The sequence below is a fragment of the Tachyglossus aculeatus genome, chromosome 14 (assembly GCF_015852505.1).
Source record: "Tachyglossus aculeatus isolate mTacAcu1 chromosome 14, mTacAcu1.pri, whole genome shotgun sequence".
Taxonomy (NCBI): domain Eukaryota; kingdom Metazoa; phylum Chordata; class Mammalia; order Monotremata; family Tachyglossidae; genus Tachyglossus; species Tachyglossus aculeatus.
The window spans coordinates 54,227,708-54,298,481 of record NC_052079.1 but is presented as its reverse complement, the minus strand read 5'-3'; the positions used below and the strand labels follow the sequence as shown (position 1 = coordinate 54,298,481).

Here is a 70,774-nt window from a genome sequence, read left to right as displayed (position 1 = left end):
CTTTCTCCCCCTTCTAGACTGTGAGCCCGTTGTTGGGTAGGGTTGAGAAGCAGCGTGGCTCGGTGGAAAGAGCCCGGGCTTTGGAGTCAGAGGTCACGGGTTCAAATCCCGGCTCCGCCAACTGTCAGCTGGGTGACTTTGGGCAAGTCGCTTCACTTCTCTGGGCCTCAGTTCCCTCATCTGGAAAATGGGGATGAAGACTGTGAGCCCCATGTGGGACAGCCCTTGTAACCTCCTCAGCGCTTAGAACAGTGCTTTGCACATAGTAAGCGCTTAATAAATGCCATTATTATTATTAGGGACCGTCTCTATCTGTTGCCAAGCGCTTAGTCCATCCCTATCTGTTCCCAAGCGCTTAGTCCAGTGCTCTGCACACAGTAAGCGCTCAATAAATACGATCGAATGGCTGAATGACTGAATGACAAGGGGAGGGAGCCCCCCGAGATGGGCGGGGGGAGGTGGGCTACTGGGCCAGCAGCGGCGCCGGGCGGGCAGACAGTCTGTCTGGGCGGGAAGGGGAGGAAGGGCGCTTATCACAGGGACGTCTGGTGTGATGACCCCGGGTTGAAGGCCCCGGGAGTCTCCCCCATTAGCGGGTGGGGGGCAGGGGCATGGCGGGCCCACCCACCCCTCCCTCCTCTCCCTCCACCCTTCCCACTTTATTCATATATATATATATATTTGTTTATTTATTTATTTATTTATTTATTTAGTGTGTGTGTGCATGTATTTATTTATTTATTTATTTATTTTTCTTGTGCATATCTATTCTATTTATTTTATTTTGTCACTATGTTTGGTTTTGTTCTCTGTCTCCCCCTTTTACTACTACTACTACTACTAATGATGATGATGGCTTTTATTAAGCGCTTACTATGTGCAAAGCCCTGTTCTAAGCACTGGGGAGGTTGCAAGGTGATCAGGTTGTCCCACGGGGGGCTCACAGTCTCCATCCCCATTTTACAGATGAGGGAACGGAGGCACAGAGAAGTGAAGCGACTCGCCCAACGTCACACAGCTGACAGTTGGCGGGGCGGGAGTTGAACCCATGACCTATGACTCCAAAGCCCGGGCTCTTTGCCATTGAGCCACGCTGCTTCCCATAATAATAATGGTACTTATTAAGCTCTTACTACATGCAAAGTGCTGTTCTAAGCGCTGGAGAGGTTACAAGGTGATCAGGTTGTCCCACGGGGGGGCTCACAGTCTTCATCCCCATTTTACAGATGAGGTAACTGAGGCCCAGAGAAGTGAAGCGACTTGCCCAAAGTCACACAGCTGACAATTGGATTTGAACCCATGACCTCTGACTCCAAAGCCCAGGCTCTTTCCACTGAGCCACGATGCCAGTCAAGTAGATGCCAGTTAGACTGTGAGCCCACTGTTGTGTAGGGACCATCTCTCTATGTTGCCAACTTGGACTTCCCAAGCGCTTAGTACAGTGCTCGGCACACAGGAAGCGCTCAATAAATGCGATTGATTGGTTGATTGACGGATTGACCCGTGTGGATCCAAATTCCCAAGTGTCCAGGGGTCACCCGGTCCCTGACTCCAAGCTGGGCGACTCTCAGAGATTCCCCGGGGGACGGGAGATTCCGTAGGCTTTCCCCTCTGGTGAGCCCGGCTCTGCCCCGTGGCTGCAAGTATATGTTGCCAACTTGGACTTCCCAAGCGCTTAGTACAGTGCTCTGCACACAGTAAGCGCTCAATAAATATGATTGATTGATTGATTGAAGCGGGACCTTGGGCAAGTCGCTTCACTTCTCTGGGCCTCAGTTACCTCGTCTGGAAAATGGGGATTAAGACTGTGAGCCCCACGTGAGACAACCTGATGAACTTGGATCTACCCCAGCGCTTAGAACAGTGCTTGGCACATAGTAAGCGCTTAACAAATACCATCATCATTATTATTACTCCCTGGGCCTCAATAACCTCATCTGTAAAATGGGGATTAAGACTGTGAGCCCCACGTGAGACAACCTGATCACCTTGGATCTACCCCAGTGCTTAGAACAGTGCTTGGCACATAGTAAGCGCTTAACAAATACGATCATCATTATTATTACTCCTGAGCCTCAGTAACCCTATCTGTAAAATGGGGATTAATAATAATAATAATAATGGCATTTATTAAGCACTTACTATGTGCAAAGCACTGTTCTAAGCGCTGGTGAGGTTACAAGGCAATCAGGTTGTCCCACAGGGGGCTCACAGTCTTCATCCCCATTGTACAGATGAGGGAACTGAGGCACAGAGAAGTTAAGTGACTTGCCCAAAGTCACACAGCTGACAATATGCAGAGTCAGGATTCGAACCCGTGACCTCTGACTCCAAAGCCCATGCTCTTTCCACTGAGCCACGCTGCTTCTCTATTAAGACTGGGATCAAGACTGTGAGCCCCACGTGAGACAACCTGATGAGCTTGGATCTACCCCAGCGCTTAGAACAGTGCTTGGCACATAGTAAGCGCTTAACAAATACCATCATTATTATTATTACTCCCTGGGCTTCAGTAACCCTATCTGTAAAATGGGGATTAAGACTGTGAGCCCCACGTGAGACAACCTGATGACCTTGGATCTACCCCAGCGCTTAGAACAGTTCTTGGTACATAGTAAGTGCTAAACAAATACCATCATTATTATTATTACTCCCTGGGCCTCAGTATCCCTATCTGTATAATGGGGATTAAGACCGTGAGCCCCACGGGGGCCAATTTAATGACCTTGGATTTACCCCAGTGCTTAGAACAGTGCTTGGCACATAGTAAGCGCTTAACAAATACCACCATTATTATTATTACTCGCTGGGCCTCAGTAACCCTATCTGTAAAATGAGGATTAAGACTCTGAGCCCCACGTGAGACAACCTGATGACTTTGGATCTACTCCAGCGCTTAGAACAGTGCTTGGCACATAGTAAGCACTTAAATACCGTCATTATTATTATTATTCTCTGGGTCTCAGTAACCCTATCTGTAAAATGGGGATTAAGACTGTGAGTTTGTGTGGGACAGGGACTGTGTCCAACCTAATTGCCTTGTATCTAACTCTGGGGGTTGGAACAGTGCTTGGCACATAGTAAGCGCTTAACAAAAACCATTATTCTTATTATTCTTATTATACAGAGAAGCAGCGTGGCTAAGTGGAAAGAGCCCGGGCTTTGGAGTCAGAGGTCATGGGTTCAAATCCCGGCTCCGCCAATTGTCGGCTGTGTGACTTTGGGCAAGTCACTTCACTTCTCTGCGCCTCAGTTACCTCATCTGTAAAATGGGGATGAAGACTGGGAGCCCCCTGAGGGACAACCTGATCGCTTTGTAACCTCCCCAGCGCTTAGAACAGTGCTTTGCACATAGTAAGCGTTTAATAAATGCCATTATTATTATTATTATTATTATAGGCCACTCCTCCCCCTCAAAAAACCCTGCCCCAAATTTGGAGCTTAATCCTTAGGACTGGTAGGGGCTGGAACGGGGGACCCTGAGGCTCAGAGAAGTTCAGTAACTAGCCCCAGCCGACACAGTCAATCATATTAATTGCGCACTTACCGTATGCAGAGCCCCGTACTGAGCACCTGGGAGTGTATTATTACTCTCAAGTGCCGTCGAGTCGTTTTCGATTCCCAGCGACTCTGTGGATCGATTTTCTCCAGAACGTCCCGTCTTCTGCCATAATCCGTAGCCTTGGTGAAGGTTCTTCCGATAACATTATCATGGTTTCTATTTGACATCGCTCGGGCACAGCAGGGGCCAGGGGCAAGGGGGCTACCCACCTGTTGGGAAAGAGGCGGAGGGCAGAGGTTGGGGCTCAGAGGATGGGAAGCAGTGTGGTCTAGTGAGTAGAAAAATCATCTGGAAAATGGGGATTAATATTGTGAGCCCCACATGGGACAACCTGATCACCTTGTATCCTCCCCAGCGCTTAGAACAGTGCTTTGCACATAGTAAGCGCTTAACAAATACCACAATTTATTTTTTTATTTTTATTTTAGAGCCCGGGGCACGGGAATCAGAAGGTCTTGGGTTCCCGGCTCCACCGCTTGTCTGCTGTGTGGCCTTGGGCAAGTTGAGCCTCAGTGACCTCATCTGATAAATGGGGATTGAGCCTGGGAGCACCATGTGTGGGATAGAGACTGTCCAACCCGATTGAATTGGATTAACCCCCAACCCCCTTTTAGACTGTGAGCCCTTTGGGTAGGGACTGTCCCTATATGTTGCCAACTTGTACTTCCCAAGCGCTTAGTACAGTGCTCTGCACACAGTAAGCGCTCCATAAATACAATTGATTGATTGATTGATTGAATTGTATCCACCCCAGCGCTTAGTACGGTGCCTGGCACCTAGTAAGCGCTCAGCAAACACTGCAGTTATTATTTTTACCCATCTAGCTGCTGGTCTGCCTCTTCTACATTTTCCCTGGTCTTTTCCTAGCATTAGTGTCTTGTCCAGAGAATCAGTCCTCCTGATTAGGTGCCCAAAATATGCTAATCTAAGTCGAGTCATTTGGCCTACCAAAGACCGCTTTGGCTTAATTGGCTCCAAAATATAACCGTATAATAGACACAAAACGAGCTTGCAGTCTAGAGAGCTAACTCTCTCCCAAGCTAGCTCTCTTCCTCCCTTCAAGGCCCTGCTGCGAGCTCACCTCCTCCAAGAGGCCTTCCCAGACTGAGCCCCTTCCTTCCTCTCCCCCTCGTCCCCCTCTCCATCCCCCCCATCTTACCTCCTTCCCTTCCCCACAGCACCTGGATATATGTATAGATGTTTGTACAGATTTATTACTCTATTTATTTATTTATTTATTTTACTTGTACATATCTATTCTATTCATTTTATTTTGTTAGTATGTTTGGTTTTGTTCTCTGTCTCCCCCTTTTAGACTGTGAGCCCACTGTTGGGTAGGGACTGTCTCTAGATGTTGCCAATTTGTACTTCCTAAGCGCTTAGTACAGTGCTCTGCACATAGTAAGCGCTCAATAAATACGATTGATTGATTGATTGATTGGCGAGGGAGACAGACACCAATATAAATAAATAAATTACAGATATGTGTATAAGTGCTATGAGGCACCCGTGGGGAGAGTTGAGGCTCTAGCCATTAGACTACACTCCCTCTGACCGGTGGGTACAGGAGATGGGGAACATTTCCCCTCTTTTAAGAGCAGCCTTTCTCTCCATTGCCTGACTGAGTGCGTCATCCAGGGCTCTGCTCACAATGGTGCTCAGTAAATACCATCGATTGTTTGACTTCTCTCAGACTCCGGGCAGCGAGTACCCTTCTGAATGCTCAATAAAACCGAGTGGCAGCACCCAGAACTCAGGCCCAGTTCACTGGCCCGGTAGTAGAGAAGCAGCGTGGCTCAGTGGAAAGAGTCCGGGCTTTGGAGTCAGAGGTCATGGGCTCAAATCCTGGCTCCGCCAAGTGTAGGCTGTGTGACGTTGGGCAAGTCACTTAGCTTCTCTGTGCCTCAGTTACCTCATCTGGAAAATGGGGATGAAGACTGTGAGCCCCCCGAGGGACAACCTGATCACCCTGTATCCCCCCCCCAGCGACTGTGAGCCCCACGTGGGACAACCTGATCACCCTGTATCCCCCCCCAGCTCTTAGAACAGTGCTTTGCACATAGTAAGTCCTTAACAAATGCCATTATTATTATTATTACCCACTTCTCTGTGCCTCAGTTACCTCATCTGTAAAATGGGGATAAAGACTGTGAGCCCCCTGAGGGACAACCTGATCACCCTGTATCCTCCCCCCCCCAGCGACTGTGAGCCCTACGTGGGACAACCTGATCACCCTGTATCCCGCCCAGTGCTTAGAACAGTGCTTTGCACATAGTAAGCGCTTAACAAATGCCATCATTATTATTATTATTATCAACTTCTCTGTGCCTCAGTTACCTCATCTGTAAAATGGGGATAAAGACTGTGAGCCCCCCGAGGGACAACCTGATCACCGTGTAATCTCCCCAGCACTTAGAACAGTGCTTTGCACAGAGAAAGCGCTTAATAAATGCATTATTATTATTATTAGAGTAGAGTAGTCCCTGAGTTTAGCACCCTGCCTGAGGTCAGGGGAATTCCGTTTGTCGCTGGGCTGGCTGGGGGTCACCAGGCCAGGAGAGACATTGTTAGGGCTTCCTGGGGGCCAGCAGAGAAATGGTCTTGCAGGGGAAGGGGAACTGGGATGGACGAGGGCATCAGAGGCTAAAGGTCGGGGGAGAAAACCAGAAAAAATACCTAAGGGACAAGAGAGTTTGAGCCTAACCTGCAGTCAGAGGAACCGAGATGAGACATCAGAAAGACCTGATCATCGGGGTTGGGAGTGAGACTCCTGAAGGAGGCATCCCTGGTCCCTGGACTGGGGGATGGACTTGAAGGTCACCATCAAACATCTCTTGTTGCCGAATTGTACTTTCCAAGTGCTTAGTACGGTACTCGGCCCCCAGGAACTGCTCGGTAAATATCAGCGTTCGATTTTAGACTGTGAGCCCACTGTTGGGTAGGGACTGTCTCTATATGTTGCCAATTTGTACTTCCCAAGCACTTAGTACAGTGCTCTGCACATAGTAAGTGCTCAATAAATACGATTGATGATGATGATGATGATTGGAGGATTTGATAGCCATGGACGCAGGCACAAAGCCCACTTTGGGTGCTAAATTTATAAGGACCACCTGAGGATTCAGGACGGGAGGTCATAGTGGCCAGCCCCCTGCCTCCAGATGGGTGAGGGCCAGTCCACCCAGCCACAGCAGTGTGGCTTAGTGGAAAGAGCACGGGCTTGGGAGTCAGAGATCATGGGTTCTAATCCCGGCTTCCCCACGTGTCTGCTGTGTGACGTTGGGCAAGTCACTTAACTTCTCTAAACCTCAGTTACCTCATCTGTAAAACGGGGATTAAGACTGTGAGCCCCCGTGGGACAACATGATCACCTTGTATCCCCCCAGTGCTTTGCACATAGTAAGCACTAAACAAATGCCATAATAATAATAATATAATTATTCAAGCGCTTAGTACAGTGCTCTGCACATAGTAAGCGCTCAATAAATACGATTGATTGATTGATTGACTTGACAGGGTCTACTTTCTGCGGTGTGTCTGGGGGGATGTCATCACCAGGCCCCCCTCCGCTTTCTCACACCAGACGGTTGGCTTGGCCCCCTGACCTCCATTCCCCCCTCCCCGACCCTCCATTCCCCCCTCCCCAGTGCTTAGAACAGTGTTTTGCACGTAGTAAGTGCTTAACAAATACCATTATTATTATTATTATTATTATGAATCTCCCTAGTGATTAGAACAGTGCTTTGCACAGAGAAAGCACTTAATAAATGCCATTATTATTATTATTAGAGGACCAAGTAATAATTATTATTAGAAACCAGTCTAATAATATTAGACTTAATATATTAGACTTAATAGACTTAATATCTTAGTCTTAATATTATAATAGTCTATTAATTATATAGACTGTTTTAGACTGTTTTAGACTGTGAGCCCACTGTTGGGTAGGCACTGTCTCTGTATGTTGCCAATTTGTACTTCCCAAGTGCTTAGTACAGTGCTCTGCACTTAGTAAGCGCTCAATAAATACGATTGATGATGATGATGATAGACTATATATTTATTATATAGACTATATAGACTATATATAGACTATATAGACTGTATATATTATTATAATAGTCTATATAGACTATATAGACTATATATAGACTGTATAGACTGTATATATTATTATAATAGTCTATTAATTAAGACTTAATATAGTCTTAATATTAGACTTAATAGACTGAATTATTATTAGACACCAGTCCCCAAGCTTCCTCTAGGAATATCTTCCTGGTCTATCCTAGATCCCTCCTACTGCTGGCTTCAGTGGGGGCAGGAAACCTCTTGTCCTTCAGCTCAAGGGGCTGTGACAGGAAACACATTCTCTCTTCTCCTGACTGCAGCAGAAGAGAATGTGGTTGGACATGAGAAGGGAATTCCTGACTGTCCGGGGGATGGAATGAGGTTTCTGTCCCTGGAATTGATAGTGTGGTTTAGTGGAAAGAGCAGGGCCTTGGGAGTCAGAGGATGTGGGTTCTAATCCCGGCTCCATTCCTTGTCTGCTGTGTGACCTTGGGCAAGTCACTTAACTTCGAGAAGCAGTATAGCTCAATGGAAAGAGCCCGGGCTTTGGAGTCAGAGGTCATGGGTTCAAATCCCCGCTCCACCAACTGTCTGCTGTGTGACTTTGGGTAAGTCACTTCACTTCTCTGGGCCTCAGTTCCCTCATCTGGGAAATGGGGATTAAAACAGTGAGCCCCCCGTGGGACAACCTGATCACCTTGTAACCTCCCCAGCGCTTTAGAACAGTGCTTTGCACATAGTAAGCGCTTAATAAATGCCATTATTCATTCATTCAATCATTTATTGAGCACTTACTGTGTGCAGAGCACTGGACTAAAAGCTTGGGAAGTACAAGTTGGCAACATATAGAGACGGTCCCTACCCAACAGTGGGCTCATTATTATTCTCTGGGCCTCAGTTCCTGCCTTTGCAAAATGGGGATTAAGACTCTGTGCCCCACAAGGGACAACCTGATTACCTGGTATCTACCCCAGTGCTTAGAACATAGTAAGTGCTTAACAAACACCATTATTATTATTATTAAGGGAACCACAGATCCCAGCTGTCTCATTAGCCTGGAGGCAGGGGGGTAGATTGCTTGACTTCCATTCATTCATTCAATCATATTTATTGAGCGCTTACTGTGTGCAGAGCACTGTACTAAGCGCTTGGGAAGTACAAGTCGGCAACATATAGAGACGATCCCTGCCCAATTCATCCAGCTCTGGGGTTCTCAGCTTTCCCAGTCCGGCCCTGCACCCCCAACCTGTCCATATATGTGTTGCCAACTTGTACTTCCCAAGTGCTTAGTACAGTGCTCTGCACACAGTAAGCGCTCAATAAATACGATTGATTGATTGATTGCACACAGTAAGCCCTCAATAAATCCGATTGATTGATGATTGATTGATTGATCCAGCACCCCCTCTTTGGTCTGAAAATCTGACCCCCAGGCCGGGCCGGGTCAGGGAAGAGGGGCCCGGGGAGGGGAAGCAAGGGGGTGCAGGAGAGTGGATGGAGCCAACAATCAATCATCAATCAATCAATCAATCATATTTATTGAGCGCTTACTGTGTGCAGAGCACTGTACTAAGCGCTTGGGAAGTACAAGTTGGCAACACATAGAGACAGTCCCTACCCAACAGTGGGCCAACAGAGCTGGGTGGGGAGGGGGAGGATGCCAGAAGCCCCCCCACCCCTCCTCAAAACATCCTTCCTTGTTGCTCACGGAGTCAAAGAATAGTCCCTTGGGAAATGGTTTCCGTGTTACAAGATGGAGTCGCTCTTGCTCACCGCAATCCTTGGTCTCCCTGCCAAAGGGGAGGGGGCAGAGTCCGTGGCCCCAGGTCCCTCGTCCCCCCACCCCCCACCCCAACCTCCTGCCTTTTGTTGGGATCAAAGCCAGGAAAACTGTGGCGTCAGGATCCCATCTGGCAGCTAGAGACAGATAAAGTTGTCTCCACCCTAATGGCTGGCTAGCAGCTGGGGAAGAGGGAGGGAGAGAAGGAGGGAGGGAGGCGGGGGCCGGGGAAAGGAGAGAGGGCATAGGCAACCAGTGCCCCTGACCACCTGGGAAAGTCCAGCACCAATCAATCAATCAATCGTATTTATTGAGCGCTTACTGTGTGCAGAGCACTGTACTAAGCGCTTGGGAAGTCCATATAGAGACAGTCCCTACCCAACAGTGGGCTCACAGTCATCCAGTAGTGCCCCTCCACCCCTCAGCCGACCACCCACTGGCCCCGACCAGTCGGACGGGCACGCCGGAATAGTCGCCACAGTATACACTCACCACTCTCTCGGTGCAATACACTGTGCTGAATGCGGCTCCTCCACTTTTCGGCCGTGTGACCTTGGGCAAGTCACACTTTAGAGAAGCAGCGTGGCTCAGTGGAAAGAGCCCGGGCTTTGGAGTCGGAGGTCAGGGGTTCATATCCCGACTCCGCCAATTGTCAGCTGTGTGACTTAGGGCAAGTCACTTGAAGCAGTGTGGCTCAGTGGAAAGAGCACGGGCTTTGGAGTCGGAGGTCATGGGTTCAAATCCAGGCTCCGCCATATGGCTGCTTTGTGACCTTGGGCAAGTCACTTCAATTCTCTGTGCCTCAGTGACCTCATCTGGAAGATGGGGATGAAGACTGTGAGCCCCCCGTGGGACGACCTGGTCACCTTGTATCCCCCCAGCGCTTAGAACAGTGCCTTGCACATAGTAAGCGCTTAACAAATATCATCATTATTATTATTAACTTCTCTGGGCCTCAGTTACCTCATCTGTAAAATGGGGATTAAGACTGTGAGCCCCGCCGTGGGACAATCTGATCACCTTGTAACCTCCCCAGCGCTTAGAACAGTGCTCTGCACATAGTAAGCGCTTAATAAATGCCATTAAAAAAAAAGTCACTCCACTTCTCTGTGCCTCAGTTACCTCGTCTGTAAAACGGGGATTGAGACTGTGAGCCCCACATGGGACAAGGACTGTGTCCTACTCGATTTGCTTGTATCCACCCCAGCGGTTAGTGCAGTGTCAGGCACATAGTGAATGCTTAACAAATACCATTATTATTATTATTGGTATTATTATACCAATAATGAGAAGCAAGCAAAATGGGAAGTAAGACTGTGAGCCCCCCGTGGGACAACCTGATCACCTTGTAACCTCCCCAGTGCTTAGAACAGTATTTTGCACATAGTAAGTGCTTAATAAATGTCTTATTATTATTATTACCAGGCCCACGAGTTGGAGGATCGCCATTCTAACCCCGGCTCCACTACTTCTTTGCTGTGTGACTTTGAGCAAGTTACTTCATGTTTCTGTGCCTCAGTTACCTCATCGGTAAAATGAGGATTAAATCCTTCTCCCTCCAATTTAGAATTTGAGCCTCATGTGGTTCAGGGACGGTCTCCAACCTGATTATCTCGTATCTACTCTAGCACTTAGAACAGTGCTTGGCACTAATAAGTGCTTAACAAATACCAAACTAAAAATAAAATACAAGGAACTTCCGCTCTAATGGTGGAGACAAAAGGAAAGCTATTTTCGAAGCAAGGAATTGTAGAAAGTCACTGAACGTATAATTGAATTACATACAGACAAAAGAGCTCGGGTGGGGGATAACTTGGTTCTGGAGGAGGCTGGTGGGACTTACCACTGGGAGTACTGGGAATGGACTGGGGAAGACCCGCTTTAGGAGGCGGTTTCTAGGAAAGCTCTGAATGCGCTGTCATCTGTCGGAATTGGGGAAGGAGAGCGTTTCAGGCAGGGGAAACGGTGTGGGCGAGGGGATGAAGAAGAGAGAAAGGGATAGTTACATTAGCTGGAGGGGGTTAGACGTTTTCAGGAGAGACGTTAGACGTTTCCAGCCCTCGGCTGATGCCAAGGTGCCTCTCTCCTGGTTATCTGCAGTAGCCACTGGTGCCTCCTCCCTCCCCTAGGTCAGCGGGCCAAAAGCCAGACCTTCGGGGCATGGTCACCAGCTGGAGAATTTTGGACAAGTCATTCTGGTCTGATGCAAGACTTCCAAGGGGTCATCCCAATCCAATCCTCTGCCTCCCTCCTCCTCCTCCTCCTCTGATCTCCAGCTGCTCCTACCCCACACCCTTCCTCCAGCCATCACTTACGCCACCCCTACATTCATTCAGCCATATTTACTGAGCACTTACTGTGTGCAGGACACTGTACTAAGCCCTTATGAAATAACTCCCCTCTCCTTTTTTTACGGTATTTGTTAAGAGCTTACTAGGTGCCAGGCACTGTACTGAGCTCTGGGATAGATCCCGACGTATCAGGTTGGACACAGTCCCTGTTCCAAACGGGGCTCACAGTCTTAACCCCCATTTCACAGACGAAGTAACTGAGACCCAGAGAAGCGAAGTGACTTGCCCTAGGTCACACGGCAGAGATGTGACGGAGCCAGAATTGGAACCCGGGCCCTTCCAACTTCCAGGCTCACGCTCTTTCCGCAAGTCCGGGCTGCTTCTCGGGAGGGGACATGCTGTGGTAGGGGGTGGGCCAGGCTGACCCCTCACACCCTGTCGGGGTGCTGCCGCCCTCCAGCCCGGTCCTACGTTAGCCCCAGCCCAGTCCTTCCAGCTGGACCCCAGTATCAGGCTGGGGGAGAATTGGGGAGTCAGGTGGGAGCGGTGCTTCTCCCCCTGGAGCAGAACCTCGGTGCCTAAATGGATCCATCCCTGCTACCACCCTCTTGCCACCCCAGTGCTCCCTCCCCATCCTATTTCCAGACCTCGGCTCTCAAAGAGTTAAAGAAGCAGCGTGGCTCAGTGGAAAGAGCCGGGGCTTTAGAGTCAGAGGTCACGGGTTCAAATCCCCGCTCTGCCAACTGTCAGCTGTGTGACTTTGGGCAAGTCACTTCACTTCTCTAGGCCTCAGTGACCTCATCTGGAAAATGGCGATGAAGACTGTGAGCCCCCTGTGGAACGACCTGATCACATTGTAACCTCCCCAGCGCTTAGAACGGTGCTTTGCACATAGTAAGCGCTTAATAAATGCCATCTTTCTTATTTACAGCTCCAGGACAAGGTCGAGGGGAGACATGACCGAAGAATAGTGTGGCAGTGTGGCCCCCAGAGATGAGAGAGACCCTCACATCCCCTGCCCCCAAAGCAGCGTGGCTCAGTGGAAAGAGCCCGGGCTTTGGAGTCAGAGGTCGTGGGTTCAAATCCCGGCTCCGCCAATTGCCAGCTGTGTGTCTTTGGGCAAGTCACTTCACTTCTCTGGGCCTCAGTTCCCTCATCTGTAAAATGGGGATGAAGACTGTGAGCCCCCTGTGGGGCAACCTGATCACCTTGTAACCTCCCCAGCACTTAGAACAGTGTTTTGCACGTAGTAAGCGCTTAGCAAATACCATCATTATTATTATTATTATTATTAAAGTGGGGAGTCACCTTAAGGCTGTGAGTTTCTGTGCTGACTTGCTGAACTTGTATCTAGAAGCAGCGCGGTGTACGGAGAAGCAGCTTGGCACAGTAGAGAGAGCACGGCCCTGGGTGTCAGAAGGGCATGGGTTCTAATCCCAGCTCCACCACTTGTCTGCTGTGTGTGTGACCCTGGGCAAGTCACTTCACCTCTCTGAGCCTCAGTTACTCATCTGTAAAATGGGGATTAGGACTGTGAACCCCACACGAGACAGGGACTGTGTCCAACCCTATTTGCTTGCATCCACCCCAGCACTTAGTACAGTGCCTGGCACATTGTAAGCGATTAGCAAATACCACAATTATTACCATAGTAAGTGCTTAGGAAATACCACAATAATAATCCCTCAGTCTCCCCTTGCCGCCTAGCTCCCCCTATTCTGAGCGCACAAGGGGAGAAAGCAGCCCAGCCAGTCACTGCCCTACAAAATGATTTATTCCCGCCACCCCCCTCGGCCCCATGCGACGGACCAATCGTGGAGACTGACCGGACGGCGGCCCAGCATCTCCTGTGTGTCTCCCTTCCCTACCCGTGGCCCTGATTCCCCCGGCCCTGGGGATGGTAATGTCAGAATCCTTTCTGAACAGACAGAAGAAAAGACTTGGGGTCTCCCTGGGCCTGAGTTGGCTGCCTGGGGGTGCCTTCCTCCAGGCAAAGGGTGGGCAGCCCCCTCCCCTATTTGCTCTCTCCTCTCTCCCCTCCAGGGCCACGCTGGAGAAGTCCTCACGACCTCGTGGCTCTGCTGCTCTGTCCAGAAGGTGGGCTCCGGGCAACGCCAGGCTGCAGGTGGGCCTACGTTGGGGGGTCAGCCTGGCCCGCCCTCACCGCACACCCCTAGGAAGCAGGCCGTGGCCAGGTCCGTCATCTTGGGCTCTTAGAATTTCATCGTCCAGTTGCTCCAGGGACCCCCACCTTCCTCCCTGCCTAGCCACCCCATCCAGGGGGCTGTCATAGCGCTGATTCCTTTGGCGTGAATAGTGGGGGCGGCCTGAAGCTCAGGACCTCCTTGTAAGTGATCCCTGGGGATGAGAGAGAAACAAGGGAGTGGGGTCAGTGGTGAGGCCCGGGTGACTAGGCTCCTGAGCCTCTCCTGACCCAGGGCCCGCTCCAGCCCCTGCCAGTGAGGCCCCAAGCTGGACCAGGCTGAACTTGGGACCCATTGGAAACAGGGTCCTGAGCTGACCCAGGGCCCGCTCCAGCCCCTTGCAACGAGGCCCCAAGCCAGACCAGGCTGAACTTGGGACCAGTCGGAAACAGGGTCCTGAGCTCACTTCCAGGACCGAGGCCCAGGTTCTTGGGCTCGTTTCTGGGACCGAGAGTTCCAGGTTCCTGGGCTCATTTCTGGGACTGAGAGTCCTAGGTCCTTGGGATCATTTCCGGGACTGAACAGTCCCAGGGTTCCGGGATCATTTCCGGGACTGAGAACCCCAGGTCCTGGGAATCAGTCCCGGGACTGAGAACCCCAGGTCCTGGGAATCAGTCCCGGGACTGAGAGTCCCAGGATGGCTCCACTTCCGAGGCTGAAAATCCCAGGAGCCAAGGGCTCGTGTGGGGTAGCCACTCCCCCATCTCCCAACGGGTCCAAGACCCCCAAAACAAGGAAAGGAGGGGGCAGCGCTGGACCGCCACCCCTCCTCCGGGAAGCCTTCCCCCAGGACGTACTCTTCCACTCGTCCAGCGACCGGTCCACGTTGTCGAAGGAATCATCGTACGGCTCGGCCTGGGGCTCCTCCTCCGAGTCGTGGACGGACTCAAAGTAGGGGTGGCCCATGGCCTCGGCGGCGGTCACCCTCTTCTCCGCGTCCAGCACCAGCATCTGCTCCAGCAAGTTCACGGCTGCGTGCCAAGGCGAGGGGGTGGGGGGAGTGGGAAGGAGTCAGAGGGAGCCGAGGGGAAGACAGGTGGCGAGGGAAACAGGCACTGAGAGAGAGAGAGGTAGTGCCCGCCGGATGCGTTGTCCCGACCCTCCCTTGCCCCTCCCCAGGAATCTCTGGTCCTCCCAACTCCAAGACCGTGTTGGCTCTATTTCCAGTGCCAGCTCCGGGGGAACAAGGGCTCAGAGAAGGGTGGTGACTCATCCAAGATCACACAGCTGCTTGGGGGCAGAGTCGGGGATTCAAATCCAGATGTCTTAGCTCCCAGCCTTGCCTTCTTGCCCACCCCCTTGCCTCCCCCAAACCCCAGACACTGATGTCTCCCCAAACACCCAGTTCGCTCTTGGTTCTCCGCTGTCACGGAGAGGGATGGGGATGGGGCTGCCTAAAGGAAAGGAGGGGGCAGCACTGGACCCTTCTAGACTGTGTTGCCAGCGCTTAGTACAGTGCTCTGCACACAGTAAGCGCTCAATAAATACGATTGATTGATTGTGAGCCCGTTGTTGGGTAGGGACCGTCTCTATATGTCGCCTACTTGTACTTCCCAAGCGCTTAGTCCAGTGCTCTGCACACAGTAAGCACTCAATAAATACGATTGATTGATTGATTGTGAGCCCGTTGTTGGGTAGGGACCGCCTCTATAGGTCGCCAACTTGTACTTCCCAAGCGCTTAGTCCAGTGCTCTGCACACAGTAAGCGCTCAATAAATACGACTGAGTGAATGAATGAATCAAGAAAGTCTGGATAATTGATACCCACATCTACACCCACACGGAGACACACAGAGACAGACACACAGATATTCAGACACCCAAACAGGTGCACACGTAGACACATACCCGCGCATACACACATACATATAGAGATACACTCAGACACCCACACAGACAGGTGTACCCGTGACACATCCCTCCCGCCCATCCAACAGACAAACACAGAGGCAGACACAAAGACACACAGTCCCTGAGTCTGGCTGGAGTCAGAAGTCGGGACCACGCACCCAGAGGGTTTGCATCCTTCAGGATGGAGGCAAAATCCTTCTTCTCCAATTCCGGAACAGTTTTCATGTAGTTTTTGGCCTTTGGAGAAACACCCAGGAACCCCTCACTAAGCGCGGGCACCCCACAGGCCGAGAAGCAGATAGGGGTATATGAGAGCCTGCCTCCCCACTCCCCGGTCTTTCTTAAAAAAATACGGAATTTGTTAAGCCTGCCTCCCCACTCCCCCGTCTTTCTTAAAAAAATATGGAATTTGTTAAGTGTTTACTATGAGCCGGGCACTGTACTAAGTGCTGGGGTAGACACAAGATCATTAGGTTGGATACAGTCCTTGTCCCAAATGGGACTCACAGTCTTAAGCAGTCTTAAGGAGAAGCAGCGTGGCTCAGTGGAAAGAGCACGGGCTTTGGAGTCAGAGGTCATGGGTTCAAATCCTGGCTCCGCCAATTGTCAGTTGTGTGACTTTGGGCAAGTCACAACTTCTCTGGGCCTCAGTTACCTCATCTGTAAAATGGTGATTAAGACTGTGAGCCCCAAGTGGGACAACCTGATCACCTTGTATCCTCCCCAGCACTTAGAACAGTGCTTTGCACATAGTAAGTGCTTAACAAATGCCATCATTATTATTATTATTAACCTTCATTATACAGATGAGATAATAATAATACTAATAACTGTGGTATTTGTTAAGCACTTACTCTGTGCCAAGCACTGTACTAAGCACTGGGGTAGATACAAGCAAATCGTTGGACACAGTCTCTGTCTTATATGAGGCTGACGGTCTTAATCCCCATTTTACAGATGAGGGAACTGAGGCCCAGAGAAGTGAAGTGACTTGCCCAAGGTCACACAGCAGACAAGGGGTAGGGTCGGAATTAAAATCCAGGTCCTGCTAACTCTCAGGCCTGGGTGGGCCCTTTCCACTAGGCCATGCTGCTTCTCATGGGGCGCTTTCGGCCGGACCCCAAAGTGACAGGGAGGCAGGGGGAGATCCTCCAACTGCCCCAATGGGGCAACTGAGGGTCTGTTGCCCCTCAAGCCGGTTTCCCCCTGGGTCCCCGTGCGGGGAAACCGGCAGGGACCCCTTGCTGCCCGGGGTAGAGAGGGCCCACCGAGCGGAGTCGGGGACCCTCTACCTCAGGTCGGTCGGCCCCAGGGGCACCTTCTCGGGCAAACACTCACGTCCTGACTCTGCAGCTTCTGGACGAATTCGGGCGGCGGCGTCCCCGTCACCTTCATGATCTCCGTCAGCTGGTCCAGGTCTGAGAGGCTCGAGGTCAGGAATCACAGGCTGGGGGTGGAGTGGGGTCCTCCGGCCACACCGGGCCCTTCCAAGATCGGGCCCGGGGAAGGGAACGGGGAAGGGCAGGGGAGCGGGCGCTGAGGAGGGGAGGTGGAGGGAGTGGAAACCCCTCGGCAATTCTAACCAACCAAGTCAAACTCCAGCAATTGCCCTCTGAATCCTTGACCTCCTGAGTTCAGGGGGATCCCACCTCCCACCACCCCCTGCCCCTATACATCGGTGACGCCTCTCTCGCCAACTGCTCTAAACCACCAAGGACCACAAACTCCCACTGCCTCCAAGAAGTCTTCCCAGCTTGCCCCTCCTGTCCGACAAGACCCTCGGGGGTCTGACTCTCTCAGCACTCGCCACCCCTGCCCATCAGTGACTCCTCTCTTGTCAACACTCATCCCTCATCCCCTCCAAGTGGTCCACCCCCCGACCCCCAAACACACACGGCCCTGGTCTTTGAGGGTCCGGCTCCCTCGGCCCCCTGGGCCAGCCCTGGGGCTGCAGCAGGATAATAATAATAATAATAATAATGGCATTTACAATGTGCAAAGCACCGTTCTAAGCGCTGGGGAGGTTACAAGGTGATCAGTTTGTCCCACAGGGGGCTCACAGTCTTCATCCCCATTTTACAGATGAGGGAACTGAGGCCCAGAGAAGTCAAGTGACTTGCCCAAAGTTACATAGCTGACAAGTGGCGGAGCTGGGATTTGAACCTACGACCTCTGACTCCAAAGCCCGGGCTCTTCCCACTGAGCCATGCTGCTTCTCTACACTGTTTTAAGCACTTGGGTGGTTACAAGGTGATCAGGTTGTCCCACGGGGGCTCACAGTCTTAATCCCCATTTTACAGATGAGGTAACTGAAGCACAGAGAAGTGAAGTGACTTGCCCAGAGTCGCACAGCTGACAATTGGCGGAGCTGGGATTTGAACCCACGACCTCTGACTCCAAAGCCCGGGCTTTTCCCACTGAGCCATGCACCAGAGAGTTTGCACGTGGCGGGTTCTAATCCCCACATTTAGTTGTGGGTTCTAATCTCTGCTCCACCATATGTCTGCTGTGTGACCTTGGACAAGTCACTTCAGTTCTCTGGGCCTCCATTACCTCAAATGGGGATTAAAACAGTGCTTGGTACATAGTAGGTGCTTAACAAATACCGCAGTTATTATTATTACATTTATAACACATGAGAAAGGATAACACATTCCCTGCCCTCAGGGACCTGAACTAAAAGGAGGGATAAAGTCAAGGGGGGGGGATCTGGGTCCTCGCATGAAAACCCTCGAATTTCCAGAAGCTCTTTCCCGACAGACTCCCACTACCTTGCTCACATATTGCACATAGTAAGTACTTAACAAATACCATCATCATCATCATCATCAGAAGCCAATCAGCCACCCTTAAGATTCTTGTGTCGATCCGTTTACGTATTTATTCCCCCCATTTCTTAATTGATTCATTTTGGGTTGACTTCTGGGGTCCCCGACTGTATCTACGTTTGCATTCGATTGTTTATTCTTCTCAGGCTGAAATAGTTTGAAGTCTTTCCCGTTCAAGTGTACGTTCCCTGTGGGCAGGGACCCGTGTCTTGCGCTTTTAGGGTACAATTCCCAGCGTGTAGTTCAGGCACCACATTTAAGGGACCCTCATGATAATGATGTTATTTGTCAAGGGTTTACTATGTGTCAAGCACTGTTCTAAGCACAAGTTAATCAGGCCAGACACAGTCTCTGTCCCACGTGGGGCTCACAGTCAAGGGAGGAGGGCAACCCGGTATGGACTCCCCATTTTACAGATGGTGAAAATGAGGCACGTAGAGTTAAGTGACTTGCCCAAGGTTACACAGCAGACAAGTGGCAGAGCTGGGATTAGAACTCAGGTCCTCTGACACCCCAGCCCGTGCTCTTTCCAGTAGGCCACGCTGCTTCTCAGTAAATACCATTACTATTAATATTCCCTTTTGCTCCCATTGTACAAATACTATCTGTTTTTCTGCCTCCCTTTAGACTGTAAACTCTTCGCACTTTTTTGCACTTTTCCAAGTGCCCAAGACAGTGCTCTGCCCACGGTAGAGTGCTCAGCTCACATTGGGCATCCAGTACAGTGCTCAATAAACCCTGATGATGGTGTCTCCCTGTCTGTCTCTGTTCCCAGAGAAACTTCCATAGCCCGGGACCTCAGGACCCCTCAGCCTTCTCTTCCTCGGATCTCAATGTGCCCGAGTCTGTCAATGTGATGTTTCTCAGGTCAACTCCCAGCACTGCCCCGACCCCACTGGGCAATCCGGTCAGCCCTGGCACACACATCGGCCATGCTGGTCACCACCCTCCCCTGCCACCAGCACCTCCCCACATCCTAGTGAGCCCAGTCAGCCCTGGCACTGCCCCATGCCCTCCTTGGCTGACCTGATCAGCCCCTGGCACTGCTCCTCGCCCACCCAGTCTGGCCTATTCAGCCCTTGGCACTACCCCACGCCCAGTGGCCACCCTGATCAGCCCTGGCACTGCTCTACACCTCTACAAGCTGCCCTGGTCCACCCCCGGCCCTGCCCTAAGCCCTCACCAGCCAGCCAGGCACCACCTTAAGCCCACTTTGGCCACCATGGTCAGTCCCCAGCAAGGCCCCAACACCCTCAGCAGCCGACCCACTCAGCCCCGGCACTGCCCCAATGCCCACCTCAGCCGCCCTAAGGATACGGTCATTGCCTTTGAAGAGGATCTTGCCAGTGATCATCTCGGCCATGATGCAGCCCACGGACCAGATATCCACTGCAGGAGGTGGCCACACGTCAGACTGTGGTGGCTCCCCGCAGGGATAAAGCAACCCTTCCCCTGCCCCCACAGCCGGACTATCCTGGTCGGAGATCTGGGTGCTTCCTTCGACTTGGGTGGGATCAGGCAGGAACAAGACCCTCACTCCACCGCGGGGCCCCACCCGTGATACACCAGCCTAGCAGGGAGATGCTTCTTGACCTCCTCCCTGTCCAGGTTGGTGTGCCCGGCCAATGGGCTGTCCGTCGGCCGGCTCTCCTCTCCGACACCCTCGGGGTCTTGCTGGCTTGGTTCTGACACCTTTGTTTTTCCAAGTCCCACGCCTCTCCCCTTCCCAAGGTCCACCCCAGCCCCTCATTCATTCATTCAACCGTATTTATTGAGCGCTTACTGTGTGCAGAGCACTGTACAAAGCGCTTGGGCAGTTTGTGGAGAACTACAGTGCTCTCGAGGACCAGGCTGAGAACCGCAGTCCTCCTGAGTGGCAAGGACCTCAGTGCTCCCAAGCATTGGGCTGAGACCTACAGTGCTCCTGAGCACCAGGCTGAGAGCTGCAGTGCTCCCGAGCAGCAAGCTAAGAAACCGAATCATCCTCACCCTTTGTTCTATAAAGGGAAGCAAGCGTGGCCTAGTGGAAAGAACAAGGGCCTTGAAGACAGAGAACCCGGGTTCTGATCCCAGCTCCACAACTTGCAGAAAGTGCTGAGAAAGTTGCTGAATTTCTCTTTGAGCACCCCTCTGGGGCCACAGGGAATTCCTTGGAGGGGCGGGATTGGCGGTGGTCTGATCGTACCTGTCTGAGTGTAGTGCATCCAGTTGAGGATGACCTCAGGGGCTCGGTACCAGCGGGTGACCACATAGCCGGTCATCTCACTGTCTGTCTGCCTGGCCAGGCCGAAGTCCAGAATCTGCCAAAAAAAGTCGGGGTGTCTGCAGATGTCCAGGCCCGCCCCCCGCTCCCTCCTTGGGTGTCCAGATGTGGGCACGGGGCAGCGGGCTCCGCACTCAGAGGTGTGTGCCGAAAGCCTGCGTTCGCTCCGCTGCGGACTTCCACGGGGGTGATGGGGGAGAAATAGGAGCAGTGGTTTTGGGAAGGGGGGTTTCCCACATTCCTCCCTCTCAGGAAGTTCCTTCTCCTGCCCTCCTTATGTCTCTCTTGCTGCAGTTTCCGCCTCACCGCCTCTTGCTTGGCCCCAAGGATGTGGACAACAGCCACCCACCCTCCACCCCTCCTCGGTCCCAGCCTGGGAGATGGAGAGCAATGACCGGTAGTAGTAGAGAAGCGGCATGGCGTAGTGGAGAGAACACAGGTCTGGGAGTTGGAAGGTTGTGGGTTCTAATCTCGGTTCTGCCACTTGTCTGCTGGGTGACCTTGGACAACGTGTGCCCGTGCCTTAGTTACCTCGTCTGTAAAATGGGGATTGAGATTGTGAGTCCCATGTGGGACAGGGATTGTATCCAACCCAATTTGCTTGGATCCACCCCAGCGCTTAGTACAGTGCCTGGCACATACGAAGCGCTTAACAAATTCTTAACAAAAAGATAAATAATTCTATTTATCTATTTTGATGCTATTGATGTCTGTCTACTTGTTTTGTGGTCTGGCTCCCCCTTCTAGACTGTGAGCCCGTTGTTGGGTAGGGATTGTCTCTATCTGTTGCCGAATTGTACTTTCCAAGCGCTTAGTACAGTGCTCTGCACACAGTAAGTGCTCAATAAATACGATTGAACGAATGAATAAATACGACAACGAATGAATGAATGAATGAATAAATGGGAAAGGGATGCCAGGGCTGGTGATGGGAGGGTGGGGAGGCCTGCATTTCCTACCTTGGGTCTGTACCCTTTGGGCACTTGGTATTCACCCCACTCTCAGCCCCACAGCTTATTAGACGTCCAAAATGTATTTATTTATATTAATGTCTGCCCTCCCCTCTAGAATATAAGCTCTATGTTGGCAGGGATCGTGTCTACCAGCTCTGAGGAACTGTACGCTCGCGAGCGCTTAGTTCAGTGCTCTGCACACATAGGTGTTCAATAAATACCACTGACTAATTGATTACCTTCAACTCACAGTCTTCATTCACAGCCAGATTCCCAGGCTTCAGATCCTGGAAAAAAGCCCCGTGAGGGAGCTGGCCTCAGGAATCTGCCAGCTCCCTCATCTCCCCACCCCCTTCCCTGCTCCTCCACTTCGATTTTATTTATTTTGTTAATGATGTGCTTGTGGAAGCAGCATGACTCAGTGGAAAAAGCCTGGGCTTTGGAGACAGAGGTCATGGGTTCAAATCCCGGCTCCACCACTTGTCAGCTGTGTGACTTTGGGCAAGTCACTTCACTTCTCTGGGCCTCAGTGACCTCATCTGTAAAATGGGGATGAAGACTGAGAGCCCCCCGTGGGACAACCTGTTCACCTTGTAACCTCCCCAGCGCTTAGAACAGTGCTTTGCACATAGTAGGCGCTTTATAAATGCCATTATTATTATTATTATTATATAGCTATAATTCTATTTGTTCTGCCAGTTTTGACACCTGTCTCCATGTTTTGTTTTGTTGTCTGTCTCCCCCTTCTAGACTGTGAGCCCATTGTTGGGTAGGGACCATCTCTATCTGTTGCCAAGCGCTTAGTCCAGTGCTCTGCACACAGTAAGCGCTCAATAAATACGACTCAATGAATGGATGAATGAATGAATGAATTTCCCTCTCTTCAGCCTGGGGCAGGGGGAAGTCTCCCCATTTTACAGATTGGGAGACTAAGGCCCAGAGTGGGCAGGGGCTTGCAGTCCAGGGCTGGAACAGGACTCCAGCCTCCCAGACCAGCTTGGTAAAGGGCTGGAGATCTCTATGGAGGGAGGGGAATTTGGGCTGGAGGTCAACAGCAGAATAATAATAATAATGATGGCATTTATTAAGCGCTTACTATGTGCAAAGCGCTGTTCTAAGCGCTGGGGAGGTTACAGGGTGATCAGGTTGACCCACGGGGGGCTCACAGTCTTAATCCCCATTTGACAGATGAGGGAACTGAGGCCCAGAGAAGTTAAGCGACTTGCCCAAAGTCACACAGCTGACAATTGGCGGAGCCGCGATTTGAACCCATGACCTCTGACTCCAAAGCCTGGGCTCTTTCCACTGAGCCACGCTGCTTCTCCAGAAGCAGGGAGAGAGTGGAGGGAGAGGGAGGAGGGAGAAGGGCAGGGAATGAGGCCTAGGCCTGGGAATCAGGAGACCTGCTTTCTAATGGCAGTCCTGTCATTTGCCTGGTCTAGGCAAATCACTTCAATCAATCAATCAATTGTATTTATTGAGCGCTTACTGTGTGCAGAGCACTGTACTAAGCGCTTGGGAAGTCCAAGTTGGCAACATATAGAGACGGTCCCTACCCAACAGCGGGCTCACAGTCTAAAAGGGGGAGACAGAGAACAAAACCAAACATACTAACAAAATAAAATAAATAGAATAGCTATTACAATCAATCAATCAATCGTATTTATTGAGCGCTTACTGTGTGAAGAGCACTGTACTAAGCGCTTGGGAAGTACAAGTTGGCAACATATAGAGATGGTCCCTACCCATCACTGGGCTCACAGTCTAGAAGGGGGAGACAGAGAACAAAACAAAACATATTCGCTTCTCTGTGCCTCAGTTTCCTCATCTGTAAAATGGGGGTGAAATCCCTGTTCTGCCTCCTCCTTAGCCTGTGAGTCTTGTGCGGGACAGGGCTATTTCTACCTTAATTATCACGATCATTCAGTCGTATTTATTGAGCGCTTACCGTGTGTAGATCACTGTACTAAGCGCGTGGGAGAGTACAACTATAAACAGACACATTCCATACCCACAACGAGCTTACACTCTAGTCAATCCCAGTGTTTAGTGCAGTGCCTGCACATAGAATAAGAAAAGAAAAAGAAGCGTCCAAGACCCGGGCCCAACTCACCCGGTGGATGATCCCGGCGTCGTGGATGTACTGCGGGAACAGAGATGGTGGGGTCGGGTCGGCGGGCGGGGGGTTCCACGTGGAGGGGGTGGCTCCCCCCACCACAGGGCTCCTTCTCCCCAGCCGGCCCCCGCCCCAAATTAGAGGGCCTTGGGAGGGGCAGAGAACTGCAGCTATACCCTCGGGGGGTCCTGCCCCCCGTCGCCCCCAAACTAGAGTCTCCCTGAGGGGGTGGCAGATCCCCGGGGAGGTGGGCTGCTGGTTGCCCTGTGTCCCCCTGCGGAGGCGGGCAGTGGGTTGCCCGCAGAGCCAGAGACCGAGACGTATCCCTGACCCTGGGGCAGCCAAAGCCCGGGAGAATGATGGAAATTCCCCGATCCACCCGGTCGTAGAGAAGCCGCCGGGTCTGGATGCCTCACTCCTTACTCTCTGGTCGGGTCCCATTTCTGGAAGAAGAGGCAGGGCCGGGACAGCCAGGCCGGAGGAAGCCGGGGAGCCCCTTCGGAGCCCCCTCTGCAGGACTTGGCCCCGGCCCCCAGAATCAATCAATCAATCATATTTATTGAGCGCTTACTGTGTGCAGAGCACTGTACTAAGCGCTTGGGAAGTACAAGTTGGCAACATATATTGCACCTGATGGAGATTCAAGGCTGCCGCGGCCAGGCAACGTGGGCCAGTGGATGCCTGCGTGGACACGCACAGGCGCACGGATGACGCTATGTACCCGTGGCAGTTAGCGCGCGCCGTGAATGAGAAAATCGATGGCTTCCCAGCTGAAAGGGGTAAAAAAACAAGTTAAGAAAGACAGAGGAGGCTGAGGGGGCCTTGACCCCCTGTAGGTCATGGCTCCGGAAAGGACACCGACCAGCTGCTTTCTGAGCTCATCAAGACCAAACCAGAACAAAGGGTCAGGTTGCAGTGGGAGGCATTGCAGCTGGACATCCAGATGGGACAAAGGGTGGGTAATAATAATTATGGTATTTAAGCGCTTACTGCGTGCCAGGCACTGTACTAATCACTGGGGTGGATACTAGCAAATCAGGTTGGACACAGTCCCCGTCCCACGTGGGGCTCACGGTCTCAATCGCGAAGCTCCTGGGGGGTGGGGAGTGTGCATTCATTCATTCATTCATATTTATTGAGCGCTTACTGTGTGCAGGGCACTGTACTAAGCTCTTGGGAAAATCTACTTGCCCCAGTGCTTAGAACAGCATGGCTCAGTGGAAAGAGCCCGGGCTTGGGAGTCGGAGGACCTGGGTTCTAATTCCAGCTTTGCCACGTTGTCAGCTGGGTGGCTTTGGGCAAGTCACTTCATTCATTCATTCATTCAATCGCATTTATTGAGCGCTTACTGTGTGCAGAGCACTGTACTAAGCACTTGGGAATTACAAGTTAGCAACATATAGAGACGGTCCCTACCCAACAGCGGGCTCAGAGTGCAGAAGACTTCACTTGTCTGTGCCTCAGGTACCTCATCTGGAAAATGCGGATTAAGACTGTGAGCCCCGTGTGGGACAACCTCATTACCTTGTATCCCCCCCGGTGCTTAGAACAATGCTTGGCACATAGTAAGCGCTTAACAAATACCATCATTATTAAGAGAAGCAGTGTGGCTCAGTGGAAAGAGCCCGGGCTTGGGAGTCAGAGGTCACGGGTTCCGGCTCCACCACTTGTCATCTGTGTGACTTTGGGCAAGTTGCTCAACTTCTCTGGGCCTCAGTTACCCATCTGTAAAATGGGGATTAAGACTGTGAGCCCCACGTGGGACAACCTGATCATCTTGTATCTACCCCAGTGCTTAGAACAGTGCTTGGCACATAGTAAGCACTTAACAAATACCATCATTATTATTAGCATTATTTTCCAGATGAGGTAACTTAGGCCCAGAGAAGTGACTTGCCCAAGGTCATGCAGCAGACAAGTGGTGGAGCCAGGATTAGAACCCACGACCTTTTGACTCCCAGGCCTGTGGCTAAGTCACTACGCCCTGCTGCTTCTGAGAAGCAAGATAAGTTTTAGGGGGTATGGGGTGGACCACCCGCTTAGAACAGTGCTTTGCACATAGTAAGCGCTTAATAAATGCCATCATTACCACCCCCTGCCATGAGGGGTGGGGTCCAGGAGGCGACCAGCACACGGTTCCCCCGGAGCATCCCAATGCCAATCAAGCAATCAATCGTATTTATTGATCGCTTACTGTTGGAGACAGGGTTCCGGATGACCCATTCAGGACATTGTCCAGAGGCTGCTGCCTAATACCAAAACGGGTAACCTAGGATCCGGAGTGGAGTCTCAGCCTGGAGAGATCATTCAGGGAAGAGCAGACCCTGTCCGTCCTGGGAGGTTTTAATAATAATGGCACTTATTTAGCGCTTACTATGTGCAAAGCACTGGGGAAGGTTACAAGGTGATCAAGTTGTCCCACATGGGGGGTCACAGTCTTAATCCCCATTTTCCAGATGAGGCCCAGAGAAGTGAAGTGACTTGTCCAAAGTCACACAGCTGACAAGTTTTGTCACTCACCCTCTTGGAGGTAGGGGGCTGGCCCAGATGACCTCTCCATCACTAAATCCTATCGGTTCCCCCTTCGTAACATCGCCTAATAATATATGCCCTTTCCTCTCCATCCAACCTGCTCCCATGTTCTCCTAACCCACCTCGATTACTGTATCGGCCTCCTCGTTCACCTCCCAGCCTCCCGTCTCTCTCCTCTCCAGTCCATATTTCACCCTGCTACCCGGATCGCGTTTCTACAGAAACATTAAGGCCGTGTTTCCGCACTTCTCAAGAAACTCTAATGGTTGCCCATCCACCGCTGCATCAAGCAAAAATTCCTCACCATTGACTCTAAGGCAATCACCTTGCCTCCTCCTACCTCACCTCGCTACTCTCCTACTAAAACTCAGCCTACACGCTTCGATCCTCTAATGCTATTCTTCTCAACGCAACTCAGTCACATCTATCTCATCACCAACCCCTTGCCCACTTCCTGCTTCTGGCCTGGAACACTCTCCCCCCTTTAAATCCGACAATTACCCTCCCATCGTTCAAAGCCCGACTGAAAGCACATCTTCTCCAAGAGGCCTTCCCTGAATAAGCCTGCCTTTCCTCTTTTCCCTTCTGCTTAGCCCCGACTTGCTCCCTTTATGCATCCCCCCAGCCCAGCCCCATAGCACTTCCCTACATATATGTAATTTATTTACTTACATTAATGTCCATCTCCCCCTCTAGACATAAACTCGTTGTGGGCTGGGACTGTGTCTACTTATTGTTGCGTTGCACTCTCTCAAGTGCCTAGTTTAGTGCTTTGCACACAGTAAGCACTCAATAAATATGGCTGAATGAATGAAAAGGTCCCTCTCAGCTCAGGGAGGCTGTGACCCTGAAGGTGAAAACTCTGACCCCACTCTACTCCACTGATTAGCTAATGCTTCATCACCTGTTCCCAGCCCCCGGCTCTCTGGCTCCAAAGTCCTGCCCTGGTCTGCCCCAGGCCACAGAGTTGGGGAGAAGGCCGGACACCTACTGGAAACCATCGACCAAGGAGTCCGTCTCCTCTGGAATCGGTCCTCAATTACCCATGCTACTGCTATCAGGATGGAGGTCAGATAATAAATACAACGGAGGCCCACGCGGGGTGATGGGTTGGGTGCCTGCTGGTCTGCGGAAATCAGCAGCACCAGAAGAGCAGAAGCGGGGTCACTGGAGCCTGGAGAAAACTACTATTCTGGGCTGTCGGGGGGTAGGGGGGAAGGGGGTGTCAGATTGGGAGAAAGTTGGAGGAAAGACAGGACAATAACAGGCTGAAATCTCGGAAATGGCCTGTGTGAAAGTCCACAGTGTGGATAGATAACCCACCCTGCAGATAGAGAATGGAGTGACAGTCTCCCGAGATGGAAAAAAAGGCTCAGAGGTCACCGGGAGAGTCCTCCCTGGCAAGGCCTGAGAGTTAGACCTGGGTTCTAATCCTGGCTCTGCTATTTCTCTGGCCCTCAGTTTCCTCACTGGCCAAATGGGGGTTCAATATCTGTTTCTTCCTCACCTTTAGAGTGCGAACCCCATGTGGAGCAGAGACTGGGTCCAATATGATTGCATTGTATCTTCCCCAGTGCTCACCACAGTACTTGGTGAATAGTAAGCACTGAGCAGCTTTCACAGTTAGGATGATGATGATGAAGTGGGGACCCGAGGAACGGCGAGGGGAAGGAAGGAACCGGCTGTCTGTCAGGGAAAGTTCTGGTCGAAGGTTTGGAGAGTGGGATGATTGCCCCGTCTTGCCCTCAATGAGCCCCCAGCTCCCCAGCTCCCTACCCTGGGTGGGGGTCCGCGACACGAGGGAACCGGGCAGGACAGACCTTGAGACCCTTGAGCATCTGGTAGACCAGGAACTGGATCCGATCCTCAGAGAGCTTCTCGTGCTTCATGACCTTGCCCAAGTCGGTACCCATGAAGGGCATCACCAGGTAGCTGGGGGGAGAAGGGGAAGGGCCCCGGCAAACCATCAGTGAGAGCCCAGAGCCAGGGACCGAGGCAGCCCCCTTCCTGCCCTCCAAAACCACCCATGGCTAGTAGGCAGGGAAACAGTGAGCTCCCAGCCTTTTCCTCTCCAAGCCACAACCCCCCCAGTGCCATTCCCCGCCCACCCAGATCCATGGGTGCAATGCACCAATAGCCAGCATCCCCACCGGGGCCTCCCTCGGTGCTCCTCACCATCCCAGGCTCTGGGATCCCGGCCCTGAGACCCCTCGGGTCATGGGCACAGAGCTGAGGTGTGAGTGCAGGGGGAGGGGGCACAATGTGGCCGACTCCCGTCCCTCACCCAGCTAATTCTGGGCCACCCCATCCCTCTGGTCCTCCCCGCCCAGTGCCCAGTGCCCAGTGGGTGGTGGGAGGATGGAGGTGGGAGGTATAGAGAGCTCAGGTTTTGGGGGGGATGGGGTGGGAGGCAGCCCCTAATCGCAGGTGGGCATTCATTCATTCAATCGTATTTGTTGAGCACTTACTGTGTGCAGAGCACTGTACTAAGTGCTTGGGAAGTACAAGTTGGCAACCTCTAGAGACGGTCCCTACCCAACAGCGGGCTCACAGTCTAAAAGGGGGAGACAGACAAGACAGAACATATTAACAAAATAAAATAAACAGAATAAATATGTACAAATAAAATAGAGTAATAAATACATACAAACATATGTACATATATACAGGTGCTGTCAGGAGGGGAAGGAGGTAAGGCTGGGGGGGATGGGGAGGGGGAGGAGGGGGCTCAGTCTGGGAAGGCCTCCTGGAAGAGGTGAGCTCTCAGTAGGGCATTGAAGGGAGAGTCCTCTCCTCTCCCTGAACCCAAGCATCAGCTCTCCCAGCCGGGATCCCAGGGAAAGGTGGTCCTTGGTGACCTCTGCCCTCCCCCCCCCCCCCGACATTTTGGCCTAGTGGATTGAGCCCGGGCCTGAGAGTCAGAAGGACCTGGGTTCTAATCCCGGCTCTGCCACTCGTCTCCTGGGTGACCCTGGACAAGTCACTTAACTTTTCTGGGCCTCATCTGTAAAGTGACGATTAAGACTGTGCGCCCCATGTGAGACAGGGAATATGTCCAAACTGATTTGCTTGTATCCACCCCAGCACTTAGTACAGTGCCTGGCACATACTGTTTAACAAATACCATAATTATTATTACTAGTAGTAGTAAGAGCTGAACAAATGCCACAATTATTATTAAATCCCAGACTCCCCTGGCTGGGGCGGGAACTGAGACACTGTACCGGCTGGCCCATTGGAGTGAGAAGGCTTGGAATAGCCACAGTCGGATGCCTCCCGGGTACCCCGGGCTCTGCGCTGGAAGGGCACAGTGGCATTGGGGGGGTAGGGTTGGGGGGCGACAAGGGACACAGACGCGGGATTTCCCCTGCAGGACCGACCGGGAGATCAGGCCGAGTGGATTCAACTTTCCCCTGGGGTCCTTCCCGGCTCCGGGTGCCCCCTTCCAAGGTGAAAGGGGGGCTCGGGTTACGGGCCCTGGGCGGGGAAGGGGGAGGGAATGGCCACTGTTGGGACACTGAATCCCCAGGGCAGGGGGACGCCCAGAGCGCACGGGCTTGCCGGAACACTGTGGTGAAATATGAATCCTCTAGATGCCCAACCTCTTCCCTGGACGGCCGCCCGACCCTCAGTGTGACCTTCCCTGGGGAGGCCGCCTCCCACGGGGCCCCATAACATCTAACTGGGTCTCCCTGGGTCTCCCCCGCCACCCGGGTCACCGTTGGGGGCTTGCCTGCCTCCTGCATCCCGGAGAAGTTAAGTGACTTGCCCAACGTCACACGCTTAGTACAGTGCTCTGCACACAGTAAGCACTCAATAAATACGATTGATGATGATGATGATCTGACGAGTGAAGGAGCCGGGATTAGAACCCACGACCCCTGACTCCCAAGCCCGGGCTCTTTCCACTAAGCCACGCTACTTCCCCTATGGTCTTATGGTTTTTATGGTCTTTTGTGTGTGCTTTGTGTGTGTGTGTGTGTGTGTGTGTGTGTGTGTGTGTGTGTGTGCACATGTCCCCTATGTTAGTACGTGTGTGTGCATGTCTTTACACATAGACCCAAGTCTACTCCTGGAGCAGAGGCCCCCCACCCCGCCACCCCTACAGGGCTGGCTTATCCACAGGAAGACTTGTTGGGAGAAGTTGGATTGATGGGAAGGGACTGACCCCTCTGCCTGGTCGGACAAGACGGGGAGAGGTGCAGTCCTCTCCTAGGGCTGGAGGCAGGGGGCTGGACTGGTTGGACTTTCCTGAATTCTCCAACCAGAGGAGACTCCCCTCCCATTGCCAGGCGGCTGTGATCACGGGGTCTGTCCCCGAGGAAACGCTGGTGGTCACTTACAAGTCGTTGAAGCCGTCCAGGGTGTCATCGGGGGTGAACACGTCCAGCAGACCGATGACCTGGACGGAGCGGAGGGTCGGGAGATGGGTGAGGCGGGAGCATCCTCTACCCCTTGCGTGCCCCATCGCCCACCTATGGGCCCTCCGGCCCCCCTCGCAACCACACAGCTTCCTCCCGGGCCCCAGGACCTCCGGAAACCTCTGCCTGCCAAGGTCCGCTGGGCTCTGACTGGACATGACAGGTCCCCTCTTCTCCCACCCACTCTCTCAGAGAAGCAGCATAGCACGGGCCTGAAGCCACAAGGATCTGGGTTCTAATCCTGGCTCCGCCACGTGTCACACAGCAGCCCCGCCACTGTCTGCTGTGTGACCCTAGGCAAGTCGCTTCACTTCTCTGTGCCTCAGTTACTTCTGCTGTAAAATGGAGATTAAGAGGGTGAGCCCCTGAGGGACAGGGACCGTGTCAAATCTGATTAGCTTGTATTTACCCCAGGGCTTAGAACAGTGCTTGGCACATAATAAGCACTTCACCAGTACCATAATTATTTTTATTATTATTAGGGACCCAGTCTGCATTCCCCTCCAGCACTGCCCTGGTTCCAAGTTCTCCCAGAGAACCCCATCACCCAGGGACAGGGAAGGGAGACAGAGAAGACTACAGTTCCTTTTAGTCCTCTGCCTTGCTTTCATTAATTAGGTCCGCTGTCTGATTTCTTTGACCGCCTCATTCCCCAACCTCTTCCACCTCCAGTTGCGTCTTTAGGATCGGGTGATGTGTGGTCAAAGCGGAGAAGAGCCAGGGACCGGGGGATGTGCCGTGCTGTGTTATCTTGGGCAAGTCACTTAATCTCTCTGAGCAAAGGGGATGGATTCTGCCCCCACCCCTAAACGCTGTGATTGTTTGGGTCATTATCCTTATTACTGTTAATGGCTGCTCAGCTGTAAAAATGAGGCTAAAATACCTTTTCTCTCTTCTATTTAGCCTGTGAATTCTCTGTGAGACAGGGGACTGTGTCCAACCTAATTATCTTAAACCTACGCTAGTGCTTACTACAGTTCTTGGCACATAGTAAGCACTTTAACTCAATTAGTATTATTATTATTATTGCTATTATTACTTCAGGGATCTTAACAACAGTTCCCACCTTCGGTACAAACCCTTCTTGATTACCTAACTTCCCCTCCCACCCCTCTTCTCCCCCCCACACTGTTCTCTTCCCCACTCTCCTTCCTCTTCCCCCTCCCCACCATCAGACCCCCACCCTAAGTTCTCTTCCCGAGACTCAGACTCTAGGGAAGAGGCTCAGGTGCCATCCCCACCCTGGCGAGTTTTTCTGCACTGCCACCGGTGAGACCAAAGGGGCCAACGTTTCTTTGGCTTCCCTGGAAGTAGCCTGGATTCATCTCCCCACGCTCAGGTGTGACAGAAAGCATCTCATCTCGCTCACATGAGCCCTGGGAACGGGCAGGCTGGTAAACCTCAGTCCTTATTTACAAGGCCGTATTAACCAGGCCAACTTGGCCACCAGACCTCTGCCGGGGGTGCGGCCCTGCAAGGATGTCAGGGGGGAGCCTGTCTGGCAGTTTCCCCCTTTTCTGGGGGAAACATCAAGGCCCCCCAGCCCCCCTGGATCACTTAGTCTTTTCCTACCAGTCCAGAGGATGAGTCCATCAGAGATAATAATAATGATGGCATTTATTAAGCGCTTTCTATGTGCAAATCACTGTTCTAAGCGCTGGGGAGGTTACAAGGTGATCAGGTTATCCCACGGGGGGCTCACAGTCTTCATCCCCATTTTACAGATGAGGGAACTGAGGCATAGAGAAGTGAAGTGACTTGCCCAAAGTCACATAGCTGACAATTGGCAGAGCTGGGATTTGAACCCATGACCTCTGTATCCAAAGCCCATGCTCTTTCCACTGAGCCACGCCGCTTCTCCCGCTGCTGCTCCGATACAGAGCGGAGGGCCCGTGGGGATCGGAGGAGATGGGACGCAGTGCCCACTGGTCCCCAACTCCACGGGGATCCTTCCCGCCTCACCCCTGGGGCTGCCACCGCAAACCCCTTCACCCCGACTCCCCATTCATTCATTCATTCAATTGTATTTATTGAGCGCTTACTGTGTGCAGAGCACTGTACTAAGTGCTTGGGAAGTACAAGTTGGCAACATATAGAGCGGTCCCTACCCAACAGTGGGCTCACAGTCTAGAAGGGGGAGACAGACGACAAAACAAAACATATTAACAAGATAAAATAAATAGAATAAATATGTACAAATAAAATAGAGTAATAAATCCATACAAACATATATACATATATACAGGTGCTGTGGGGAAGGGAAGGAGGTAAGGCGGGGGGGGGGATGGGGAGAGGACGGATGGGGCTCAGTCTGGGAAGGCCTCCTGGAGGAGGTGAGCTCTCAGTAGGGCTTTGAAGGGAACAACTGCGGTTTATTTATTTAGTCACATCGCCTGTCACCCCGTGTCCATATATTGTCCACTGCCCAAAGTACAGTGCTTTGCACACAACAAGCACTCAGTGAACACGACTGAATTGAATTACATTATTCCCAGCTAGAAGGGTTCCCTGGCCCTGCCCCAGGGTGGGTCGGGGGGAATGTATTTGGGAAAGTCACCCGAGCCGGACCATGCCCTCGTCCTCAGCCGCCCCCGTCCTCAGTCTTCCTGGCGCTGTCATGAGCACAGAACAGGCTCTCTCCGGCCCGGGCCTGGACCGGACGTACCATTGCTCTGTTGGAACTTCCCTGGCCGGGATTCCCCACCCCCAGCCGCCTCCGGACCCCGCTGCCCCCCGCCACCGTATCTTCTAATCCTTTCCCTCCAAGCTGATGATGACTCAGGCCCTCCCCCGGCCATCAGCCTGGGCTGACCTACCCTCCGCATCCGAGCCCCCTAAGCAGCCTCCAGCCTGGCCTTCAGAGAGTGGCACCCTGGACACCCTGTTCTGGGGGCTATTTTTGGGTTGTGATCCAGCCTGGGGGGTGGTGGTGGTAGCGAGGGAGGGGGCCGGACTCCTCTGGGCTCAGACCAGCCGCTCGGACGCCACCAAGGACTACCTGAATAGGGAAGGGGGGTTGTGTATGTTCAGAGTGGGCAGGAAGTGAAGAAGTGGGAGAGGGGTCAGAGCTGAGTTAGCTCTAGTGAGGAGTTAGAGAAGCAGCGTGGCTCAGTGAAAAGAGCACGGGCTTTGGAGTCAGAGGTCATGGGTTCGAATTCCAGCTCCGCCACATGTCTGTTGTGTGACCTTGGGCAAGTCACTTAACTTCTCTGAGCCTCAGTTACCTCATCTGTAAAATGGGGATTAAGACTGTGAGCCCCACGTGGGGCAATTTAATCACCTTGTATCCCCCCCAGCGCTTAGAACAGTGCTTGGCACATAGAAAGCGCTTAACAAATGCCATCATCATCATCAGCTCAGGGTGGGGAGGGGAGTCGGCCCCTTCAAGGAGCCAGCTGAGCTCCCTTTCCACTTCCCCCAAGGATGAAGGAAAGATCCACCAGACTGAAATGGAAGCCATAGGGATTGGGGTTAGACCTGGGGAAGATTTTTTCTTCCTCTCATTCAATCGCAATCATTAAGCGCTTACTTTGTGCAGAGCACTGTGCTAAGCTTTCCTGAGCAGCAGAGCACAAAGATGACGAGTAACCAGCCCAAGATCACACAGTTGGTCAAGATCCATGCTCAGATTCACACCCCATAAGTGTCTGGCCTTTGATCCGGGTCTTCCAGCCCCTAAAGGGTCCCTGCTCAGAGAACCATTTCCAGCCGTTCTCTTATCTCTGGACAGAGCCAGAGGAAATAGGTTTCCCTCAATTGTGAGGGAGTCAGGTTATGGCTCAGTGGAAAGAGCACAGGCTGGGGAGCCAGAGGTCGTGGGTTCTAATCCCGGCTCCGCCACTTGTCAGATGTGTGACTTTGGGCAAGTCACTTCACTTCTCTGGGCCTCAGTTACCTCATCTGGAAAATGGGGATGAAGACTCTGAGCCCCATGGGGGTCAATCTGATTACCTTTTATCTCCCCCTGTGCGTAGGACAGTGCTTGGCACATAGTAAGCGCTTAACAAATACCATCATCACTATTATCATTATTATTATTGTTATTATTAAAGACCCTTATGGAAGAGGGAAGGGAAACAGGGGACTCGGCTTGGAGAAGAGAGGCAACTAATAGGAGGGGTCTTCCCATTTTAGCAAATTTCCACCATTTTTCTGAAAGTCCCGTGTGAACTCTGTTCTGTGCCATCTGCAGTCTCCTAGTGGTAGAGAGCAACTGAAATGACACTTATAAAACGTCAGAGATCTCGAAAAGAGCCTAATGACCCCCTTTCCATCCTGGAGATGAAACTGAAATCTAAAGAAAAGAGACTGTCCTCATTGTGCCTCAGCCACCCTGACTCCCTAGGGGGGCAGCCTTATGACTCCATCACCCTTTCGATCATTTAATCGTATTTATTGAGTGCTTATTGTGTGCAAAGCACTTGGGAAAGTACAATATAACAATAGACACATTCCCTGCCCACAAGGAGCTCACAGTCTAGCACACAGTAAGTGCTCCATCAATACGACTGACTGAATGAATAGATCATCATCAATCATATTTATTGAGCACTTACTGTGTGTAGAGCACTGTACTAAGCGCTTAACAATAAATTAATAATTTATTAATTATTAATAAATGTAATGGGCTCACCCTTTGGGGCCTCTAGCCAAGGAAAGTCCCGGTATCCTGGAGTTCTCCCAAATCCCCATCCCCCCACAACCCCTAAATCCCACTTGATGATGATGTTGGCATTTCTTCTCCCTGAGCTGGGCTAGAGGGGGAAAGGAAATGTCATACACACAACCGTCGAGGGCCAGATGGGCTTAAACCGCAGCAGGAAACTCTGTGGTTGGATATAAAAATGGACTTCCTGACTTTCAGAGGAATAAATACTGAAATGAACTCCATCTCTTCTAGACTGTGAGTTCACTGTGGGCAGGGAAGGTGTCTGTCTATTGTCGTACTCTACTCTCCCAAGCACTTAGTATAATGCTTTGCATGCAGTAAACGCTCAGTAAATACAACTGAATGAACAAACAACTGGAGGGTGAACATCAGCCCCCGAGTGGTGCTGCCCTGGGTCAGCCTCTAAACTGTAAGCTCATTACGGGAAGGGAACGTGTCAGCTAATTCTGTAGTATTGCACTCTCCCAAGTGCTCAGCACAGTGCTCTGCACATAGTAAATGCTCAATAAATACCAGCATGGCCTAGTGGAGAGAGAATCAGAAAAATCTGGGTTATAAATCCTGGCTCTGCCATTTGTCTGCTGTGCGACCTTGGGCAAGTCGCTTTGCTTCTCTGTGCCTCAGTTGCCTCATCTGTAAAATGGGGATTGAGGCTGTGAGCCCCCCGTAGGACATGGACTGTGTCCAACCTGATTACCTTGTATCTTCCCCGGCGCTTAGAACAGTGCCTGGCACATAGTAAGCGCTTAACAAACACCATAAAAGATTGATTATTTGGTCCATCCAGCAGAGAACTCTTTCTTGGACAGTGGCAGCAGATCGTTCGGAGGAGCCATGTGCCTGCTGCCCTCCTGGACACCAACCCTCATGGTCCTCATTCCCTCTCCATCCTTGATTCTCCCCCAGTGACCCAGCGTGGACCATCCGACACCCTTGACTCTCCCCTCTCCATCCCAGTGTCCCAGCCTGGACCCCTCATCCGTGGATCCAACCAAACCCCCCTTGGAGCTGCACCACGCCCCGAGGGAACAGATTCCAGGCACTGGGGGAAGAAGCGTCTCCTTGTACTGGGTTTGAACCTGCCCTCGCTCTCCTGGGGTGGGATTTGGGGAACAACAATTCCATTTTTGTCTTGGCCTCACAATTCAGGAAAGAGACCTCACATTCTAGAGTTCCTTGACAAAACGAGTTCACCGTAAGGCATCCGGCAAAGCCCAGATAAATGTTGGGCCCCCGGAGGGTCTCCCGCCCCGGACATTGTGCCAGCTGGAGGTGCCACATCTCAGGATGGAGCAGGGATGAGCTGGGGCAGGGCAGGGTACCCAGGAGGGCCAGGGGGATGGCACAGCATCAACACAGGTGATGCTGAAAGGGTCAGGGCTCCTCCAGCTGGGGGTGAGAGCTTGGGATCTGTTCCCACAGAAAGCCGTGCAGTTCCTGGGGGAGTTTGGGTGAGTGGCCCAGGCTAGGTCATTGGGGGGCGGTCGGAGGTGGAGAGAGGAGGGTCAGGGGTGTTGGGTGGTCTGTGGGGGGTCTTTAGGGGCGAGTCAGGGATGCTGCATAATGATGGCATTTATTAAGCGCTTACTATGTACAAAGCACTGTTCTAAGCGCTGGGGAGGTTACAAGGTGATCAGGTTGTCCCATGGGGGCTCACAGTTTTAATCCCCATTTTACAGATGAGGTAACTGAGGCACAGAGAAGTGAAGTGACTTGCCCAAAAGTCACACAGCTGACACTTGGTGAAGCCGGGCCTTGAACCCATGACCTCCGACTCCAAAGCCCGGGCTCTTTCCACTGAGCCATGCTGCTTCTCTAATCAATCAATCGTATTTATTGAGCGCTTACTATGTGCAGAGCACTGTACTAAGCACTTGGGAAGTACAAATTGGCAACATATAGAGACAGTCCCTACCCAACAGTGGGCTCACAGTCTAAAAGTCTAATGGTCCATGATGGGTCACTGGAAGGAGAGCCAGGGATGGAGAGGAGTCAGGGGTGGGTCACTGGAGGTTGAAGGGGTCAACGGTGTGGATTTGCCAGGTGGATTGAGACTCGGCCCTGGGATTGTGCTCTCATCCCAAACCCTGGATTGGGGTGTTGACCCCAGGGTGTCTGTGGAGACCTGCCCCTGCTGGGTGGGAGCCCCAAGCCAATAAGGGTCCCAGCGCTGAGGGAGGGGGCTGGCGGGGGTCTCTGGGACACTGGCCTCAGGCCCGGGGTCTGCATGAGGGAGGGCAGGCTGCTGAGGCAGAGATGGAGGCAGGGGGCAAAATAGGGGACTCCTGCTAATAATAATAATAATAATATAATAATAATAATAATAATAATAATAATAATAATGGCATTTATTAAGCGCTTACTATGTGCAAAGCACTGCTCTAAGTGCTGGGGAGGTTACAAGGTGATCAGGTTGTCCCATGGGGGCCTCACAGTCTTCATCCCCATTTTACAGATGAGGGAATTGAGGCCCGGAGAAGTGAAGTGACTTGCCCAAAGTCACACAGCTGACAATTGGCAGAGCCGGAAATTGAACCCATGACCTCTGACTCCAAAGCCCGGGCTCTTTCCACTGAGCCACACTGAATAATGATAGTGGCATTTGTTAATCACTTACTATGAGCCAGGCACTGTTCAAAGCACCGGGGTAGATAATCATAATAATAATGAAGGCATTTATTAAGCACTTACTATGTGCAAAGCACTGTTCTAAGCGCTGGGGAGGTTACAACGTGATCAGGTTGTCCCACGGGGGGCTCACAGTCTTCATCCCCATTTTCCAGATGAGGGAACTGAGGCTCAGAGAAGTGAAGTGAGATGCCCAAAGTCACACAGTTGACAATTGGCAGAGCGGGGATTTGAACCCATGACCTCTGACTCCAAAAGCCGGGCTCTTTCCACTTAGCCACGCTGCTTCTCTAGATCCAAGCTAATAGGGCTGGACACGGTTCCTGTCCCACCTAGGATTCATAGTCCCCATTTTTACAGATGAGGCCCAGAGAATAATAATAATAATGGTATTTGTTAAGCACTTATTTTGCCCCAGGCACTGCACTAAGTACTGGGGTAGATAATAATAATAATAATAATGATGGCGTTTGTTAAGCGCTTACTATGTGCAAAGCACTGTTCTAAGCACTGGGGGGATACAAGGTTTAATATATTCTCAAGAGTGATACAAAACGTCTTCATTCATTCATTCAATTGTATTTCTAATAATAATAATCCAAGCTAATCAGGCCGGACACAGTCCCTGTTCCACATAGGACTCACGGTCTTAATCCCCGTTTTTACAGATGAAGCCCGAGAATAATAATAATAACAATAATAATAATAATAATAATAACGGTATTTGTTAATAATAATGGTATTTGTTCAGCGCTTACTATGTGCCAGGCACTGTACTAAGCACTTGGGTGGGTACAAGCTAATCGGGCTGGACACAGTCCCTGTTCCACGTGGGGCTCACAGTCTCCATCCCCATTTTCCAGATGAGGGAACCGAGGCCCAGAGAAGTGAAGTGAGTTGCCCAAGGTCACACACACAGCAGACAATCAATCAATCAATCAATCAATCGTATTTATTGAGCGCTTACTGTGTGCAGAGCACTGTACTAAGTGCTTGGAAAGTACAAGTTGGCAACATATAGAGACGGTCCCTACCCAACAGTGGGCTCACAGTCTAAAAGGGGGAGACAGAGAACAAAACCAAACATACTAACAAAATAAAATAAATAGAATAGATATGTACAAGTAAAATAAATAAATAGAGTAATAAATATGTACAAACATATATACATATATACAGGTGCTGTGGGGAAGGGAAGGAGGTAAGATGGGGGGGATGGAGAGGGGGACGAGGGGGAGAAGAAGGAAGGGGCTCAGTCAGACAAGTGCTGAAGCAGCGTGGCTCAGTAGAAAGAGCCCGGGTTTGGGAGTCAGAGGTCGTGGGTTCTAATCCCAGCTCTGCCACTTGTCAGCTGTGAGACTTTGGGCAAGTCACTTCACTTTTCTGGGCCTCAGCTACCTCATCTGTAAAATGGGGGTGAAGACTGCGAGCCTCACAACGTGGGACAACGTGATCACCTTGTATCTACCCCAGCGCTTAGAACGGAGCTTGGCATATAGTAAGCATTTAACAGATACCGTCATTATTATTATTACAAGCAAATCAGGCTGGACACAGTCCCTGTCCCACGTGGGACTCACAGTCTCAATCCCCATGTGACAGATGAGGGAACTGAGGCCGAGAGAAGGGAAGTGAATTGCCCAAGGTCACACAGCAGACAAGCGTGAGCCCGTTATGGGGTAGGGACCGTGTCTATCTGTTGCCGATTTGTACTTCCCAAGCGCTTAGTCCAGTGCTCTGCACTGGAAGTGAAGCAGCGTGGCTCAGTGGAAAGAGCCCTGGCTTGGAAGCCAGAGGTCATGGGTTCTAATCCCGATTCTGCCACTTGTCAGCTGTGTGACTTTGGGCAAGTCACTTCACTTCTCTGTGCCTCAGTTGCATCTGTAAAAAATGGGGATGAAGACTGTGAGCCCCACGTGGGACAACCTGATCACGTTGTATCCCCCCAGCGCTTAGAACAGTGCTTCGCACATAGTAAGCGCTTAACAAATGCCATCAATCATCATCACCACCCAGTAAGCGCTCAATCAATACGATTTCAGAGAAGCAGTGTGGCTCAGTGGAAAGAGACCGGGCTTGGGAGCCAGAGGTCATGGGTTCTAATGCCGGCTCCCCCACATGTCTGCTGTGTGACCTTGGGCAAGTCACTTAACACCTCTGAGCCTCAGTTCCCTCATCTGTAAAATGGGGATGAAGACTGTGAGCCCCCCGTGGGGCGACATGATCACCTTGTATCCCCCCCAGAGCTTAGAACAGTGCTTTGCACATAGTAAGTGCTTAACAAATGCCATTATTATTATTATTATTATGTCTGCTGTGTGACCTTGGGTAAGTCACTTATCATCTCTGAGCCTCAGTTCCCTCATCTGTAAAATGGGGATGAAGACTGTGAGCCCCCCGTGGGGCAACACGATCATCTTGTATCCCCCCAGTGCTTGGCACATAGTAAGTGCTTAACAAATGCCATCATCATTATTATTATTATTATTGAATTGAATGAGTGAAAGTGGCAGGACTGTATATATTATACATGTATGTACATATTTATTTATTTTATTTGTACATATTTATTCTATTTATTTTATTTTGTTAATATGTTTTAATTTGTTCTGTCTCCCCCTTCTAGACTGTGAGTCAATTGATTTGACAGAGAAGCTGCGTAGCTCAGTGGAAAGAGCACAGGCTTTGGAGTCAGAGGTCATGAGTTCGAATTCCGACTCCGCCACATGTCTTGGTCAAGTCACTTAACTTCTCTGAGCCTCAGTTACCTCATTTTCCCCCTTCTAGACTGTGAGCCCGCTGTTGGGTACGGACCGTCTCTAGATGTTGCCGACTTGGACTTCCCAAGCGCTTAGTCCAGTGCTATGCACACAGTGAGTGCTCAATAAATACGATTGATTGATTGATTGTGAGCCTGCTGTTGGGTAGGGACCGTCTCTAGATGTTGCCGACTTGGACTTCCCAAGCGCTTAGTCCAGTGCTCTGCACACAGTAAGCGCTCAATAAATACGATTGAAGAAATGAATGAAGGATCGGGATTAGCGAAGCAGCGTGGCTCAGTGGAAAGAGCCCGGGCTCTGGAGTCGGAGGTCATGGGTTTAAATCCCGGCTCCACCAATTATCAATCAATCGTATTTATTGAGCGCTTACTGTGTGCAGGGCACTGTACTAAGCGCTTGGGAAGTACAAGCTGGCAACATATAGAGACGGTCCCTACCCAACAGGGGGCTCACAGTCTGAACGGGGGAGACAGAGAACAAAACCAAACATACTAACAAAATAAAATAAATAGAATAGATATGTACAAGTAAAATAAATAAATAGAGTAATAAATATGTACAAACATATATACATATATACAGGAGCTGTGGGGAAGGGAAGGAGGTAAGATGGGGGGATGGAGAGGGGGACTAGGGGGAGGGGGGTGATTTGTTCTGTCTCCCCCTTCTAGACTGTGAGTCAACTGATTTGACAGAGAAGCAGCGTAGCTCAGTGGAAAGAGCCCGGGCTTTGGAGTCAGAGGTCATGGGTTCGAATCCCGGCTCAGCCACATGTCTCCTGTGTGACTCTGGGCAAGTCACTTCACTTCTCTGTGCCTCAGTGACCTCCTCTGTCAAATGGGGATGAAGACTGTGAGCCCCCCGTGGGACAACCTCATCACCTTGTAACCACCCCAGCGCTTAGAACAGTGCCTTACACATAGTAAGCGCTTAATAAATACCGTTATTATTATTAGAACTCAGGTCCTTCTGAGTGCGGGGGGGGGGGGGGGGCATGTGACCACCAGGAGGCGCTGCTCCGGCGGGCCGGATTGGCAGAGCGCGGGGGGCGATTGACAGAGCGCGCGCTTAGTCCAGTGCTCTGCGCACAGTGGGCGCTCAGTAAATACGATTGATTGATTGATTGATTGATTGACTGAGTGTCAGAGGAGCGCGGGGGGCGAGCAGGACTCACGTTTTCGTGTCGCATGTGCTTCAGCAGCCTCAGCTCCCGGTAGGCGCGCTTGGCGAACAGCTCGGACTGGAAGGGCCGGTAAAGCTTCTTGATGGCCACCTTGGTGCCGGTCCTGCTGTCGATGGCGGAGCTGCGGGGCGGGGGGGAAACTGAGGCCCGCCCTTCCCCGTGGCCCCCCACTCCGTCCCCCGATGGGGAAACTGAGTCCCGCCCCTCCCCGGGCCCCCCACTCTCCCCTCCCCCGCTGTGCCCCCCACTCACCAGACGGCGCCGTAGGCCCCGGAGCCCAGCGGCTGCAGGTCCCGGTAGAGGTCCCGGACTTCCCACAGCGTGCGGGTCACCTCCTGCCGGGAAAAGCCGCGCTGAGGGGGCTGCCGCTCCGACATGGCCCCCTCCCCGAGCCGCCGGGGGGCAGGGAGGGCAGAGCAGAGGGCAGAGGAGAGGGCAGAGAGGGCAGGGGTCAGAGGTCAGGGGGTCGGGGCCGGCCTCTGCCCTCTGCCACCGAGCGCGAGGGAGCCCCAAGAGGAGCAGCAGCCCCCAGGGCGCGCCCCTGGACACGCCCCGCTCCCGGTGGGCACCGCCCCTGGCACCGCTGGACCCGCCCAGTCCTGGCAGGCCCCGCCCCCTGACTCGGGCCAAGCCCCTGCCACCGGCCCCGCCCCTGGCCAGGCCCAATCCAGAGGGCTCCGCCCCTGGCCCCGCCCAATCATGCCAGGCCCCGCCCCTGGCACTGACCACGCCCCTGGCACCAGCCCTGGCACAGACCCCGCCCAGTCCTGGCAGGCCCCGCCCCTTGACCCGGGCCAAGCCCCTGCCACCGGCCCCGCCCCTGGCCAGGCCCAATCCAGAGAGCTCCACCGCTGGCCCCGCCCAGACCTGTCAGGCCCCGCCCCTGGCACTGGCCCCGCCCCTGGCACCGGCCCCGCCCGGTCCTGTCAGGCTCCTCCCCCTGGCACCGGCCCCGCCCCTGGCCAGGCCCAATCCAGAGGGCTCCGCCCCTGGCCCCGCCCAATCCTGTCAGGCCCCGCCCCTGGCACTGACCACGCCCCTGGCACCAGCCCTGGCACCGGCCCCGCCCAGTCCTGTCAGACTCCACCCTTGACTTCCAATCCCTCCCCTGGCACCGGCCCCACCCCCTGCCCACACCCAATTCAGACGGGCTCTGCCCCTGCCCCTGGCTCTGACCACGCCCCTGGCACCAGCCTTGGCACCGGCCCCGCCCCCTGCCCACGCCCAATTCAGACGGGCTCTATTGATTTTATTTTGTTAAAATGTTGTGTTTTGTTGTCTGTCTCCCCCTTCTAGACCGTGAGCCCGCTGTTGGGTAGGGACCGTCTCTAGATGTTGCCAACTTGTACTTCCCAAGCACTCAGTACAGTGCTCTGCACACAGTAAGCGCTCAATAAATACCATTGAATGAATGAATGAATGAATGAATGAATGAATGTGCAGAGCTCTCACTTTCCCAGCTGGGGCAGCTCCAGGGTCCCTCCCCTTCCCCTCCCTCCCTCCTCCAGGTGTGTGGAGCTCTCATTCATTTATTTATTTATTTATTTATTTTGCTTGTACATGTTTATTCTATTTATTTTATTTGGTTTATATGTTTTGTTTTGTTGTCTGTCTCCCCCTTCTAGACTGTGAACCTGCTGTTGGGTAGGGACCGTCTCTATATGTTGCCAACTTGTACTTCCCAAACGCTCAGTACAGTGCTCTGCACACAGTAAGTGCTCAATAAATACGATTGAATGAATGAATGAATGAATTTTTCCAGCCGGGGGCGGTTACTAGTGTCCTTCCTCCCTCCCGGCTCCAGATGTGTAGTGCTCTCACTTTCCCAGATGTGTTGTTTTGTTGTGTCTCCCCCTTCTAGACTGTAAGCCCACTATTGGGTAGGGACCGTCTCTATATGTTACCAACTTGTACTTCCAAGCGCTTAGTCCAGTGCTCTGCACACAGTAAGCGCTCAATAAATACGATTGAATGAATGAATGAATGGCCCTCCCCTTCCTTTTATTCATTCATTCAACCGTATTTATTGAACACTTCATTCATTCAATCGAATTTATTGAGCGCTTACTGTGTGCAGAGCACTGGACTAAGCGCTTACCGTGTGCAGATTGAAATAGTTGACCATTTATATCTCCCGGGATCGATAATCAATAATAAAGGAACCAGTAGTCGAGAAATACACCGAAAGTTGAGGTTAGGAAGACTTGCTATGAAGAGCTTGGAAAAAGTCATGAAACGTGCTGACGTAGAAATTCCCACGAAAATGCAAATTGTCAGTTCTGCGGTGTTTCCAGTGACAATGCGTGGATCCCAAAGCTTGATAGTGAAAAAACAGGATAGAAAGAACATCGATTCCTTTGAAATGTGGTGGGGGAGAAGGCTTTCCTGAATGTCGTGGACTGCCCGAAAAACAAACAATTGGATTTTGGAGCAAATTGAGCCAAAGTGGTCTTTGTAAGGCCAAATGACTCGACTTGATTAGCATGTTTTGCACACATAATCAGGAGGACTAGTTCTCTGGAGAAGATGCTAATTCTAGGAAAAGTCCAGGGAAAACGTGGAAGAGGCAGATCAGCAGCTAGGTGGATAGAGAAGACAAGCCGTTCTGGAGAAAATATATCCCGAGAGTCGCTATGAATTGGAAACTGTACTGTACTGAGCACTGGAGTGGGTACGAGCAAATTGAGTTGGACACAGTCCCTGTTCCTCATGGGGCTCACCGTCTCAATCCCCATTTCACAGATGAGGTAACCGAGGCACAGAGAAGTCAAGTGACTCGACTAAGATCACACAGCAGACAAGTGATCTTCTAGACCGTGAGCCCGCTGTTGGGTAGGGACCATCTCTATATGTTGCCAACTTGTACTTCCCAAGCGCTTAGTACAGTGCTCTGCACACAGTAAGCGCTCAATAGATACGATTGAATCAATAAATACGATTGAATGAAGTGGCGGAGCTGGGACTAGAAACCGGGTCCTTCTGACTCATTCATTCATTCATTCAATCGTATTTACCGAGCATATTTGCAGAGCACTGTACTAAGTGCTTGGGAAGTACAAATCGGCAACGTATAGAGATGGTCCTTATAATATAAAGAAATGAATTCTGGCTAGACTGTGAGCTTCTAGACTGTGAGCCCACTGTTGGGTAGGGACTGTCTCTATATGTTGCCAACTTGTACTTCCCAAGCGCTTAGTACAGTGCTCTGCACACAGTAAGCGCTCAATAAATACGATTGGTTGATTGATGTACTTAAGTGATGTGGGGCTGAGGGATGGGTGGATAAAGTGTGCAAATATGAGTGCAAGGGTGACGGAAGAAAGTGAGAGAAGAGGAAATGAGGCCTTGGTTCATTCATTCAATCGGATTTATTGAGCACTTACTGTGTGCAGAGCACTGTACTAAGCGCTTGGGAAGTACAAGTTGGAAAGTTGGTTGGGGAAGACCTCTTGGAGATGTGCTTTTAATATGACTTTGAAAGGGGGAGAGCGATCGTCCGTCAGATAGGAAAAGGGAGGGATTTCGAGGCCAGAGGTAGGAAGCGCTCAATAAATACGATTGAATGAATGAATGAATGAATGAATGAATGAAGTGGGCCACGGGTGGGCGGCGAGATAGACGAAATCGGCTTAGCGACCCTCGGGAGGTCTCTGGATCAAGAAGCAGCAACCAGAATGCCGGTCAGTTTGGGTGTTTATTTCAAGCTTAGGACAGGCCAAGTGCAGTGCTCTGGGGTTGGTGCAAAGTAAACAGATGGGATACAGTCCCTGTCCCTCTTGGGGCTCACCTAAGAGGTGAAGAGAGCAGAAATCATCCCCATTTTACAGTGGGGGAAACTGAGCCACAGAGAGATGAAGTGCCTTGACGCAGGCCACCTTGCAAGGCAGGGGCAGAACTGAGATTAGAGCTCCTTTAATCAATCGATCGATCGATCGACCGATTAACAATAGACTACCGCTACCCACCATGCAGGGTAGAGGGCTGGAAGCTGATGGGACAAGCCATCTTCCTGCCTGAAACTTGAATTTGGAGGGGCAGGGGCACTGAGAACCAGCTGCGGAGGGAAATGACCCCTCAGTGATTCATTCATTTATTCAATCGTATTTACTGAGCGCTTACTGTGTGCAGAGCACTGTACTAAACGCTTGCGATGCCTTTCTTGGTCAGTTACACAGCCCATCCAGTCCACCCTCTTGGTCAAAGATGGGCTATCCAACACTCCAAATTCTCCCCTCTCCTTCCCTGAATACCCCAGTGACCCCGCATGGACCATCCCACGTCCCTGACTGAGTTTCACCTCTCCATCACTGACGGTCCCCCAGCGACCGACTCTCCCCTTCCCATCCCTGACTCTCCCCCAGTGACCCAGCCTGGACCTCTCACCCATGGATCCGTCCAAATCCCCCCGGGAGCTGCCGGAATTTTCGGCTGCACGGCTCCCCGAGGGAACGGATCCCAGGCCCTCACTCCCAGCTCGGGGGAAGAAGCATTTCCTTGTGTGAGGTTTGAACCTACTGCCTTCCGGCTCCAGCGGGGTCCATAGCCTTGGTGGGGTGGGATTTGGGGAGCAGCGGTTCTGTGTTGACCCTGCCCATTCCCTCTGTGGTTCTACGACCCCCAGTCCTATCCCCCTCATCAGGCTGCCGAATCCTGACGGGGTCAGTGTCTCCTATGCCGGTTCTCCTCCATCTCCCGACCCTCCTGACTGCCCTGCTCCGTCCTGACCTATCTGAGATCCAGCGACCAGAATAGCACCCTGAGTCTGGAGGACAAGCGGGCAGTGGATTAGCAGAAATAATCCCCATGTTGCCCTGTGTCCTGTCTGCCCTTCCCTGGGTTTTCATATCAGGGATCACTGTGTCTTTGGTTTGGGCATTTGGTTGTGGTACTAGGGGGCACGTGTACTGATTCTCCATCTGGCAGCAACTGTGGTCTCCTCTCCTAAGTGCCTGGCTCAGAGATGTGCCCACAGGGGCACACCAGGTAGAGCTGCCCCTGCCCCCCTCCTCTGTCAGTGCCCAACGAACTCAGTGCCGTCCTTTCCTCGGGCATCTTCAATCCCTCCCCTCCCTGCCCCAGCCCCGAGAGCTCAGAACAGGATGCGCAGGATATGGGGGACCATTGCCTCCTGTCCAGTGCCACCCCCTAGGCCTCCCACGGTCTCCCACGGGCACCTCAACCCTCAGGACCCCAATCTGGGCACATGCCAAGTCAGGGAAAAGTGGCACTCGACACTTCCTGCAGGACCAGTTGGGGTCCTTTCAGTAACTGGATCCCAGGGGGGCAGGGGCTCAGCCCAATGGCAAGGCCACCCAGGGTTCAGAGTGCCTGGCCCAGCTCTGTGGAACAACGCAAGCCACCGTCCCCTGGGTTCCTAGCCCTGGTGGCCAGGCCAGTGCCCCCCCAGCTCCCGCTTCATCATCATCATTGTGGTATCTGTTAAACGCTTACTACGTGCCAAGCACTGTGCCACCCACACTGGCCTGCACACCCCACACAACCCCGCACACGTATGTACCCAGGCGCTCAGCCAGTGCACGTGTGCTCATCCACATATCCGACCCAACCCTCGCCACCCGCCCCCTACACGTGCCCCGGGAATCCAAGAAGACAAAGATTTACTACGCTGACTTTCTCCTTGCTGCAGCCCCCCGGGCCCCAGAGGACACTGCAAACCACCCCCCTCCCCCCCGATCCCGAAGGCACTAGCTAGCCATGGAACCTGATGGGCTGACAGACGGACAGACAGACGGACGGGTGGTCTGACGGGGCCCAGCCTGGGCCCTCGGCGGCGGGGCCAGCACCCATTCCTGATGACAGCAGCCACCGTCCCTCCTGGGCAGGGAGGTCCAGGAAAGGGTTCACCCCCCAACCCCATCCTGCCTCAACTCCGTGTGCATCCTGTTGGGGCTGGGGGCCTGGCCCTGGGGACAGAGCATGCACAGAGCCCCAATCTAGGCTGAGGGGCTGGAGGCTCCACCCGGGGCCGCCCAGGGGCCGGGTGGGGGGCTTCTGGAGTTCAGGCCTGCATTGAGCCTTCCCCCCACCCACTGGCCCCCCAGGACAGAACCTGGGAACATTCAGGCTCTCCCAGTAGGGCCTTGCCCTCCTCCTCCTCCTGGTCTTCTTCTTCTCCTCCTCCTCCTTCTCCTCCTCTTCCTCCTCCTCCTCCTCCTCCTTGCCGTCCTCCTACTCCTCCTCCAGCCAGGGCAGCAGGGCTCACGGCTCAATCTCCACTGTGTCCAGCTTGAAGTCTGGAGGCTTGAAGCTGACCACCTCCCCATACGTGAGCTCTGGAGGATAGACAAGATGAATGATCCCCAAGGAAAGCTCACACACCCCCGATCCGGAAAACCAGCCGGAACCCCTCTATGAGAGTTTGCCCTTCTGCCCCGGGACTCTGCCCCCACCCCCGCCACTGCCCCCCCGCAATTAACTGATTGACTGAGGAGGAGCCAGGGGGCCATGCCCACCTCGCCACTCATCCACTGTTCTCTCCTTGTTCTCGATGGTCTCGTCGTAGGGCTCGGCCTCGGGCTCATCCTCGGGGTCCTGGTACTGGGCGAAGTAAGCGTGAGCCAGAGCCTCGGCCGCACTGACCCTCCTTTCGCTGTCCAGGACGAGCATCTTCTCCAGGAGGTCCACAGCTGGGTGCCGGCGGATGGCGGTTGGACGGACGGACGATGGACCGCGGATGGGGCGGGTGGGGGAAGAGGGCAGATTGAAAATACTTCCGCTATGCCCACATCCGCTCTCCGGCAAAACCCCCTCCCACGGCCGGGATAGACAGGATAAAGACATTGAGAAGCAGCGTGGCTCAGTGGAAAGAGCCCGGGTTTTGGAGTCACCCTTGTCAGCTGTGTGACTTTGGGCAAGTCACTTAACTTCTCTCGGCCTCAGTTCCCTCATCTGTAAAATGGGGATGAAGACTGTGAGCCCCCCCATGGGACAATCTGATCACCTTGTAACCTCCCCAGCGCTTAGAACAGTGCTTTGCACATAGTAAGCACTTAAAAAAAGCCATCATTATTATTATTATTATTATTATTAAAGCAGCCGAGCACCCTGCCTTTACTGTGGGGGCTCGGGAGATCAAGATCGGAGGAGGTAGGACTAGGGGACGGGAGACAGGCCGGGAGGAGAGAGGATGGTTGAGGGAGATAGGCCGAGAGGAGAGAGGCCTGGGTGGAGGAGACGGACAGAGGGGATGGAGAACTGAGTGGGTGGGGGAGACGGGCCGGAGGGACAGAGGACTTTGAGGGGGAGATAGTCCGGAGGGCAGAGGACTGGGAAGGAGACAGTCCGGGTGGCAGAGGACAGCATGGAGGGGGTCAAGCTGGGGCACAGAGGACTCAGCGGGGAGACAGTCTGGCGGGACAGAGGACTGTGGGGGGAAGATAGGCTCGCGGAGGGGGGGACATTGGACTGTGGGAAGAGACAGTCCAGGGGGACAGAGGACTTCAGAGGGAGACAGTCTGGTGGGCAGAGGACTTGGGGGGAGACAGGCCAGGGGGCAGAGGATTGGGAGCGGGATGAGACAGGATGGGAGAACGTCGGACTGGAGGAAGAGACAAGCCAGGGGGACGTAGGACTGGGAACCCTCCCTATCTGACCCCCAACCCGGCAATGCCCCCTCCTCACCAAGCGGATTGGCCCCTCGAAACACCCGCTTCAGATCCTGCTCTGGCATATGTGGCAGAGACTCAATGTATTTCCTGGCCTGTGGGCGAACAGCCAGTTAAACAATTTCCAGATAAAAGCAAAGCCCACGGGGTACGAGGGGTAAGGAGTTGTTTCCCCTTCTATCTTTAATGCCCCGGTGATGCTCCAACCCGCCCCCCAATCCCCAGGGGAGTCTTTCTTCCGGCCCCCCATCCTCATTCAAGGCAGGCAGAGGGAAGAGGGTCTTCCTTCAGGCAAAGGGACGATGAGGGTACCGGATTCCCACCACCCTCTCCTCCTGCTACACCTCCCGCCCCTCGACGGGCAGCTTCTCCCCATCCCCCATCTGCAACTCCCACCATTCCCCGGCCCCCCTAAAGCTGGAATCCCTTGCACCCCGTCCTGTAGCAGCCCTCTGCCCTCGGTCACCAGCGGTCTGGTCCGGGCCGGCCAGGGACTCACGTGCTCTGAGGAGATCTTCTTCAGCAGCTCCGAGCTGGGCGTCCCCACCACCTCCATGATCCTCTTGAGCTGGTCAATGTCTGCCCGGGCTCAGGGAAATGCCGATGCAGCTGCGGGGCATGGCCAAACCCCGGGAAGGAGGTGGGGACCCCACCAGCAAGCGCTTAGTACAGTGCTCTGCACACAGTAAGTGCTCGATCAATACCATTGAATGAATTATTTCGTTCAATCATACAGAGAAAGAGCATGGGCTTGGGAGTCAGAGGTCATGAGTTCGAATCCCAACTCCACCACTTCATCATCAATCGTATTTATTGAGCGCTTACTATGTGCAGAGCACTGTACTAAGCGCTTGGGAAGTACAAATTGGCAACATATAGAGACAGTCCCTACCCAACAGTGGGCTCACAGTCTAAAAGTCTCAAGTCACACTTGTCAGCTGTGTGACCTTGGGCAAGTCACTTAACTTCTCCGGACCTCAGTTACCTCATCTGTAAAATGGGGGTGAAGACTGTGAGCCCCCCGTGGGACAACCTGATCACCTTGTAACCTCCCCAGCACTTAGAACAGTGCTTTGCACATTGTAAGCGCTTAACAAATACCATTATTATTATTATTATTATTGTTATTATTATTATTATAGAGTGCGCCCCAGAGTCAACCCTGCTGGACAGGACTTTCCCTGGTGCCCCTCTCATCCGTTGTCAGACCCCTGCCCCCAAAACTACATCGTGCCCTCCCCGCCCCTCTATGCCAAAGCACACTTCATCCCCTCTCTTCAACCCTCCCCAAAAGCCCTCCTCCCCCCAGGAAGGGGATTAAGACTGTGAGCCCCACGGGGGACAACCTGATCACCTTGTAACCTCCCCAGCGCTTAGAAGAGTGCTTTGCACGTAGTAAGCACTTAATAAATGCCATCATTATTATTATTATTTTTCCTGAGTCAGTCTCTTCTAAGCCCTGGTGGCTCCAATCAAACCAGCTTTTCATTTATTCATTCAGTTCTATTTATTGAGCGCTTACTGTGCTCAGAGCACTGTACTAAGCACTTGGGAGAGTACAGTACAACAATAAACAGATACATTCCCTGCCCACATCGAGCCCCCTGATCCCCAGCCCTGACGGGTCACCAGGTGGAGGTCTCTGCTGCTGGAGCTCATGAGAACTTTCCTGGGCTCCCTGGGCACTCCTCATCGGTCACTGGTCTTCTAGCCTGTGAGTCCACTGTTGGGTAGGGACCGTCTCTATATGTTGCCAACTTGTACTTCCCAAGCGCTTAGTACAGTGCTCTGCACACAGTACGATTGAATGAATGAATGAATGGCAGAAAGGGACAGACAGGCATGGCCGTGGCTGCCCAAATGGACCATCGCCCCCCCCCTCGTCCCTCAACACTTTGATCCCCTTGGCTCCATCCTGGCCTGGGGTTGGGGGGCCCTCCGCCGCATGTGGGGTCAGAGTCGAGGTTCACATCAAGGATACAGTCGTTGCCGGGGAAGAGCGCTTCACCCTTCAGGAGCTCCGCCATGATACAGCCAACTGACCAGATGTCCACTGCCAGAGAGAGGGGAACGTGGGGCTGGTGGGATTTGGGGAGGCCGGGATTGGGCGGGGGGTGGGGGGAGAATGGGCCAGAGCGCTGGCCTCCGCCCGATGCCCCAGAACCACCTACCTGTCTGGTTGTAGTGCATCCAATTGAGCATGATCTCCGGGGCACGGTACCAGCGCGTAGCCACATAGCCGGTCATCTCGTCATCCGCCTGGCGGGCGAGGCCGAAGTCCAGGATCTAGAGGGCACAGAGGGTCCCGGACAATCCGTCAGTTCAGAGCACCGACAGGGAGCTGCGGCTGCGGCCAGAGCACTGGACCGAGAGTGGGGGAGAGCATGCCGGCTGCGGGGGATGCTCCTGTTCCCTCCCTGTCCTGGAGGAGATAGCCCCTTCTTAAGCCGGGCTGGGCTAGAGTGTGAGCCCACTGTTGGGTAGGAACCGTCTCTATATGTTGCCAACTTGTACTTCCCAAGCGCTTAGTACAGTGCTCTGCACACAGTAAGCGCTCAATAAATACGACTGAATTGAATTGAATTGGGCCCGTTCTCTGCAGGGGTAGGCCCAGGCTCCAAGCCGGGCCCTGGGGTTGAGTGCAGGTCTGGAGGGGAAGTTTTCAGAAGCTGTGGAGGAAGCGGCTTGGGTCCCCACCCGAGCGGGGGTCTGTCTGTCAGAAGCTCAGCGGGCCCCGAGACGGGGGATGATTCCGAGGGCGAGGGTCCCTACCCGCAGTTCGCAGTCCTCGTTCACGGCCAGGTTGCTGGGCTTCAAGTCCTGGGGCAGGGCAAAGAGGTGTCGGTCCAGCCAGGGACCCCTGAGGGGAGACCCCGGCCCCACCCCCAGCCATCCGACCACCCCTCTACTCACCCTGTGGATTATCCCCGCTGAGTGGATGTACTGCGGGCCGAAGGGGAGAGGCATGAGGGTCCTGGATAGACAGCTGGACAACCCCTCCTTCGCCCCCCACGCCCACCCACTCCCACCACCTCCCCTGGACTGCCAACCCCAACCCCGATCCTGGGTCTCCCCATCCCCTCGCCCCCTGAAATGGTGGCTCCAGTGTGGCCCCCCCCGCATCCTTGATGCCGGGACAACCTACACCGTAATGGAATTGAAAGGAGAACCGGCAAGCGGGCCCACTGCCTGGTTTCTATTCCCCTCACTACCTGATTTCCATTGGTCACTGGGCCCTATGGGCAGGAATAAGGTTTTGGGCTATTGTGGCTTGCTAGCTACTCTTGGAGCCACCCAGATCCCTGTCTGGGGGAGGAACTGTGGGGTCTGTTCTAGCGCCTTGGCCTTAAACTGCACACACATAATAATAATAATATTTGTTAAGCACTTACTATGTGCCAGGCATTGTACTAAGAACTGGGATAGATACAAGCAAATTGGGTTGGACACAGTCCCTGTCCCACATGGGGCTCATAGCCTCAATCCCCATTTTACAGATAAGGTAACTGAGGCCCAGAGAAGTGAAGTGACACGCCCGAGGTCACACAGCAGACAAGTGGCAGAGCCAGGATTAGAACACATTACCTTCTGACTCCTGGGACACTACCAATTACGGCATGCTGCTTCACACACGCACACTCATGCACAAAAGTGTGCACACATGCACAACTCAGCATGCAAACATTCATACGCCCATCAAACGCTATTACACTTTCACCTCCGCCCCTTCCTACCTCACCTCCCTTCTCTCCTTCTCCAGCCCAGCCCACACCCTCCGCTCCTCTGTTGCCGCTAACCTCCTCACCGGGCCTCATTCTCGCCCATCCCGCCGTCGACCCCCGGCCCACGTCCTCCCCCTGGCCCGGAATGCCCTCCCTCCGCACATCCGCCAAGCTAGCTCTCTTCCTCCCTTCAAAGCCCTACTGAGAGCTCACCTCCTCCAAGAGGCCTTCCCAGACTGAGCCCCCTTTTTCCTCTCCTCCTCCCCATCCCCCCGTCCTACCTCCTTCCCCTCCCCACAGCACCTGTATATACGTTTGTACAGATTTATTACTCTATTTATTACTTGTACATATTTACCAGTCTATTAATTTTGTTAATGATGTGCATTTAGCTTTAATTCTATTTGTTCTGACGACTTGACACCCGTCCACATGTTTTGTTTTGTTGTCTGTCTCCCCCTTCTAGACTGTGAGCCCGTCGTTGGGTAGGGACCGTCTCTAGATGTCGCCGACTTGGACTTCCCAAGCGCTTAGTACAGTGCTCTGCGCACAGTAAGCGCTCAATAAATACGATAGAATGAATTCACTCGCAAACACAGAGGCACACACCTGGGCAAACACAAAAACACCCCTGCCCGGGCACACGCACGGGGCTTCTCACCTTCAGGCCCCGGAGAAGCTGATAGATGAGGAATTGGATGTGGTCGTCCGTCAGCTTCTGGCACTTGACGATGTTGTTTAGGTCGGCTCCCATCAGGTTGGTCACCAGGTACCTGCGGGAAGGTGGTGAGCACAGCTACGGGCAGTGGGTAGGGCTGTGGGTTTGGACGGGCAGGACCGTGGAAGGGGTAGAGGGCAGTTGGAGAACGCCATGGGCAGGATAGGCCCGAACAGAGGCACCCGCAAACCCCCCACCCAAATTCCTCCCTCCCCTGACACTCCGTCACCACAGGCCCACACGCCCTCTCCTCCGGATGCCCAGAGGTGGCCACCAAATATATCTGGTGCCTCCTTCGGGGCCTTTACAATTCCCCACCCGCAAGGTGTCCACTTCCCAAGCTGGGCATTCATTCATTCATAATAATAATAATAATAATGATGGCATTTAGTAAGCGCTTACTATGTGCAAAGCACTGTTCTAAGCGCTGGGGAGGTTACAAGGTGATCAGGTTGTCCCACGGGGGGGCTTACAGTTTTCATCCCCATTTTTACAGATGAGGTCACTGAGGCCCAGAGAAGTGAAGTGACTTACCCAAAGTCACACAGCTGACAGTTGGCGGAGCTGGGATTTGAACCCATGATCTCTGACTCCAAATAATAATAATGTTGGTATCTGTTAAGCGCTTACTATGTGCCAAGCACTGTTCTAAGCGCTGGGAGGGATACAAGGTAATCAAGGTTGTCCCACGTGGGGCTCACAGTCTTAATCCCCATTTTCCAGATGAGGGAACTGAGGCTCAGAGAAGTTAAGTGACCTGCCCAAAGTCACACAGCTGACAAGAGGCAGAGCCGGGATTAGAACCTATGACCTCTGACTCCAAAGCCCGGGCTCTTTCCACTGAGCCACGCTGCTTCTCCATTCGTCCATTCAATAGTATTTACTGAGAGCTTACTGTGGGCAGAGCACTGTACTAAGCGCTTGGGAGAGAACAAAACAACAATAAACAGACACATTCCCTGCCCACAACGAGCTTAGCGTCTGCCCAGCCTGGCCCTCGCCCTGGCTCCCAGCTGCCTTGATGAGAGAAGAATCAGCAGGAACATTGACCGTATCTCCGAGCCCAGCGTGACTGTCTGCAGGTGCCCAGGGACCACCCCCAAACCCAGTGTGACCGCCTGTGAGTGACAAGGGACCCCCAAATATCTTCAGGTGATATTTGGGGGACCCCCAGAGCCCAGCATGGCTGGTTGTGGGGATGACTTACACTTCATTGAAGGTATCTATGGAGGAGGCCGGGGTGAAGACATCCAACAGGCCGATGACCTAAGACAAGACAGGATGACCGCTTACGCTCCAGCTGGACACCCCTGCCCGCCCCAGCTCGGGACCCCCATGGCATGTCTCTTTCTTTCTGTCCCTGGTGCGGGGGGACACAGGGCGCGGGTAAGGGGGTGGGATTGGACGGGGATATGGGAAGAGGTCCTCTGTGGGGACAGGGGGTTTGGGGGCTACAGGGAAGTGTCGCCCACAGTTTGGGATGGAGAGTTAAGTCAGTCAGTCAGTCAGTCAATCGTATATATTGAGCACTTACTGTGTGCAGAGCACTGTCCTAAGCTCCTGGGAGAGTCCAATGTAACAATAAGGAGGCAGATGATCAATCAGTGAATCAATGGTGTTTATTAAGCACTTACCGTGTGCAGAGCACTATAGTAAGCATTTGGGAGAGTACAATATAAGAGAGTTGGTAGACATATGCCCTGCCCAGCCCCCCCGTCTTGGGTACGACAATTCTCAGTTTGGCTACGCTCCTGTCCCAGGGTGGCGAGGGGCTGCATATTTACTATTCTATTTATTTTGTTAATAATGCGCATCTAGCTTTATTTTTATTTATTCTGATGTCCTGACACCTGTCCACATGGTTTGTTTTGTTGTCTGTCTCCCCCTTCTAGACTGTGAGCCGTTGTTGGGTAGGGACCGCCTCTATATGTTGCCGACTTGTACTTCCCATGCGCTTAATACAGTGCACTGCACACAGTAAGCGCTCAATAAATGTGATTGAATGAATGAATTGAATGAGATAGTCTTTGTCCAGGCTTGGGGAGCCGGACACAGGAGAGGGAGGGGGCTGACCGGGAGAGCGAACCCTTGACCAGCGCTGGAGAGGGGAGAGGGCTTCCTGCCAGAGAAGCAGTGTGCCTTAGTAGAAAGAGCCGGGGCTTGGGAGTCAGAGGTCGCGGATTCTAATCCTGACCACCATTTATCAGCTGTGTGACTTTGGGCAAGTCACCTAACTTCTCTGTGCCTCGGTTACCACATCTGTAAAATGGGGATTAAGACTGAGCCTCCCTGTGGGACAACCTGATCCCCTTGTAACCTCCCCAGCACTTAGAACAGTGCTCTGCACATAGTAAGCGCTTAATAAATGCCATTATTATTATTATTATTAAGGAGGATCTGGAGGGAGGAGGAGGGATCAGGAGGTGGGACAACCTCATTATCTTGTATCTACCCCAGCATTTAGAACAGTGGTTGGCACGTAGAAAAGACTTACAAATACCATCATTATTATTCCCCCCTTCAAAGCCCTACTGAAGGCTCACCTCCTCCAAGAGGCCTTCCCAGACTAAGCCCCCCTTTTCCTCAGCTCCCTCTCACTTCTGCATCGCCCCAACTTGTTCCCTTTGCTCTACCTAAATGCCATTATTATTGTTATTATTATTATTATCTCCGTATCCCCACCCCATAGCACTTGTGTATACATGTACATATCTATAATTCTATTTATTTATGTTAATGCCTGTTTACTTGTTTTGGTGTGTATATATATCTATAATTCTATTTATTTATATTGATGCCTGTTTAATTGTTTTGATGTCTGTCTCCCCCCTTTTAGACTGTAAGCCCGGTGTGGGCAGGGATTGTCTCTCTTTATTGCTGAATTGCACTTTCCAAGTGCTTAGTGCAGTGCTCTGCACACAGTAAGCGCTCAATAAATGCGATTGAATGATTATTATTATTAAGGAGGAACACTGCATCAGCATCTGGAGAGATGGCCCGGAGCGGGCCTCTCTGTCTCTTTCTCTCTCTCCATCTGCCTGTCTCTCTCCATCTCTTCCTGTCTCTGTCCTTCTGCTTCTTTCAGCTCTGTCTCCATCTCTCTCTCTCCCCCCGAACCTATCTTCGTGTCCCTTCGTCCGTCAATCTCGGTCTCTGTCTCTGTCCATCCATCTCTGGGACGACTCACGTTTTCATGCTTCATGTGTTTCAGCAGCCTCAGCTCGCGGTAAGTCCTCCTGGCGTGGACGAGGGACTGGAAAGGGCGGGAAAGCTTCTTCACCGCCACTTTCTGCCGGGTCTGGGTGTCATACGCCGAACTGGATCAGGGAGACGAGAAGAAACCGGGACCCACCGCGGGTCAGGCGTGGGTCCATCACACGTGTGAGCCATGACCCCACTGCCTCTCGGCCTGCCGAGGGCTGACCCTCTCGGGTCTGCTTGGGCCAAGGCTGCTCCATCCTCTGACCATCCTGGATGCCCGCCTCTGCACCTCTGCTCTGCCTTGCCCATCCTGAAAGACGCTATCCTGGTTTGTAGTAAAGCCCAGGGTGAGCTGGAAGCGCGAAGAGGATCGTGTACCCCGGCTGGGGGTCACGGGTGGGGCCACCCTGGGTGTCTGTAATAATAATAATAATAATAATGGCATTTGTTAAGTGCTTACTATGTGCAAAGCACTGTTCTAAGCACTGGGGGGGGATACAAGGTGATCAAGTTGTCCCACATGGGGCTCACAGTCTTAATCCCCATTTTATAGATGAGGTAACAGGCTCAGAGAAGTTAAGTGACTTGCCCAAAGTCACACAGCAGACATGTGGCGGAGCCGGGATTCGAACCCATGAGCTCTGACTCCAAAGCCCGGGCTCTTTCCACTGAGCCACGCTGCTTCTCTGCTGGCCCTGGGTCACTCTGACCCGAGGATCCAAGTGGGCTCCGGCCCCTCAGGGCCCTGGTGGCAGGTCTGTGGGCTGAGTGGTCCCTGGCGCTTAGTACAGTGCTCTGCACACAGTAAGCGCTCAATAAATATGATTGATTGATTGATTGTAACCTCCCCAGTGCTTAGAACAGTGCTTCTAGACTGTGAGCCCTCTCTTGGGTAGGGACCATCTCTATATGTTGCCAACTTGTACTTCCCAAGTGCTTAGTACAGTGCTCTGCACACAGTAAGCGCTCAATAAATACGATTGAATTGAATTGAATTGAATTGGGGAGAGGGAGGGTTCAGACAGGACAAGCCCTCGGCCACAGCTGGTCCAGCCTGATGGTTCTGCCTGGGTACCCTGTGCCCAGATTCCAGGCACCAAATATTGAGTCCATCATGCCACACATCATGCCATCACACATATGCACCCCCTTCCCCCTGGCACTCCTACTGTGCTTAGAACAGTATCAGCGCTTAGAACAGTGCTTTGCACATAGTAAACGCTTAACAAATACCATCATTATTATTATTACTGTGAACAAGCAGGCCCGTCAGGGACCAGTGGCAGTGGTAATTCAACCTTTTTTTTATGGCATTTATTAAGTGCTTACTATGTGCAAAGCACTGTTCTAAGCTCTGGGGAGGTTACAAGGTGATCAGGTTGTCCCACGGGGGGCTCACAGTTTTCATCCCCATTTTACAGATGAGGTAACAGAGAAGTGAAGTGACTTGCCCAAAGTCACACAGCTGACAGTTGGCGGAGCCGGGAACAACAGAGTTGTTTTTAAGCGCTTACTATGTGCCACGCACTGTTCTAAACACTAAGGTAGATACAACCTGATGACCTTGTATCTACCCCAGTACTTAGAACAGTGCCCGGCACATAGTAAGTGCTTAACAAATACCATAAAAAAGGGATACATTCCCTGCCCGCAACATTCATTCATTCAATCATATTTATTGGGTGCTTACTGTGTGCAGAGCACTGTACTAAGCGCTTGGGAAGTACAAGTTGGGAACATAACATCCCCAACCTATTCTCCTTCCCTACTGCATTCATTCATTCATTCATTCAATCATATTTATTGAGCGCTTACTGTGTGCAGAGCACTGTACTAAGCGCTTTAAGTGATGCTACTGCATCATTCATGCCCTTGAGTCTGTACCCTGCAAGTGCTTAGCTAGTCACCCTCCCCCACACCCACAGTACTTTTTCTCCATGTCCTTATACTTGCTTGTTCCACCAAGCTGTAATTTATTTAAGTGTCTACCTCCCTGCTTAGACTGTAAGCTCATTGCGGGCAGGGATCATGTCAACCAACTCTATTGCGTTGTACTCTTCCAAGTGCTCAATGCAGTGCTCTGCATGCAGCAAATGCACAAGAAATATCCTCCTCATCCCCCACCAGGCCCTCCCACCTAATTCCCGGGCCCAGAATCCACCAAATTCATTTTTCTCTCTAATCAGTGCCTCGTGGGCCCCTTGGAGCTCAGGGGGCCACAGCCCAGTTCCCCAGAGAGAGACAGAACCATTGGGGAGTGGGTAGGGAGCCAGACTGTCTGGCTCAGACTATCCCCTCGGCACTCTGACCTCCAAACAAACCGTTCCAGAGTCAGGGGCTCCCCTGAGAGGTCATCTGGTCCAACCCCCTGCCTCTGTACAGACCCTCCCCCGACCCTGCTCCGGAGGACAAATCCCTCTTCCCTTCGACACTCCCTTGGTCAAATTCTGGCCAAGTAGACCCCAAACTGGGCAGCCGGGACAGAAACAACTGCCCTGGGTGTGGGGAGCCCATCCCCTCCCACCTGGAAGCACCTGGATGATGGGGGAGAGATGCTTCTTCCTGGTTCAAACACCTCAGTTTCCAGACCAGGAAACCTCCTCTTTGACCTCCCCTGTCCCCAAATCCAGGATGGGAGCAGACAGAAGCTGTGGCCACTGGTGGAGAGGGGAGCCCGGGTGGAGGGGGCCCTCAGGGGAGGGGACGACACTGTCATAGTAGTCCCATCCAGCCAGCTCTACTAGCTTCAGTTAGCCTGCCTCAGGCCAAGAAACTGGCTTCCAGGGAAAATGTTTTGGTATTTTGGTTCCTGCCCCCTGTGCCACCCTCCTGCCCCTCACTGCTTCTCACTGACTGGTGGTAAGCCCCCAGTTGGCTCGGGGCTGAGGGACAGATCCCTGGGGCCTGGGCAAGCGGCAGGGTACAATAGACAATGCCTCTGCATCCCCTAATTCTTGGGGGGCTCTCAGAAATCCACACCCTGCGTACCCCAGCTCTCAGGATGGGAAAATACCTCAAACGCCCTCAAATTCCCTCAGACAAACCTTCTTAGAGAAACCCCCTCAAACTCTGTCAGACAAAGACAACCCCTGAAACCCTTTCAGACCCCTTCAGACAAATCCCCTCAAATTCCCTCAGAAAAAATCCCTTGAGCCCTCTCAGACAAATCCACTCAGACCAAACCCTCTCAGCAGAGAAATCTCCAGGATTCTCCCTCACAGGGCCTGGCCACCTTCTGAGAAATTCACTCTCCTGGCCAAGAACACCTCTGATAAAAGAACTCCTCTAGAACAGAGTTTACTCTGACAGTTCAATGAATCAATCAACGGTATTTATTGAGCACCTGCTGTGTGCAGACCCTGAACTAGGCTCATGGGGAAGAACAACAGAGTTGGTAGACAAAATCCCTGCCTTCAATAATAATAAGTAAGGTATTTTTTAAGCGCTTACTATGTGCCACGCACTGTTCTAAACACTAAGGTAGATACAAGCAGACCTGGTTGGTCACAGTCTCTGTTCCACATGGGGCTCGCACTCTTAATCCCCATTTTACAGATGAGGTAACTGAGACCCAGAGGTCACCCAGCAGACTTGTGGCAGAGCTGGGATTAGAACCCAGGCCCTTCTGACACCCAGGTCTGTGCTCTATCCACTAAGCCACTCTGCTTCCCAAGGAAATTGCAGTCCAGCTGGGGAGATAGACATTAAAATAAATATAGGTCAGGGAAGCAACCAAATATAGAGATTTTATATAAAGGCTGTGGGGGTGGATTGAGTACCTAAGAGTTTAAGGGTGGGACTGAGAGAATGGGAGAGCCAGTAAAGAGGGAAGCCAGGGTGAGGAGATGAAACTCAAGGTTTCTTGGAGATGTGACATAAGTAGGGCTTTGAGGAGGGGGAGAGCAGCGGTCAGTCCGATAGGAAGGGGGAGAGAATTCCAAGCAGGAGGGAGGCTGCGGTGAAGCCTCGTCTTCCCAAAGGAGGATACCAGGAAAAGCCCTGGGAGCCTGTGGCACAGTTCCCCTTCCTCATATCGAGACCAAGCCTCCATCACCCCTGAGGAGGTTAGTCATAAAGCACCCAGGCAGCACGGGGTAGGGGAAACCGGCCAGAGGCAGAGGGGGCCAGAGGAGGCCATGGGGCCAGAGGAAAGAAGAGAGGAAACTTCAGTCCGGATGAATGCCAGGGGGATGGTCTGGCTAGTGGGAGGGGGTGGGGGGGTGGGGGAATTCTTCCAGCATGGCGTAGTGGATAAAGCCCAGGTCTGGGAGCCAAAAGGTCACGGTTTCTAATCCCAACTCCGCCACTTGTCTGCTGTATGACCTTGGGTAAATCACTTTACTTCTCTGTGTGTCAGTTACCTCATCTGTACAATGGGGATTAAAACTGTGAGCCCCACATGGGACAGGGACCGTGTCCAACTCAATTTGCTTGTATCCTCCCCTGCGCTTAGTACAGTGCCTGGCATATAGTAAGTGCTTTACAAATTCATTCATTCATTCATTCAATCGTATTTATTGAGCACTTACTGTGTGCAGAGCACTGTACTAAGCGCTTGGGAAGTACAAGCTGGCAACAACGGTCCCTACCCAACAGTGGGCTCACAGTCTAGAGACCAAACAAATACCACCATCATCATTATTATTATTATTATTCTCTTGAATCCAAAGTGAGAGAGACCCTGTAAGGTCATCAAGTCCAGCCCCCTCCCCCCAGGTGGGTAAGGGATCACCCGCCCAGGATAAATGGGGTCTGTGCTTTCTGTTACAGCGTCCCCTCCCCATCCCTTCTCTCGGGGGGTCCCAGGTTTTATCACCCCTGTCGGGCAGGAAATCCTCCTTGTAACAAACCACAAACTTGTGTGCTTTGGTGTAAGCCCACTGCGTCTCATCCGGTTCTTAGGAGAGACACTTCCTGCCCGGGGTGGTAGAGGATGGGGGTGGGGGTTCACTTTTCCTCCCCCTGGGGTCCCCAGGGGAACTCTGTGTGTATGATACAGTAACTATGAACCTGGGACTGGATTTGTGTCTATAAGATGGGGTAACTGGGACCCTAGGATTGGTACCCCTGTGTGCATACAATATGATTGATTGATTGATTGATTGATTGAACCTGAAGTTTCTCTTTCAGAGCCCCAAGGAAGAGAGGCCTTCATCAGGTCCTGGCACTTGAAGGAGCCAGAGCAGGAGCCGGGTGGGGAGGGAGGGGGAAGAAAGCAGAAGGGGCAGTGGGGAGGAAGAGGAGGAGGGGTGGAGGGAGGGAGGAGAAGGGGGAACAGGAGAAGGACAAGGGGGAAGGAGGAGAAGGAGGAAAGAGAAGTGGGGAGGACAAGGGGAAACAGAAAGAAGAAGGGGGAAAGAGGAGAAGGGGAAGGAGAAGGAAGAAGAGGAAGGGGCGGTTGGGGAGGGGTCGCCTGTGGTGGGGAAGAGTTGGGGGCTCCTCTGCCTCCTCCTCATCAAGCTCCAGAGGAACTGAATCAGATCCCTTGGTCCCCAACCTCCAGGACCCTGGCTTGCCTGCAAGCCAGGGTCAGATCCCTGCCCTCCCTACACCCTGACTTTTCTATCTGCCCTGGAGGCTGGGGCTTGTCTGATTCCCCTCCCACACAAGGCCAGGGTCAGCAAATCACACACACACACACACACACACACACACACACACACACACACACACGCACACATATACGGTGGCAGTCACTATTTCATATATGCACAAACAGTTCCAGGGTTACATCACCATATTGTATGCACACAGGGGTACCAGTCCTAGGGTCCCAGTTACCCCATCTTATAGACACAAATCCAGTCCCAGGTTCATAGTTACTGTATCATACACACATACACACAGAGTCATCATTTAATAGACGTACAATCACGACAATCTTGTACACATTTACTATTCTATTTATTTTATTTTGTTAATATGTTTTGTTTTGTTGTCTGTCTCCACCGTCTAGACTGTGAGCCCGCTGTTGGGTAGGGACCATCTCCATATGTTGCCAACTTGTACTTGCCAAGTGCTTAGTAAAGTGCTCTGCACACAGTAAGCGCTCAATAAATACGATTGAATGAATTAATAATAATAATAATAATGGCATTTATTAAGCGCTTACTATGTGCAAAGCACTGTTTGAAGCACTGGGGAGGTTACAAGGTGATCAGGATGTCCCACGTGGGGCTCACAGTCTTAATCCCCATTATACAGATGAGGTAACTGAGGCACAGAGAAGTGAAGTGACTTGCCCAAAGTCACACAGCTGGCAATTGACAGAGCTTAGGTTTGAACACATAACCTCTGACTCCAGAGCCCGGGCTCTTTCCAATGAGCCACGATGACCCCACACTGTCCTGGTGTGTTACACACAGTGGCATGGCATCATACAGTACTTCCCAAGTGCTTAGTACAGTGCTCTGCACACAGTAAGTGCTCAATAAATACGATTGAATGAATGAATGAATATGGTGCGCAGAGCACTGTACTAAGCAGTTGGAGAATACAATATAACAGAGTTGGTAGACACATGCCCTGCCTATAAGGAGCTAAAAGTTTAGGGATCCAGAGTCCTCCCCGCCCTCTCCCCTTCCCCCACCCGAGTCTCAAACGTGCACACCCACACAAACACGCATACACAAGCAGTGTGCAGCGTGGCTCAGTGGAAAGAGCCCGGGCTTTGGAGTCGGAGGCCATGGGTTCAAATTCCGGCTCCACCACTTGTCAGCTGTGTGACTTTGGGCAAGTCACTTCACATCTCTGGGCCTCAGTTCCCTCATCTGGAAAATTGGGGATGAAGACTGTGAGCCCCTCGTGGGACAACCTGATTACCCTGTATCTACCCCTGCACTTAAAACAGTGCTTGGCACATAGTAAGCGCTTAACAAATACCAACATTATTATTATTATTCTTATTATTATTATACACACACACCAGCTTTCCCAAGAATGGGAGGGGGAATTGTGAGGGAGGGGCTCCAATGAGAGTCACAAATCTCCTGCTAAGTAGTCGGTGGGAGGGGGTGGGGGGGACGGGACAGGAGGAGGGGGGCAAGGACCCCAAGGATGGAGAATTATCCAACAATCTCTAGGGAAACTCTTCTGCATAGAGTGGGGTGAAGGAAGGAGGGGAGGAGGAGGAAGGAGGGGAGGAGGAGGGGAGAAGGTGGGAGAAGAAGGTGAGGAGGAGGAAGGGGGAAGGAGGAGAAGAAGTAGGGGGAAGGAGGTGGAGAAGGTGAAGAGAAAGAGTGAAGAAGGTTGGAGGAAAGAGGGAAAGAGGTAGGAGGTGGAGAGGGACCCCCTAGATTGTGAGCTCGTTATGGGCAGGGATAGTCGCTCTTTCCCAAGCACTTAGTACAGTGCTCTGCACACAGAAAGCACTTAATAATAATAATAATAATGGCATTTGTTAAGCGCTTACTATGTGCAAAGCACTGTTCTAAGCGCTGAGGGGGATGCAATGTGATCAAGTTGTCCCACGGGGGGCTCACAGTCTTAATCCCCATCTTTCCAGATGAGGGAACTGAGGCTCAGAGAAGTGAAGTGACTTGCCCAAGGTCACACAGCAGACTTGTGGCGGAGCCAGAATTCGAACCCATGACCTCTGACTCCAAAGCCCGGGCTCTTTCCACTGAGCCACGCTGCTTAAAAAATACAACTGAATGAAGGAATGATGGGAAGGAGGGGAGAAATGGAGGGAAGGAGGGGTGAGGTAGGGGAAGAAGGGAGAAGAAGGGGAGAAGAGGGGGATGTCTCTTTACAACAGCCACATGGCCAGGGCTCCCACCTCAGGAAACCACAGACCCAGAGACACCCAGAATTACAGTCACACCCTCACTGATACAGGCCTCTATCGACACACAAACACACAGACAGTCACATGGAGACACACCATTAGTCAGACCCTCACAGACAATAATAATAATAATAATAATGATGGCATTTATTAAGCGCTTACTATGTGCAAAGCACACACAATTACAGTCAGAGCCTCACGGATCCAAGCCCGGAGAGACAGATACACACACATCTACACACATAAAGAAGCAGCGTGGCTCAGTGGAAAGAGCCCAGGCTTTGGAGTCAGAGGTCATGGGTTCAAATGCTGGTTCTGCCAATTCATTCATTCATTCATTCATTCAGTCAATCGTATTTATTGAGCACTTACTGTGTGCAGAGCACTGTACTAAGCACTTGGGAAGTACAAATTGGCAACATATAGAGACGGTCCCTACCCAACAGCGGGCTCACAGTCTAGAAGGGCCAGTTGTCAGCTGGGTGACTTTGGGCAAGTCACTTCACTTCTCTGGGCCTCAGTGACCTCATCTGGAAAGTGGGGATTGAGACTGTGAGCCCCCCGTGGGACAACCTGATCACCTTGTAACCTCCCCAGTGCTTAGAACAGTGCTTTGCACATAGTAAGCGCTTAATGAATGCCATCATCATTATTATTATTATAAACACACACACAATCGGTCCCCAGCAGCAATCCGTCCCCAGCAGCACCATTCATTCATTCATTCACTCATTCAATCGTATTTATTGAGTGCTTACTGTGCGCAAAGCACTGGACTAAGAGCTTGGGAAGTCAAGTTGGCAACATATAGAGACGGTCCCTACCCAACAGTGGGCTCACAGTCTAGATGGTCCTGGCCAGGGTAGGGTCCTCGAGGCGGGGAGGGATGGGTCAGGGGGAGATGAGCCCCCTTCTAGAATGTGAGCCCACTGTTGGGTAGGGACCGTCTCTATGTGTTGCCAACTTGTACTTCTCAAGCGCTTAGTACAGTGCTCTGCCCACAGTAAGCGCTCAATAAATACGATTGATTGATTGATTGATTGATGAGAGATGATGGACATCCCCCCCACCCACAACCCTTCCTGGAGGAGCACCTCAACACCCTTTCCCGGGCCCGGCACGTACCAGACTGAACCGTAGGCACCCGAGCCCACCGGGCTGAGGCTCTGGTAGCGGCCTGGCACCTCCCACACTGTCTTGTTCAGCTCCTGCTTGTGGAAGCCGGCGCCATCGGTCATCTTCCGGAACCGCCCGGCCCCCGGCCCAGCCCTCGACCCCCGGCTCCAGCTCCAGTCCCGGCCCAGTTTAGCCCAGTCCAGCAGGAGCTGCAGGAGGAGACTGGGGAAGAAGAGGAGGGACAGAGGAGGAGGGACAGAAGAGGAGGAGGGACCAGACTAGGGAGGAGGAGGAGGAGGAAGAGGAAGGACCAGACAGAGGAGGAGGGATGGGGGGCCTCTCCTCTCCCGCCTCCCATGCTCAGCTGGACCCACAGTGGCTCCGGCCGGGAAAGGCCGCAATTCCCGTCCACTCCCCCGGCAGCCCCGCACAAGGTCCAGGAGGGACCCCCGCATTCACTGTCCCCTCCCCGCGTCCCCGTCTCCCTCCATTGTCCTCATCCCCCCCACCCACCATGTCCCCACCACCCCCTTCCCTCCCAGTGGATACCCCTCCCCTGTACTAAAGCAGTCCCAGTCCAGGCCACAACAGCTGCTGGGTGGAGTCCAGCTGAAAACCCCAGCCTCAGCCCAAGATTCATTTATAATAATATCTTATAAATAATGTAATAGTAATAATTACGGTATTTGCTAAGCACTTACTATGTGCCAGGCACTGTATTAAGCGCTGGGGTGGATACAAATTGGGTTGGACACAGTCCTTTGTCCCAAATGGGGCTCTCAGTCTCAATCCCCGTTTTACAGATGAGGTAACTGAGGCCTAGAGAAGTGAAGTGACTTTCATTCATTCATTCAATCGTATTTATTGAGCGCTTACTGTGTGCAGAGCACTGTACTATGCGCTTGGGAAGTACAAGTTGGCAACGTATAGAGACGGTCCCTACCCAACAACGGGCTCACAGTCTAGAGGGGAATAATAATAATTATGGTATTTGTTCATTCATTCATTCATTCAATCGTATTTATTGAGCACTTACTGTGTGCAGAGCACTGGACTAAGCACTTGGGAAGTACAAGTTGGCAACATATAGAGACAGCCCCTACCCAACAACCGGCTCACAGTCTAGAGGGGAATAATAATAATTATGGTATTTGTTGAGTGCTTACTACACGCCAAGCACTGTTCTAAGTGCTGGGGTAGATACAAGGTAATCAGGTTGTCCCACGAGGGGCTCACAGTCTTAATCCCCATTTTACAGAGGAGGTAACTGAGGCACGGAGAAGTGAAGTGACTTTCATTCATTCATTCATTCAATCGTATTTATTGTGCACTTACTGTGTGCAGAGCACTGGATTAAATGCTTGGGAAGTACAAGTTGGCAACACATAGAGCCGGTCCCTACCCAACAACAGGTTCACAGTCTAGAGGGGAATAATAATTATTATGGTATTTGTTAAGTGCTTACTATACGCCAAGCACTGTTCTAAGTGCTGGGGTAGATACAAGGTAATCAGGTTGTCCCACGTGGGGCTCACAGTCTTAATCCCCATTTTACAGAGGAGGTAACTGAGGCATGGAGAAGTGAAGTGACTCGCCCAAGGTCACACAGCAGACAAGTGGCGGAGCTTCCCCACAGCACCTGTATATATGTATATATGGTTGCACATATTTATTACTCTATTTATTTATTTATTTTACTTGTACATTTCTATCCTATTTATTTTATTTTATTGGTATGTTTGGTTTTGTTCTCTGTCTCCCCCTTTTAGACTGTGAGCCCATTGTTGGGTAGGGACTGTCTCTATGTGTTGCCAATTTGTACTTCCCAAGCACTTAGTACAGTGCTCTGCACATAGTAAGCGCTCAATAAATACGATTGATTGATTGATTGATTGATTAGAACCCATGACCTTCATTCCTGCACAGAGCCCAGCCCCGGACAGCCCCTGCCTGTCTAACTAGAAACCCTTGCCCCCGCCCAGCCCCGTCTAGCCCCGTGGGGCCGAGCCAGCGTCCGACCTGATTATCTGGTATCTACCCCCGCGCTAAACAGACATCACCATTACGATGGTGATGAGGAGGATCATTCTGTGGTCAAAATCCTGTGGATCCCGCCTCTCTGTCTACAGCTTCCCATCCTGGGTCACAAGGCCCACCGTTCGGCCTGAGAAGTGTTCGGAAGGGGTGGGGGCAAGAGAGGGCCCAGATGGGAAGGAGCAAATTATGTTGTCAATTTGTACTTTCCAAGCGCTTAGTACAGTGCTCTGCACACAGTAAGCGCTCAATAAATACGATTGATGATGATGAGCTGGAGAATAGGAAGGGGCTGGAAGCTGCTGCCCCTTCTGTGTTGCCCTAACTTGCTCCCTTTGGTCTTCCCCCGCTTCCCAGCCCCTCAGCACTTATGTCCCTACCTGTCATTTTATTTATTTGCATTGATGTCTGCCTTCCCCCGGCCCCCACCCCCAGGACTGGAAGCTCAAAAGGCAGGTGGCTCAGTGGAAAGAGCCTGGGATTTGGAGTCAGGGGTAAATCCCGGCTCTGCCAATTGCCACCTGTGTGACTTTGGACAAGTCACTTCACTTCTCTGGGCCTCAGTTCCCTCATCTGGAAAATGGGGATGAAGACTGTGAGCCCCCCGTGGGGCAACCTGATCTCCTTGTAACCTCCCCAGTGCTTAGAACTGTGCTTGGCACATAGTAAGCGCTTAATGTCATTATTATTATTATTATCAGCTGTGTGACTTTGGGCAAGTCACTTCACTTCTCCATGCCTCAGTTACCTCATCTGTAAAATGGTGATTAAAACTGTTAGCCCCACGTGGGACATCCTGATTACCTTGTATCAACTCCAGTGCTTAGAACAGTGCTTTGCACATAGTAAGTGCTTAACAAATACTATTATTATTATTATTGTGGGCAGGGAATGTTGCTGTTTATTGTTGTATTGTACTTTCCCAAGGGCTTAGTACAGTGCTCTGCACACAGAATTATTAAAATGGTGTTTGTTAAGCGCTTACTATGTGCAAAGCACTGTTCTAAGCACTGGGGGGATACAAGGTGATCAGGTTGTCCCATGTGGGGCTCACAGTCCTAATCCCCATTTTACAGATGAGGGAACTGAGGCACAGAGAAGTGACTTGTCCTAGGTCACACAGCTGACAAATTGGCTGAGCTGGGATTTGAACCCCTGACCTCTGACTCCAAAGCCCGGGCTCTTTCCACTGAGCCACGCTGCTTCTCTTCAGTAAATAGGATTGATTGAATGAACAAATGAATGCTGATTTCCCCACCCCCATAGGGGCTGGGAGGGGGCTGGGAGAAGTTGCGGTGGAGGGGGGGGTCCCTCCTCTCTTGACCTGTTCTCTCTCGCCTGATTGACAGTCAGTGGAGCAGAAGGATGGAGTCAATGGCCCCTTTCTGGCCGGAGACAAAAGCCCAGGAGATTGGAGGCCCCCCTGGCTGCCCTCTCCCCCCAACTTGCCCCCGGTTGCCCCCAGCAGAGAAATAAAAAGGGTAGCAGCCCTCTCTCCATTATCCACAGTCACGGATGGAGGAAGGGCCTGGATAATTGAAATAGAAATCCCCACAGGGAGCTAGCTGCTGGCTCTGCCCATCGCTCCCTCCAGGCCTCTGACAGGAGAAAACAGGGGCGATGGGTGGGAGATTGGGAGGAGGAGGAGGAAGAGGTCTGGGTGAGGCCCAGTATTGGGGTGCCAGGGGATGAAGAGGGTTCAGCGGGGGTGGGGGGCGGCCCCTTGCTTGTCCCTTCCCCAGCTGGCTCCTCCTTCCCTCCCCCCAAGAATCATCATCATCATCAATTGCATTTATTGAGCGCTTACTGTGTGCAGAGCACTGGACTAAGCGCTTGGGAAGTACAAATTGGCAACATATAGAGACAGTCCCTACCCAACAGTGGGCTCACAGTCTAAAAGGGAAAGAATGCGCGGCCTGATTCCAGAGCTGCTTCGCCCGCACAGTCCGGCCCTTTGGGACCCCGCCTGCCCTGGAAGATGCTTCAGTGAGGCCTCTTTCTGCACTTGCTTTTCAGCCAGTGTCCCCGCCCAGCCCCTCTGGTTGTTTGTTTCTTTGTTTTTATGGCATTTTGTAAGCACTTACTATGTGCCGGGCACTGAACGAAACGCTGGGGTAGATACAAGCTAATCGGGTTGGGCATAGTCCCTGTCCCACATTGGGCTCACAGTCTTCATCCCCATTTTACAGATGAAATAACGGAGGCACAGGGAATAATAACAATAATATTCTCTGTTATTTTGTTAATATAATAATAATGGCATTTATTAAGCGCTTACTATGTGCAAAGCACTGTTCTAAGCTCTGGGGGGGTTACAAGGTGATCAGGTTGTCCCTAGGGGGGCTCACAGTCCACCCCCATTTTACAGATGAGGGAACTGAGGCCCAGAGAAGTTAAGTGACTTGCCCAAGGTCACACAGCTGACAATTGGCAGAGCCGG

At 52.3% G+C, this 70,774-nt stretch overlaps 2 protein-coding genes across 2 annotated transcripts; both read right to left on the bottom strand.

Annotated features, from left to right (window-relative positions):
- Positions 1–13,460: 13,460 nt before the first annotated feature.
- Positions 13,461–42,565, bottom strand: MAPK12 (mitogen-activated protein kinase 12). Its single transcript, XM_038756792.1, has 12 exons — positions 42,385–42,565; positions 42,124–42,253; positions 30,795–30,853; positions 28,272–28,383; positions 23,917–23,946; positions 22,043–22,090; positions 20,773–20,887; positions 19,905–19,976; positions 17,098–17,177; positions 15,918–15,996; positions 14,706–14,879; positions 13,461–14,062 (listed from the first exon to the last, which is right to left on the bottom strand). The coding sequence occupies exons 1-12, from the start codon at positions 42,507–42,509 to the stop codon at positions 13,992–13,994; spliced, it is 1,095 nt and encodes a 364-aa protein (XP_038612720.1). The 5' UTR covers positions 42,510–42,565; the 3' UTR covers positions 13,461–13,991.
- A 5,723-nt stretch (positions 42,566–48,288) lies between these two features.
- Positions 48,289–66,512, bottom strand: MAPK11 (mitogen-activated protein kinase 11). Its single transcript, XM_038756771.1, has 12 exons — positions 66,310–66,512; positions 57,385–57,514; positions 55,405–55,463; positions 54,141–54,252; positions 52,671–52,700; positions 52,530–52,577; positions 51,929–52,043; positions 51,739–51,810; positions 50,257–50,336; positions 49,774–49,852; positions 48,606–48,779; positions 48,289–48,425 (listed from the first exon to the last, which is right to left on the bottom strand). The coding sequence occupies exons 1-12, from the start codon at positions 66,420–66,422 to the stop codon at positions 48,352–48,354; spliced, it is 1,086 nt and encodes a 361-aa protein (XP_038612699.1). The 5' UTR covers positions 66,423–66,512; the 3' UTR covers positions 48,289–48,351.
- Between the last annotated feature and the right edge of the window lie 4,262 nt (positions 66,513–70,774).

Coding starts and splice junctions, on each gene's coding strand:
- MAPK11 (XM_038756771.1), bottom strand. CDS start 66,422: ATGACCGATGGCGCCGGCTTCCACAAGCAGGAGCTGAACAAGACAGTG. Junction 57,515..66,309: donor GGTGCCTACGGTTCAGTCTG/GTACGTGCCGGG, acceptor TCCCTGATCCAG/TTCGGCGTATGACACCCAGA. Junction 51,811..51,928: donor GATGCACTACAACCAGACAG/GTAGGTGGTTCT, acceptor TCTCTCTGGCAG/TGGACATCTGGTCAGTTGGC.
- MAPK12 (XM_038756792.1), bottom strand. CDS start 42,509: ATGTCGGAGCGGCAGCCCCCTCAGCGCGGCTTTTCCCGGCAGGAGGTG. Junction 30,854..42,123: donor AGCACATGCGACACGAAAAC/GTGAGTCCTGCT, acceptor CGCTCCGTCCAG/GTCATCGGTCTGCTGGACGT. Junction 23,947..28,271: donor AGATGCTCAAGGGTCTCAAG/GTCTGTCCTGCC, acceptor CTGTTCCCGCAG/TACATCCACGACGCCGGGAT.